The 70,611-nt window shown below is 42.9% G+C and overlaps 3 protein-coding genes across 7 annotated transcripts; 1 reads left to right on the forward strand and 2 right to left on the reverse strand.

The window, feature by feature from the left end:
• Positions 1-13,173: 13,173 nt before the first annotated feature.
• SAT1 (spermidine/spermine N1-acetyltransferase 1) lies at positions 13,174-15,889 on the reverse strand. Its single transcript, XM_084226284.1, has 6 exons — positions 15,640-15,889; positions 15,472-15,523; positions 15,304-15,387; positions 14,044-14,145; positions 13,918-13,958; positions 13,174-13,699 (listed from the first exon to the last, which is right to left on the reverse strand). The coding sequence occupies exons 1-6, from the start codon at positions 15,703-15,705 to the stop codon at positions 13,529-13,531; spliced, it is 516 nt and encodes a 171-aa protein (XP_084082410.1). The 5' UTR covers positions 15,706-15,889; the 3' UTR covers positions 13,174-13,528.
• Positions 15,890-21,984: 6,095 nt separating this feature from the next.
• On the forward strand, positions 21,985-45,117 carry ACOT9 (acyl-CoA thioesterase 9). Of its 4 annotated transcripts, XM_084224838.1 has the most exons (16): positions 21,985-22,208; positions 23,594-23,685; positions 25,258-25,284; positions 28,204-28,249; positions 31,821-31,991; positions 32,080-32,117; positions 34,207-34,290; positions 34,875-34,978; positions 35,767-35,840; positions 37,844-37,911; positions 38,890-39,001; positions 40,038-40,128; positions 40,889-40,974; positions 41,749-41,836; positions 42,045-42,195; positions 42,452-45,117. In XM_084224838.1, exons 1-16 carry the CDS (start codon positions 22,195-22,197, stop codon positions 42,508-42,510), a joined length of 1,305 nt encoding a protein of 434 aa, XP_084080964.1. In that variant the 5' UTR covers positions 21,985-22,194; the 3' UTR covers positions 42,511-45,117. The 4 variants fall into 4 exon arrangements, with proteins under 4 accessions (XP_084080964.1, XP_084080967.1, XP_084080966.1 ...); XM_084224841.1 differs by lacking the exons at positions 21,985-22,208; positions 25,258-25,284 and adding an exon at positions 27,694-27,763 and having other exon boundaries at positions 23,637-23,685; XM_084224840.1 differs by lacking the exons at positions 21,985-22,208; positions 23,594-23,685; positions 25,258-25,284 and adding an exon at positions 27,116-27,780.
• Positions 45,118-48,796: 3,679 nt separating this feature from the next.
• Positions 48,797-56,773, reverse strand: PRDX4 (peroxiredoxin 4; the record flags this gene model as incomplete). Of its 2 annotated transcripts, XM_084226364.1 has the most annotated exons (8): positions 48,797-48,920; positions 49,244-49,290; positions 50,497-50,531; positions 52,122-52,252; positions 52,906-53,028; positions 53,568-53,684; positions 54,644-54,761; positions 56,482-56,736. In XM_084226364.1, 8 exons carry the CDS (start codon positions 56,696-56,698, stop codon positions 48,917-48,919), a joined length of 792 nt encoding a protein of 263 aa, XP_084082490.1. In that variant the 3' UTR covers positions 48,797-48,916. The 2 variants fall into 2 exon arrangements, with proteins under 2 accessions (XP_084082490.1, XP_084082489.1); XM_084226363.1 differs by lacking the exon at positions 49,244-49,290 and having other exon boundaries at positions 56,482-56,773.
• Positions 56,774-70,611: the final 13,838 nt, after the last annotated feature.

Raw genomic sequence — 70,611 nt, forward strand, 5'->3', positions numbered from 1 at the left:
ATTCAGCGCAGCGCGCGTTGAAGTCATCTTTGCGTTTACTGAGTAGCCGCGCCAGGGGGGTTTTGGTCTTCTGTCTAAAAAGCATCGTTTACAAACTGGCTACACTAAAACGGGCTGGTGAAAGCACCAAAGCCAGCCCAAAGGATTATGTTTACTGTCGTGTGCCAGGCTTGACACATTTTTCATATCCTGCCAGAGACGAGGAATGGCATCAGGAGCTGCCGCTGAGTCAGGCTCGGGAGCGGCGCGGGCTCAGCGCGGCGCCTCTCACCGAGCTCGGTGAAGGCGCTGCGGAAAACTCAGCTCTGCCACGAGCGAAGGACTCGCTCTCCTGTCTGAGGTTCACTGGGAGGTCAGCGAGGCACGGTCTGCTGTGTTTATCTCTCCTGTACTCGCCTCCGGGTTCATCTGACAATGAAAGGGATGAGCTGTTACTGGCTGAAAGAAGAAAGAAATGTGCGCTACTCGCCCCTCTCTATCCCTGCCAAGAGGGAGCGCGAGCCAATTCGTACATAATATTGGAGTCTTCTGCCATTTAGCAGCTTTTGCACAGCATCCAACTGTACAAGGACACGTCCCTGGGGTCAAACAAACTTTGGCTGTACTTCTGCCTTGATGAAGTAAGATCAGTATGATCTCTCCCTGTTCAAGAGAGCAAAATACACAGATGCTAAAATCAGCAACTGTGTTTTGACCAAGAAGAAAACAGTAAAAAGGAAGGAGGCTTAGCATGTGGAAAAAAGAGGTAACATAAATGCGAGTGCATCCTCTTTTACTACCACAACCCTTCTTGAACTCTTAAAAAGGCCAGATATTCACCAGTCGCTTTTTACCATTATTGCTTTTACAGTATTGTCCTATTTGCAGATGAGGTTAGCCTGCTAAGGAGAGTCTCTTGTTTGAGGAATGTTAGAGGAGCAGTGGTGTAAAAGCACTTTCTGCCCTGGGCTAGCCAGCCTGGGGTGACTCACACCCAAAAGTAACAGAACTATGGGAGCAAAAAACCCAAATGATTTTAGTCTCCCAGTGGGTGAGGTAAAGTGCAACATAGATGTGCAGGTCTCAGGCAACAAATCTCTGAACTAAGATTGTGATGTGCTGTGATCAAAGCCCGATTTTTGTCCTGGAAGGCTACTATCATGAGTAAACCCATAGCTACCACTTGTAAATAAACTGCAATAAATAAAATCACAACCACAAAGGAGTTGTGAGGCAGTAATTTTAATTAGTAGTCCTGTGGGACTTCCTGTATGTTTGTATTTTCCTTGTGGAGTGAAATGGACAGGAGGAGCAGTTTTATTTGCACAAGAGTTCTCCACTCTCTGCCTGCAGCTGAGAGACTGCTCTACCTGCAGGAAGGCTGAGGAGCATTGTGGGACCCATCTGGTTCACCTGACCGCTCCAGAGGGATGCTCTTGGAGAACAGGAGAGTTCTGCAACATCCTTCCTGACTGGAAAAGTGTGACTCTTTCTGATCCATGCAGGATCTCAGTGGCAGGGTTCCTGGGCAGAAGATTCTGTAATGTTTTTGTACTTGATTGTTGCCTTAATTCTCTGCAACAACTTGTTTCCTCTCAGCTTTTTTGTCTTGCTGTGTTTGTGATCCCTCTCTCCGGTAGACTTTCCTGGCTTTCCCAAAGCACCTCCCTGGCCCGAAGGTCCTGCTGAGGTCTTCCTTACATTTCTTCTCTCACCTTAGTAATTTTCTTGAGGAATTCTGGCACCTCATCATCCCTGCTTTCAAGGTTTGTCATATACAGATGCTCAAGCTCCTCATATATGATTATCACTTTCAGTTTTTATCACTTTGAAATTTTGGAACAGTGTTTCCTTAAAACTTGGTCAATTAATATTTTGAGAGCTGGAAAACAATAGGCTCACTCTTTTAAAAAAATGTAATTTATTTTAAACATCAAGGTTGTGAGCCAGGTTAATTTTTAGTGAAGATGGCTGTGCTGACCCCATGCATGGCCGCATCTGACCCAGTGCAGGGGACCAGAGCTCTGCAGCAGCATGTCTGGAACAGTCCTGCTGCTCCTGGAGCCCTTATTCCTACACATTTGGACTGTGGGGCCATGGGCGATGTCCCACATCAGCCAGTGTAGGCACAGGTGCCTACAGGTTATCTCCCCACTCTGGCACAGCAGCAGTCTCTCCCCCCTTGTGGAAGAGGCTGCGGATCTGGGTGGCTGTCCCTAAAATCCTGGAAACAGCAGCTTTGCAGCACTTCTGCTACCCTGCACCGTGAAAGGGTGTTGGTGTGCCTTGCATAACAAGGACCTAATCAAGGTTATGAGTGTTTATTTATGAAGAGGTTGGCATGGTGTTTGTTTTTCTAACATTCAGTTTCCTGCTCACGTGAAGGCAGCTACAGGAGACAGCTGTCCTGACTGGGGGAACACGGTGGTACCTTTGGCCATGTGAGCTCCTCAAACCTGACCTTCCTTCCACAGTAAGTGCAGGATGGGGACAAGAAAAAAAAAAAAGAAACATCAAAACAAGAATGAGCAAACATGTGCGCTATGGTTTGAAAAGGGCACGGTGAAAACCTACAGTGGATTTTTTAATGCATACTCTCCATTGGTGATTTTCTCCCCACACTAGTAAGGATTGGTTTCTTACCAATCCTTTCCTCCTTTTTCCCCTTTCCTACTCCCAGCTCAGCAGTACAGTTGGAGGGGGCCCCTCACTTCTTCCCAGGTTAAAGCTTAAGAGACATTTTTGTGGGGGACGTGCAGCTGTGTAAGAGGAAAACCTGTTTCTCCAGGATGCACAAAGCTGGAGGTGGGAAGGCACCCAGTAGCACAGCCCTCCAAGCCCTGATTTCACTCAAGGTGCTACAGTAACACCAAAGCCTTGTTATTGTATTTCATAATGGGTTTTATTTTGACTGCTATAGGTGATATATTCTTTAAACATTTTATTGTTTAAACAGGAAAATAATTTGAGATTTTAAATAAATTTCATAGAGAACAACTTACTTGTAGCAAGGCAATCAAAAGGGGTCCTTGCTTCTGGGATGGAGATTTAGGCACTGATTTATTCATTTGATCTACTTTGTTTGTCCTAAAAAAAGGAAGGAAAGAGACAAGCAAAATTGTGTTTAAAAGAATGAAGTTATCTGGGCCTTTTCAAGCATGCCTGTGCCATTACAATGCCCTAATTCTCTTTAAGATTACAAGCCTGAGCCATCGTTATCTTACTGAAAACATAACTAGACACAACAAATATGTCATATGATAATCCCAGTGCAGTGATGGTTTTGGATTGATAAATGTTATTAAACACTTTGCTGGAGACGTGCACCAAATGTTTCTCCTGGGGCATTCTTGAAGGTTACCTTTGATCAGGCTCAGCAGAGGGAGGGTTTCCTGCTGAGTGCCAAGTTCCCTGGGCACTATTTACCTTCAGATGAGTCAGTGGGATGAAGGGCTGTCACAGGGCAGGGAAGGACAGATGAAACCGAGTGCTGCAGAGTCTCTGACTAAAAAGAAACTGGCAGGTGTTGGGTGCCCGACTGGAATTTTCAGGGCTCGTTTGCAGGAGGTGTTGCCAGCAGTGCTGGTGTGTGCTCACAGGGTCAGGCTGCACTGAGTCGTGGAAGGAGATGGCCCAAGGAGGCTGGTCTCAACATGATGCTGAGCCCCCCCACCCAGACATCAGGTGACATGGGCAGCCCAGAGGACCACAGGACCTGCTGCCTCTTTCACAAAATAAAAGGCATGGGAAAAAGCCCAAATGGCACCCAGCCACTGCCCTCCAGGAAAAGAGAGGAGATGGGCTCATTGCACTGGAGACATGGCTCAGCCATTAGTCAGCCCCACCACTGGACTCTGCGGGATGTGGGCTCTCCTGCCATGCCAAACCCCCTGTAACACCTCCAGGGAGGCAGCCAGCAGGTACCAGCTGGGGCTGCCAGTCCTTGCTGTGGGGACCAGGTCCTCACCCTGCTGGGACACAGTCAGGGACACACTGCGGTTCCTGGTGGAGTATATGTTTTTTTGGCTGGACAACGGACAAGAAACATGGCACTTGGCTGCAATGGGCAGCAATATCCAAAACAGAGGGTGTAGTACACACTTCTTATTGGTGGTTGTAACAGTCTCCTATTTAATTCTCTAGTCATACTGTTGTCTCAAGAATAAGACACTTAAAATAAATTATTTTATATAAAAATGCAGTGTTTAATGTCTTCAACACATTTTTTGTTGACTTCCTTGTGATACAGAACAGAACTACTCCAGTTGAAAGAACCTACAAAGAAGACCTAGTCCAACAGCCTGACCACTTCAGGGTGATCAAAAGTCAAAGCAGATTGTTAAGGGCATTGTTCAAATGCCTCTTAAACACTGACAGTCTTGGGCCATTGACCACCTCTCTAGGAAGCCAATTCCAGTGTTTGATCACACTCCTGCCAAAGAGGTTCCTAATGTCCAGTCTAAACCTCCCCTGATGATGCAGCTTTGAACCATTCCCACACATCCCATCACTGGATCCCAGGGAGAAGGGATCATCACCTCCCTCTCCACTTCCTCTCCCCAGGAAGCTGTAGAGAGCAATGAGATTGCCCCTCAGCCTCCTTTTATCCAAATATTGAACAGAACTGGCCCTAGAACTGAGCCCTAGGGAGCACCACTGGTGACCAACTATATGTAGTCCCATTCATTACAACCCTCTGAGCCCTGCCCTTCAGCCAGGTTTCACCCAACCCACTGTAATCCCACTCATCCCACAGCTGGACACAACCATTATAAATTCACTGCTACACCTTTAATGGAAACTACTCAAAAAACGTACCATGATCAGGGGCAACTCATGTACTATTTATGCACATTATCACTCAGGTACTAACTGAATTTGCTGTGAATGAAGTCAAACTCCACTCTGTATCAAATTTTTTAACTATGGCTTTAACGGGGCAGAACAAGAGGAACTCACATACGTGGGCTCACTCACACGTGATGTGAGTCACACATAACTTTGAGACTACGTGATTAAATAAACTACGCTGAAAAAAAAGGGATTTAGTTAATGGTGTCAGCTCTGCTGGAAGTCCATGGAGGTTGTTCTCAGGTGTCACAGGGAAGGCTGATTTGAAGTCAGCCCTGGACGTCCTGGCTGTACTTGTCTGGCCTGGGGTGGTGGCTGAGTTTGCAGTGTTTTGGTAAAAGAGACTCTCTGGAAAAAATATTGATGTTTCATGCCAGCTGCATTGCAGAGCGCTGGTTTTGGGAAGACTTGCTGCTTCACTGCAGGGTGCTGTATTTCTTCACTTACAAAACTCAGTGTATGTTCTACCCAAGTGAGACAGGCAGCCAAGTGTGCTGCTGTCCACGGCACTGTAAAACACCCTTGGCCTTCACGTTCCAATCCGAAAGTCTCTTCAGACAGAGCACTTCCCTGTCTGAAGGAGAAGTATGAACTTCCTTTCTCTGTGATGCACAGTGACTGCTGAGGGGGCCCAGCAGCAGAACAGAGCCATTGCCAGCCCTGCTCTGCTCTTGGCATGCCCAAAAGCCTGGGGAAGGACAAACCCATGCTTGCCCCCACATCTGCCTGTGTTTGCCTCAGTGGGTCTCTCCTCCATTGTGCTCCCACCATGTGGCCATGCTGAGGCCACAGCGGTGACTCTGGCTGTGGTGTCCCAGCAGGCACTAAATCCTGACTGCCCCAGCTCAGCCTCGCCACAGAGAAGCAGCCTCAGACAAAGCCATGCTCTCCTCAAACACTGTTTGCCATGTCATGAGACTGCTGGGGCTCAGCCTTCCTGGAAAAGGGGGCAGTCTTGGCATTGGCTGGCATGGTGTGTGCCCATGTGTGTGTGTTGGCAGGTGCTGAGCCTGCAGGTGTCCCCCATGCTTCAGCCAGGCAGGTTTTGCTGGCTGCAGTCTCACCAAAAACAACAGTAGCAGGATTTGACACTTGGAGCTGTCTGTGGTTGTTTTCCCAGGCATCTCCTGTGGAGTACTCAGTGCGACCTTCAGCACAGAGCATGTGCCTGGGCACCAAGGGGTTGAAAGCTTCCAGTGGCTCAGGGACACCTCCATGCCCCACTGTTCTGTGCCAGCTCCCATAGAAACTTCTCTGAAACATTCTGCAGCACCTGTGATGAACTTGGTGCTATTTAGAGCTGTGTAAGGCCATGGGTAAGGCCACCATGGTTGAGCTTGGAAAAGATATGAAAGAGAAGGACCAGCTGCAAGTGCCAATGTCCCCATGCACATGCAGGGCAGCCCAGCCAGCTGAGGGGCTGTGTCTGCACTCTGGCAAGGGGTGAAGGCTGGCCCAGCACAGCCCACAGCATGCTGGTGCTTCTAAACCTTTTATTGCAAGCTGCAAGAGCCTGAGGTGCATTTATATTTGATTTATATTCATTACTTCTGTAAACAGGGGCACCTGATGCTTTATAACTTAAATGAAAGGACCATCACTACTTGGATCCAAAAGGCTCAACAGTTTCCTTAAGAACAAACAGGAGATAATGTCACATCCTCCTCTACCCCTCTACTTGCTTTTAGACCTGTGTGAAAGGACCTTTCTTTTTTGCAGTCCTGTGCTTATTGCAGAAAGGACCCCAGCTAAAAAACCAGATGTAAGCCAGTGTAAGGGAAGCTCCAGCTGCCCAAACTGCTAGAGAGGCACATGGCTATGGGTGCCTAGAAGCAAAGCTGGCCCTGCCTGGGAGTGAAGCAGGGATGTCTGAGTATGTTGAGCTGTGGGGGTGAAAAGTGCTTTGGCTTTTAACAGCAGAAAATAACTTGTTGACACCAAGCCCAAATGGCAAGTAAAGCGGCTCTGGGGTTCTGAGTCCCTGCAGGACTCCTGCAATCAAATTTCAAATTGTGGTGATGGCAAACCCAGCATGCAAATACAGAATAATTTTATTACTTTGTGCTGAGAAGGTCATCAACTCATGCCTATAAATCCTGAGTATTTGCTTACGTAATTTATTTTTGTTTTCCTTTGGGATTCTTTAGCCTTGTCCTGACTTCACTGTCATTTGGACCAGCTGTACTTTGTAATGCAGTGGACTTTGGTTTATCACTCTGTTTTACAGTCTGGCAGCTTTACAGCTTTCAGAGATATGTAGTTACATAAAATGGGTGTGCTTTCTTGCCTAGCTAAAGAATAGCCACCATCCCTCAAAATTTCAACTAGTTTTGGTTTTGTTTAAAACTGGATTAATAAGGTGTTATTTCTTTGATCCTAGCATTTGTTGCTGCCTCCATCTGCCAGTTCTGCCTGTTGCTCTTCAGCAACAATTAATTCCTGTTCCTACACCACCAAATCCAAAATTAGTACTTGCCAATCCATTAAATTATGGCTAATGACATCAATAGGAGGTAAAAATAATCCAGAAATTATTAATGTATCCCAAAAATGTGCCTCTCAGACTTCTGATTTTGTGAAATAAGTCTTAGAGTTTGTTCTGATAACATTATCTGGAAAGAAAAAAGCCTAAACTGTTTTCCTTGATGCTGCTTCCTCTCCTGGGTGTTTGACTTGCTGTGGCAGGCTGTGGTCAGCCCCTGCACCTGGCCTCCTTCACTGTTGCAGATCTCTTCTCCTGCCTCCTTTTAAATTTTCATTTTCTACCCCAGTGGCAAAGCTACACCTCTGTATGGAGGTTATGACCTCTAGGAGTGGTGAGTGCAGAGTTTGACCCATCTCTCTATGTTAAATCTGAAAAAGGCCCATGTACCTGCAACTGTAGCTGAAACACACTGAGGCAGTGGTTGGAAATGTTCTGGTGCATTTGAGCTAGGCCGTGGCAGGAAGCTGGCTGGGGGAGAAACCCAAATCCTATCATGTGAGCTGATTGCAAAAGGCATGAGATTACAGACCAAAACTACAAGTCTTGTTTCCTCCTGCACAAAGGTGTGCGGTGTGTCAGTGACTCAAGTGGGCCAAATCTGGAAGTTCAGGGAGGTCACAGAGACCCCAGACTGGAGTTTGCTCATCATGAGAGCAATAAAGAAAGTCTGTTCAAAGGTACCACAGTGGTATCTGGGTGTCCAATTATAGTAACCAGCTTTCCAAAGTCTCACCCTGCAGTTTTATCAGTGTGTTTTGAAAATAATACTGCAATATCCAGTTACTTGGAAAGACTGATAAACTTTCCTGTAGAAAGCTGCCATGTCTCTCACGTTTCTTTCTGTGTGGAGGAAAGTTTCTAGTAGGAATTCCAGGGATTCATGTCCATCCCTGCACAGTGGGTTCCTGGGAGGTGATTGTGAAGATGTAAACCCACCTTATCATACTGTACAGCAAACTCTCAGGAGAGGATGGGCACCTGGTTTTGTCTTACCAAAGCATGTTATTTTTAGTCTGTTTTAGTGGCGAAGGGAAATAGTTCAAGAAAACGGAGGTTACTTTTTCCTTTGAGTAGTTGTGACCATCTGACACCTGCTATATCAACAAAATAAACAGAACTATTTACCTGAGAGCAGTTTCTGAACAGGGTGTTTGTTTTCCATCCTCACAAGCAAATTATTCCCTGGGGCCTTTTGTTTCTTGCTTTGGCCCGAAGTAAATGAAATGAAACTGAAACTGGTTTGAAGATGGAATTTCTTCCCCCTTACTCACAATTTTCAGTTGAGGTGAGTAACCTGTGCTGTAGTCTGTTATCAAACACGGAGTGTTTGTGATGACAGAAGTCAGAGCTCAGCAGGGCAAAGCCTGAGGGTGGGGAGAGGGGCATTTCCCAGTGCTGCATTGATGCTGGGCTGTGCTCCTGCCCCAGAGCCACATTCACCATCCTCAGCCTCACGCCCTCTCCTCACAAGCTCCCGTGGTGACAAGTCTGAGCTCCTCATGGCTTCTGAAGCCCTCCATCAAGGTTGTATTTCCCAAAAAAAGTCTTGGTGAGAGAAAGAAGAGTCCTGGAAAGGAATCTCGGCTGGATGGCGAAGTTAGAGCCTGCTTTGAATTTGCAGCAAGATTAAACATTAGCAGCGGGCTCGGTGCTGCTTTGCTGCTTGGTTTCAGACAGCAGCTTAGGCCTTCCTTTAACTTGCAGCCACTTCTCTGACACCTGAGGTTAAAAAAAAATAAAATTAAGCAATCCTGCTCAGGCAAGCAAAACAACTGGGCCCAGCCGAGTCTGTTGCGTGAGGGGAATTATTTAAACGCGCAGGTTTGGTCCCTTGGCGCTGCCGTCCGTGTGAGGGCTCGGAGCTCGGCTCAGCTTCCGCTCCCCGAGGGACGCGGAGGGAGAGCCCGGGGGAGCGAGCGCTGTGGGGAGGAAACTTGAGCAAGCCGAAGGAAATAAAGCCCCTGGTCAACTCAAAGAAAGGGAGGCACGACACACACCCTTGGGCTGGCCTCCAGCCCGAGGCAGCGCTGCCTGGCAGGGAATTAGGCCGAGTTTTCCGAGTCCCACTCCGTACGGAGCCGGTGTCTGCCCTGAGCTGACACCTCGGCTCCCCCGGGCCGGGCTCCAGGACGGCGACTCTCCCAAGACAAAACACCGAGCAGGAATGCAGTAAAGCCCCCATGTGCTTTATCCCAGGAAAAGTTTGCATTGGCTTTTTGAATTACATCGACATCGACGGCTCTTTACAAGAAGAGGGGAGGGGGAAGGGTTGTTTTTCTCACATATATTTTGTTTTAACTTATGTAGACACAAAAAGCCTCCTTCCACGTCGTCGCTATGGCTACGGCTCGGATCATTGTGCCGGAGCCTGTGAACAGGAAAAGGCCGAGCGGAGAGGGGGCGGCGAGCCCGGCGCTCCCTCTGCACGGTCCTGACGTATCCTCCGGCCGGCAGTCTGTCCAAGGCCACCCTTCTGTCCCCACCCGATGGGAATGTGGAAACTCTGCCATTGCGAAATGTCCCGCTGGCTGGCTTAGCGTGGGAGAACTTCCCGGGGCACGAGTTTGAGAGGGAGAGCGAGGAGGAGCTTTGCGCCTCGGCTGCCTGGAGATGTTATCGGCGCTGTAACACTCGCTCCCTAACTCTTCCCCGGAGGCAGGCTCGCTGCAGCCGGGGACAGCGCAGCGCCGGCTGACCTGCAGGGCACACGCCAGCCCTGAGCCTCTGCTGCGCTGGGCTCCCGCTGGGGGGACACCGGCCACCAGCTCAACGCCAGCTGCTATGGCTCAGCCCCCACCATGGGCTGGCTCTCAGCTTGGCGCTGTGATTGAGGTCCTGGAACTGAGGAAAGTCGCAGCAGGTGAGGGTTCTCCAGCACCTAAAGCCACAGAAAGCACTCTGCTGTGTCTCAGCTGTAGTTCCAGAGGCAATTTGGTCCTCCCGTAGCTTGAGGAAAAGTTATTGAGGGAATTTAAAATTGGTCTGTTCTTGACGCACGGCATTACCACATCGCTGTTGGAGACTCTTACCAAAACTATGAGAATACTTCTGCTGGTTTAAAAAACCCTGCCTCTTAGTAGGATCTCAGCAAAAGTCATATCTGAAAGGTTGGTCCTTGCATTAACTTTCACATGTGAATGTTTAAAATTATACCCACTGGTTAGGAAAGGTCTTCCCATTTAGCACTGCCTCACTTGTTTTCTGTGACTGCCTGAGAATCCATTCCATCAGAATTCATTTAGAAAATGCAATGGTAAGCCACATTGGCAGAAGACGAACAAGATATGATAAACAATTTTAAATTAATTGAAAATTTGACTAAGCTGCTTACTTTTCTAATTATGATGCCTAATTAGTTAGCTTGTTCCATTCAGTCATGCAGCTTTGATAGCTTTATTGTGCTCCAGAAGTCTGGGGCCTGAGATTTAAGCAGGCCTGCCCTAGATATCTAATGAACTGTTAATTTCAAAATAAAACCACTTCTAAACTACTCTACTAGCAATCACCTTCTGGTCTGATAAATGGAGCCAGAAGCACAAGCTTAAAATAACTTCAAAACAGATTTCACTAGGACTGAGATGCAGTAGGTATGAGATGCAGGAGATGAGATTAGGTTAATGTAGCTCACAGAAGCCCATTGAAGTTACTACATCTTCACTAAGAAGAAGATACAACACCCAGATGCTCAGTGAGAACTGCTAGAGACCATCTCCTCTTTCCTATTCTGCCTCCATCACCACCTCTTGGGCTGGTTCCTTGGCTATGCTTGTTCTCACTTCTTTTGGCCTACTGAATTCCAGTAGAGAACAGGGTAGCAGCAAGGGTAGGGTGGTTTGTAGCCTGGCATTTAATCTTTGGCCAAGCAAGAAAAACAGATTTCTACTTCCTTTGGGTAGGAGAGGTATTGAGCCTCAGGCTTCTGTGTGTGGTGTGGATGCTGCTACAGCAACTGAGGTGCTGCACAGACTGGGGCAGTCCTAGAAAGGGATATTTCTTATGCAGAACCTGACCGGCTCAATCAAGGTAATTTTGGTGACAGGTTCCATTCTCAGTCCAGCTGGAGTTAGTCCAGATAAGCACTGGAACCATATCACAGAACCATAGAAGGATTTGGGCGGATAGGGATCTCATAGGCCATCTCCTTCCAAGCTCCTCCATGGTCAGGGATGTCACCCACTAAACCACATTGCTCAAATCCAGCCTGGCCTTGGATGCTTCCAGGGATGAGACATCCACAGCTCTGGGCAACCCATTTCAGTGCCTCACCACCCTCGCAGTAAAAATTTCTTCTTACTAGCTAGTCTAAACCTGCCCTCCTACAGCTTAAAGCCCTCTTGCCCCTGTGAAAGGTCCCTCTCTAGCTTTCCCCTTTAGGTACTGGAAAGCTGCGGGGTCTCCCTGGAGCCTTCTCCTCTCCAGGCTGAGCAGCTCCAACTCTTTCAGTCTGTGTTGATGGGAGAGGTGCTCCAGCCCTCTGACCATCTTCATGGCCTCCTCTGGATTCACTCCAGCAGGTCCACGTCCCTCTGATGTTGGGGACCCCAGGGCTGGATGCAGCACCCTGGGTGGGTCTCACCAGACTGGAGCAGAGGAGCAGAGCCCCCTCCCTTAACCGGCTGCCCACAGGGCTTTGGATGCAGCCCAGGGCATGGCTGGTTTTCTGGGCTGCAAGTGCACATTACCAAGACAATGTTGAGCTTGTCAATCAGTGCCCCCAAGGAAGAGCTGCTTTCTACTCTCCTTCAAGAGCTTTTATATTTTTTATTAGCGTTCTTACTCTTGAAGCAACAGCTGACACCTGGGCAGAGCTGGCACACTGCTGACTACACATCAGCTAAAAACAAAACAAAAAATAAGAACAGTTTCATGCACAGCTCTCTGTTGGCCCTGGGCACAGTGACACCTTATTCTTAAAATTAGTTCAGCATTTCCCATGGCTGAAGCAGTCACTGCCCCTACTCTCTAGGATGAGGAAACATCTTCCATGTGACACATGATTTATGCAGTGACCAACAGGTTTAAAACCTTGTTTTATTTAAACCAGTTTATGTTACAAGGCAGCTAAGTCTCTTCCCTTCTTTGAAGTGAAAGCAATGCTGGCCAAAAAAGGCCTGTTATTGCAGGGTTACCAGAGAGCAAGAGGAGAGCAGCACAAAGTTTGCATGCATCCACTTTCATCATCAGTTTACAAGAAATGCAAACACAGTACTGCAAACTTAACTTGTTTCAAAGACAACTACAAAATTGATGAGCAGCATTGTTTTCACTTTCTACTGTACAAAGGCTAAAAAACAGAGGGCTAATTCCCTACTGCTTAACACAGCACTTACAGCTCAGCAGAAATGCCGAAACTGATCTGAAATCATGATCAGAAGCACATTGCACCTGAAGCATTTGAGTTTGGCAGTTTAGGACTCACATAATTGAGCTGTTTGTGTGGTTTGTAAATATACTTTCATTTAACATGACCAGTCAGATCCAATTTTTTGTTACTCAGGCCTTGAAAACCACATCAGCCTAGATCTTTCCCTTCAAGGCTATGCCCTTCCACCTGAGCTGCTCTGCAGGTAAGTGGATCAGCTGTCCAGAGAGCAGCAACCTCATTTAGGGACTCCAACTGTACCTAAAAACATAGGTCACAAGGCAGGATGCCCTGCACCAGCAGGGGTTGATCTCAAACCCTTTCAAACAGTCAGGTGCTCAGAATCTTGCCACTAGGATCCACAGGCACACAAGTGGCCTTTTATCCCACTGGGAGCATGGTAAATCATTTAACTAGTGAGAAGGCTGACACCAATCCAGTCTTTTAATTAATCTGCATGTTATTTGATGGAAAACTTTATATGAGAATTGAAGTAAAAAACTACTGCCATGAAGTGAAAACTATTTTATTTTTAAAAAAGGCAATAATTAAAACAAACCCTACCAGTGTGTACATTGTACACATTTGAATGACACTTACAAGAATGAAGTCTCCATATACAGGGGTTACAAGCCCACACTGGTAAAAGGATGCACACAAGCACAGACTTAACTTCACAGATGCCTCAGCTCCAGGATTACAGTACCATTATTCTATAACCACACCTGCACTGCCATTATTAGCATCCACACTACTTTATTCCACTACAAACTGTACATACACAGAAAGCAAGAAGTTTATTCAGAGAGCACATATATTCGCAGAAAACATTTATTTGCTGGAATAATCTCTCACTCTTCTGCTGCCATCTTCAAGAGATACTTCTTGTCAATCTTGAAGAGCCTCCAGCCCTCCTCGGTGGACAGATCTGAGGCGCCCCTTCTCTTGTAGAACCTGATGGAGGGTTCATTCCACTCGGCAACGAGGAAGTGCATGCTGCTGCAGCGGCACTTCACAGCCACCTGCAAAGCCAACACCATACGGTCACAGTGCCCAGGGATAGCCCCAGTGACAACCAGCCACATGACTCAGCAACTGCACACCACCACAAGTCATTGAGTTCATGCCAGCAGCCACTGCAGCATTTCTCACAGTTTACCAGACTCTAGACAATGTTTTAAGCTGTCTAGAGTCCTGCCACCTCCTTTAATTCTTGTTTAGACTTAGCACTTTGACATACCTGACTCAAGTTCTTCAGAATTTCTGACCCAATACCAAGTCCTAAAAAAACAAAAACCAAGAAGCTTAAGTTTTAAATTTGCAGAAGTCCTATGGGTAGTAACTCATCTAATTCTGCAATAGGTACCTCTGTACTCAGCCATCACATAAAAATCTTCAAGGTACAGCAGTTTTCCAATCCATGGATCATAAGTGAAGTAATACATGGCAAAGCCCACAACGCACGTTTCTGAAACAAAGGGTATAACTTCAGCTAGACAGAATTCACAAGGTAAAAATACAAAGTTTTACATGCATGTTTAAACATACAGATTCTCTGAGACATGCAGATATTTGATACTAGGTTACAATTAAAAATGAAGTTTACAAATAAGCACACAATTGAAAACACAAGTTCTGACAAATTTTTATCAGCCAAATAAAAAAAAAGATTGCTCTGTTCATACCCTGAAATCCTCAAAAGCACTGTCATATTAAGTAAAAACATGGCCTTTTTCTACAAAATAATGCACACCCTACTGATTCGTTTCCACTCTGGAAGACAAGTACTTTACACAGCAGCTCACAATCTAGATGATTGCCCCAGCTCTGCTCCCTTAGGAATAATTTGTCAAACCCTGATCTTTCCATGTCTATTCCTCAGTAACTGCTGTGCCAGAAGGCCTATTTACAGGCCACCTCTACAGCAGCATTTCAAGCATTTCCACTTATGCTTCCACTGAGCATCACGCTGTTTTCTTTACCTTCAACACCAGGAAGTCAAGATAAGTAAAGTTGCAGCTTCAATTGTAACACTATGGCTCAAGAGAGAAGAGAAACCAACTCTTCCAACAAGAGCCCACTTGAACATAAACCCTGAGTATTTCAACTACATCTGCCACAATACTCTTAGAGAAGCGTGCAAATAGGTTTCTGCCATCTACTGTGTCTTTGGTAAAGGTTTGGGAATAGCACTTGTCCCTGTAGGCCTTACCTCATATTATGATCATCTACTTTATTGTGTAACGGATCTTTTAGTTACCTCCCCGCCCATCCATGTACACAGAAGGGCCATGTACATGGCGAAGCTAGAGACTGTAACCTGAAGATTGGGGACAAATTAAAGAAAAAAATGTGATTCAACAGAATGACATAAAGGTAAGTCAGGGTCAAACAAGAAAAGCCATTTAATAATTGGAGTCAAGTACATTATGTTATACCTGATCTCCCATGCTTCCAGGATTAGCAACCACTTCACCAGAGTATCACTATACATTACTGAATTTTACCAGTTAACCTAGTCCTCCTACCCCAGTCCACTGGTGGAACCTCATCTACAATCATTAATATTAATCAAGTGATGCTTCTGTGTATTTAGCATCCAAAAATAAGTATCAGGAAGCCTCACCTTCAGACGACCACTGGTCTTTAGGCACTTCTGCAACCAGACAGTGGTAGAAAGGGTGCTCGCCAAAACCATCCTCAAGCAGCTCTAGAAAAGCAGAATACACACGCACCTGAGCCACAGGCGCTGTCACTCGGCCGCCAACCGGGTGAGCTCTTGCACCCTCCCTACCTTTCTCAGTTAGCACCACCTGGTCCTCCATGTCCTCGTATTTCGCCAGTTCCTGGAAGAGAAGGAGGATGTGAGCGGCCTCTCCCCACCCCCCCCTCCCTTGCGCAACAGCTTGTTTTGCTCCGGCGCCGGGCAGCGCTGCCCCCCCGCCCCGCATCCCGCCCGCACCTTGATCAGTCGCAGCAGCTCGGGACAGTCCTCGGGACGAGCGGCGCGGATGCTGAACGAGGCCATTTTCGGCGACGCTTCCCCCTGCGGCCCCCTCGGCTGACGAGTCCCCGGTGTGTGAACAGGAGGAGCAGCTGTTTCTTCATTCGTGTCCCGGGCGCGGCGGCCACCTGCGGTCAGTCAGGCTGCGAGCATGTCCCGGCGGCGTTCGGCTGCTGGCGGTCCCGGTTCGCTACCGCGGCTTCCCCGGCTCGGAGGATGCGAGCCCTGACCTCGGCAGCCTCATTTAAAGACGTCCTCGCCCCGCCTTTCCCCCCACCAGCCAATAGAAGCGCCCGCGGTTCTCGCCCTCAGCCAATGGCCGCGCCCCTTCACGGAATGCTGCCCGGGCCTGCCGGCAACAGCTGCAGCCGTCTCGTGACTCGCCCTGTTTCCCCCCCCCGCCTACCCCCCCCCCCCCATCCCCTCCGCGTGACGCGGCGCCCCCTGGCGGGGCTGCGCGGGCGGCGCTGCAGGGCGAGACCCCCGCGGCTCTCCCTGGGCGGTGGGACCGGCCCTCAGGGACCCCTGGCACCGCCGGCCCTGCTTCTCCCGGCACCGGCTGCCGCGGGACCCCGAGAACCGAGCCCGACAGTGCCTTCAGCTCGGGGCTCTCTGCGCGGCCGCCGGGTAAGGGCCGTGGCGCCGCCCTGGCCGCAGAGCCGTGGGGCGGCGTTGGGGGCAGTTCGTGCACCGCTGTGGGCAGAGAGAGAAAAAAGCCTCGGTGTTTGCGGGAAACGTGGAGCAGCGATCCGTATCCAAACCGGGGCGGGGGGGGGGGGGGGGATTGTGTCTAGCACCCAGGTACGCCCCCAGGCAGGAGCGTCCTTACGGAGAAAGGTTCAAACCACTGAAGTTTAACCTTGGGACTGGGACGTTTCCCGGGCTGGCACACGCACCGTAACCCGCCTGACTGGAAGGGAAGGGGTTGTGCTGGGAGAGGCACAAAGGAGTGGGTTTAAAACAGGGGGATCTGCCAGTTGTCTGCCGTAAGGGAGGCTGCGATGCCATCCCGAAGGAGGTATGGATGTCACTGAGGAGAGGTGGGCGTGATGAGGAAAATTCCATCGGAGTAGACTCAACAACATGACTTTGGAGTATGAAAGGATGGAGGAATTATCCTCAGCCTTGTGCTTCCTCTGGAAATTTCCTAGAGGTACTGCTGTATGCTGAGGAATGAGCTGGATCATCTCAATGATGGTGTGGTCCATGGACCTACGGCTGGGCCACCCAGAGAACTGCAACTCTTTGCCATGTGTGTGATTTTCTTTTCACCCTCTTCTATTAGCTGTGCCACTGTCATGTACATTCTTAGATATTGTAAAGGAGCTCTTTATCTTTCATTTAGCTTAATATGACTTGTTTTAAGAGTGTTTTGGGATATGGGAAGATACTAAGTCATGCTGCTGACTCTCACAACACACCCCCATTTTTTCATGTGTCCAACAAGCTACACTTGGCCTTCACTAGAGGGACCAGCACAGAACATGATACTGCAAGAGGATTGTATAAAGTAGCGTGTATAAAGTGTGTGTTTGGGTGGCTGGTGTTAGCACACAGTGGAAAGTGCTTGAAGGCCTGGGAGAGTAATTTAGGATTTATGCAAACACCCTAACTGGCTCACTTTACCCTCTACTGGAGCAAGAACAGAGATGCCCAAAGAGCAGAAGCATTTCCATATCACTAAGCAATCACCAGTGGCTAGTAGTAGAAAAGTTAAAATTTATTTCAGGGGTTGTGAATCTGGAAATCCCTCAGGACGGGGTGTTAAAGTAGGGAGACTGAATCTGAATAAACTACCAAAGAACAGACTCAGCTTAACAACATACCTTTAACGAATACAGATATTTTCATTCCCTAGAAATGATTAGACTGGGATCAGAAATGGGAAATACTGTCTCTGTGAGAGACAACACCTTTGTGTTGTCTCAACTCTCTTTGTTTTGCATTTCACAATGAGGAAGTTGCACTATCAGGAAACCTACTGCTGTGTAAGAACACAAAGTGCCTGGTTTCTTTCTTCTCAAGTCAGAAAAGTCACATGATTTAGAAGTTGAAGTCTCAGCAAAAAAAGACCCAAACATTTTCTCCCTTGACTGTTTTTGAAAGTCCTGCTTTAATTTACTCAGAAATATGCTGATATTCTGTTGCTCAAGATAATACAGTTTATTTGATTTAGCTTTCAAATTCACAAGGCAGAAGGAAAAAATATTTTAAAAATTTCATGATGTGTCAAAAAGTTTCATTAAAAAATAGGAAATGCATAGAATTTAGTGGAAAAAAAAGAAAATTAAAAGCAGCTAATTAAGATATCTAGATCTCAGAGACTATAGTACAATTACTTAGTTATGTATTATTGTCCTGGTTTAGGGCAAATTTGGGAGAGAATCCCCAAAGGGGGGCCCCTCCAGAAAGCAAACCCACTCGGCCCCTCCCCCAACTGGTTCGGGAAGGATTCCTCAGAGAGAAGGAACAGCACCCCCAGCACACAGAATGAACAATACCAGATGACACCACTCTGTCACCGCTCTGAAAAAGATGACAAATTCAGAAAGTCTCTCTGGGGGGGTCGCTCTGGTACCAGTCCCTCTGGCACTGAGGCAGCTGCTGCAGCCACAGGGTGCAAACTCTCGGTGTTCCCAGGTCCCAGCCTGGAGCAGGTTCGAGTAGATCCAAAACAGGAAAGGAGAAACAGTCCAGGAAGAAATTTGGACTGTTTAGCTAAACTAACTAATGAGAAGATGCAAAAAGCAAGAGCAAGCAGAAGCAAGAGCAAAGTGAAAGCCAGGCAAAAAGCAAAAGCAGCGCCATGTACTGTACTGTCTGTATGTACTGTACTGTCTGTATGTCCTGCCGGCCATGGGGGAGTGGCTGATAAGAAACCAAAACAAAACATTCACTCCTCAGAGCCAGTGTTGAAGGCACAGAACATAATATCCAGCATAAACAACACACACAAATGGGGATACAAGCATCCTAACATCACCCTAGGACAATTATTATGGGAATTTTCCCAGAATAAGTAAGTTTCATAAGAATGGTAAGAATATTTTTCAATAAGGTTCCAGAAGAACTCAGTTTGTGAATTAATCAGACTCATGGGCATGTGTTTTTACAGCTTCTTCCTTTTGTCTCTGGTCTGTTTGTCTTTGAGCAGGTTTCATGTCATCTTGACATAGCTGAGGCCAATGATGAAATCTTTAATGACCTGCACAGGGTTTGGATTTTATCCTTCAGTGATCACAGACTGTTGATCTGCCCTTCTCTCCAAGGAATGAGTAGTGGCAAGTCTCCTGAAAAGGATCAACATTTTTTAAATTGTGCAAATATGTGTGCTGGCAGGTGGCTAGCAAACGTGTTTAAGGTAAACCAATATTGAAATAATATGTTATAATGAAATATGCACTGAAGTCTGGATTAGGTCTTGTGTACCAGCCAGCAGCTTCTTCCATGCAGAACCTGCTGACTGTGAATCTATCTGCATTTCCAAGAGGGTTGGACTTTGGTGTTTGAGACGGTTAAATGGTTATAACTATCTAAAATGTACATAATTCCTATTATTCTTACTGTATCTTTTTCCTAAATATTACTCATAAGAGAAACAGAAAAAATTGTGCAAAATAGCAAGTGGCACTTTCTTTTTTAGCATGCAACAAGAACTTTAATAAACAGCTGTTAATAAAAGCACGTGGAGCATTATGTAGTGACTGAGGCAAGTTTTCCCCACATCCTGCCCAGAGATGGAGGTCTTTTCTAGTCTGAAGATACAGGAAATAGCCAAGCCAGTTCCCCCAGACGCTTTCACGGTGATGCAACTGAACAATTTATTCAGAGAGTTATGGGACCCCATCTGCACTTGTATCAAAAGCATGTTTTTATTTGCCTCTAAATTTTCTAATGTTCTCTTTCCTTGGAGGGTGGACAGAAAGGCTCAAAGTGGGCACCAACTTTCTTTCTTTACTGTTCAACTAATCAAACTCTCTTCCCCTGTTTTAATTTTTGATTTCCTCCTTTGCTAGGAAGATTCCTTGCATTCCCGTATGAATGCCTCTTTCATGCCCCAGAGGTTCTCTGTAATAAATAAGAGGAGAAAGAGAAAAACTCCTTATTCCACATTAAAATGTAGTGAGTTAATGATTTTTGATTGTGCTAATAAATATTTCCAAGTATTTCAATCCAAGTTGTATGTCCTGTCAAATCTCTGGAACAACATACAGAAAATGCAGTTAATATTCAGTATTGACCTGTAATTTTTCATTATTTTGGACATTTGGGATTCTCTTATCATTTTCCACTGGTGGTTTTTTCCCTAATCCCTAGACCTTGTGTTGATATTTATGAATTCACAATTGCTTCTGATGTTTTATTCAAGCCACTTAAAATTACAGTTTTTCAGCACTAAGCTGTACGTGGAAAAAAAAATCTCTGTCAGAATAGTACAAATACTAAATAAATACTGCATTAGCAATGCTCAGAATTCAGGGCAAATACGAAATTAACAGTTTAATGTGATAAAGCAACATGAATTTCCATATGCTGGCAATAAAAGGACCATAATTTTTCTTTATTATCTTTGAAAACATATTTTAGATCATTAGAACCCTATTCCTGTAGCTTAATACATCTTATCTGCTATTTGTAATTATGCAGTTTAACAAATTTGGGATTTAGACATAACTAATTATCTGCCTGAATCCAAAAATCATCTATGTTGTGTACAAATGATTTGGGGTATAAAAGTTAAAGAAGTAAATGTTGGGAAAGAATCCAGCCAGGCCTCAGTTTTGGATAGAGTAGAAGTATTGTATCTGGATACAGTAGAAGTCCCTTTGGCTCTGATCTTGCAGTGTACTTAAATCAGGGGGAAATATCCCAGGCTTTAAAAAGAAACCTATGACATCTATTTTTTCCCTTATAACTAAGGGGGGTTTGCACAATGAGGAGGTGTTTTTATTTTGTATCACAGTCACAGTTTTGTCTTTGGCACAGTCTTCTGCACTGCCTACAGGTGATTCTTTTCATGGCAGTTTGATTTTTGACCTTTCAGCATGCATGCATACCAGGCTTCCACATTTTTTTTCCCACGACCAGAAGAATGAGAAGCTTTGCAACAGCGCCCTCAGCTTTTTCACGGAATCACAGAATGGTTTCAGTTGGAAAGGATTTTAAAGACCATCTAGTTTTCAGGCGTTACTCTTACATGTAATGAATACTCTGGTTAATGTACTATGTGTTTGCCAGAACATGTTTCTCATATCCTCATCCAGTCTCGCTGGTCATTTGCTAAGTCTTCAGCAAGGTGTGCTTAGCAACTTCATTGCTAACTTGTACCTGCTGTATATACTGTTTTGCTGGCAAGCTGAAATGGCCAGTGAGAGCCACAAACGTTGTGGTTGGTGTGGGAGCCACGGGCTGCACCTGGGCACGTGCATATATCCCAGTCCCCGGGAGGTGCAGCCACGGTTATGGCAACTGCTCTGGTCCTTATGGGCTCTGGAGTGTCCTGGTCCAGAGCCAGGGCTGCCCCTCTGCCCTACACCCCAGTGCAGGCCCCGTGTCATCGCTGCTCTAAGTTTCTCCAGCTCCCAGGAATAAAAAAATTATGATTAATTGAACTTGTTGATTATTTGCCTGTGCAAAGCACACAGCTTATTTAACACAGCTCTATTTTCACAAAATCAATTAGGTTGGAAAAGACCTGAGATCATCGAGTCCAACCTGTGACCGCACACGAACGCGTCAGCCGGATCGCGGCACTGAGTGCCCCACCCAGTTTTTTTCTTAAACGCTTCTAGGGATGGTGACTCCAGCAAACTCCCTGGGCAGTCCATTCCAAAGTCTAAACACCCTTTCCGTGAAGAAATTGCTCTACCTAATGTCGAACCTAAATCTCCCCTGGCGCAGCGTAAGACTATGTCCTCCCGTCCTGTCGCTGGTTGCCTGGGAGAAGAGGCTAACCCCCACCTGGCTACACTCTCCTTTCAGGGAATTGCTCTGGGTGATAACGTCACTCATCATGACTTTAAGCCTCTTCTCCTTAGAAAATTCCGAGGCTCTCAGTTACCTTCCCTAGCAGTGCCACCAAGTGACGGGCCGGGGCAGGAGGCCGTGTTCCCCACGTTCCTGGGGCGCGCCTCAGGCTCCGGGCACAGTGCCCAGCTGAGCGCCGCCAGCCCGCCTTCCTCACGGCACAGTGAAAAAACGGAGTATTAAAAAGAAAAAATAACGATGTTTATAAGACCAAGTCCCGGCAGGGCCCGCCCGCTCTGCCGGGCCCGCCCGACGACTAACGGTGTCCTGCCCCAACCTCCGCCCCGGGGAGCGGCCGCGCTGCCACAGGGACACGGGGCAGGCCGGGGCCGGGCGGTGCCGCCTGGGGATCCCGGTGGAGCGAGGGCTTCCAGCTGCGGCCGGCCCTGAGCCCTTTCTGTGCGCGGCGAGCCGCGAGTCGCCGGTGCGGGAGGACCGTGTGGCTGGGGCAGGCGCGGCCCCGCGGTGACAGCCCCGGCGAGCACCATGCTGCCCACCCGGTAAGGCGGCCCGCGCGTCCTCCGGCGCGGGTGGGCAATGGCCGGGGGAGATGGTGCCCCCGGCGGGCCGGGGCCGGGGCCGGGGCCTGGGGAGAGAGGCCGTGCCTCGACTCTCTCTCCGCGGCCGCGCCACTGTCCGCCATGAGGGGCTCAGGGCGCGGCCAGGGCGGGGCACCCCGAAGCTTGATCAGCGCCGCGGGCAGCGCGGCCTCGGGCACGGCGCCTGGGCCGGGCTGGGCACCGGGCGTGAGGGGCCCTGCGGGCGGCGGCTGTACCGGGAAGGCGTTTGCTGGCCGTGCCGTGACACACCGAGCCCAGGGGCTGCAGCACTCCCAGAGGCGTTTCACCATCGCCATTCACGTCATTCCTGTGCATACGGGACTCCGCTGCCTTCAGAGATTTTTTTTTTTTTTTTTTTTTTTTTTTTTTTTTGGTGTGTGTGTGTGTGTTTGTGTTCCCGTTTTCTCTTTTAAGTCCTCCATGAGTATCTGCAGACAGTGAAGGCTTGTGTGTACATGATACATAAGTGTAGATAGTGTAGATATACATGAAGGGGAGAGAGAGAGAGATGTGTAAATGGCCTTGCTTTTCTGTTGGTGCCACCTTTCCTTTTTTGAGGTGGAACCTCAGTCCCAAAGGAAGAAAATTAAAGGACCAGCAATCCATATTCCTTGTCAGGATGATGCTGTGAACTACGGGGGTTCACACGCCCTCTGTGTGTTTTTGTGTTACCACAGATGCTTGCCTAGAGGAGTAGTGCTGGCTAGTTACCCTGTAGAACACTTAGTGAATTGTGGGTGGATTACATTCTCTGAAGGGTTTCAGAGAATGTAATGGTTGTTCCTTCTTGCTTAATGGCTAAGAGGTTTATATCCTGCACTTTAGGCTTTTTTGAGTTGCTGCAGCACTAAGCCATGGGGGAGAAAACTAGGCTTAGCTGAATGGGACTGCTTGTGAGACTTTGTGAAATCCTTTTTGATATATTCCTCCTTCCACTGCTATGTACACCAGCCAAGTGCAGGAGGAGTGTATGGTTAGGGTCATGGATGATTTCCTGGAGGCACATGGACTCCCTCTCTGTTAAGATGCTATAGGGTAGAAGCTGGTGTTGAGTCTAAGTTGGTTGTCTCAGTGCATCTGAATAGTCAGTGAAGAGAACAATTACTGTCAGTAAAGCATTTTTCTTTCTTCTTTTTGGATGACAAAAGGTGCCAGTTGGAATTTCAACTGTCTTGGGACTGTTGCACTGATATTATCTAGTTGTAAAAATCAAGCTGAAAATAAGGACTGGTGTTTCAGTCACCAGAATAATTCCAAAATTAAATCCTAAATTATTTTAATGGGATTATTTTTAATGACGCTAAATTCTTCTGCTCTGCCTATAGGTTGTGCATCATGAGGAAGCTTCCTTCTGTTCTGGCTAGGACACTCACTTCTGGGACCAGTGCCTCCCCAGGGCTTCTTGACATGTCTCAAGGTAAGGTAGATGGCTGTGCTCTGGAAGATTTAATGCTGTTACTGAGGAATTTATTTTTCAGGTGGTGTCCCTTCATGTATTAGTATGGTTTGGATAATGAATGTGCCCTTGTCTGTTAGCTCATAGTAGTAGTGCTCAGGAAGCAGCAGAAAATCACTATGTGTTTGGAGGTGAATGGCACAAATATCCATAATCATCGAAACTGCAGATTTAGAGGCTCTTCTGGTTCTTCAGCCTTGGCAGAGCTTGGCTCTTTTCTGGCCGGATAACTGCTGCTCAGCTTGGGTCTTGATAGAAAGTCCATGTAGTTCAGATAGGTACAATGAGACTGGAGAGAATGGCCAAGAAATGGGGAATTGAGTGGAAATAATGCTGTACAGAACTTTTAATCTGTCAACCCTGTCATTTTCACACATTTGTAGAAATCTTTTAATCGGATCAGCAGCATTGCCTCGTGAAATTGCTCTTGTCAATAGGGCTTTGTGTTGAAAGGCTGTTTCAGTGCTCTAATAGGAATAAACCATAATGCTCCTGTTTCAGAAGCTTTTAAAAAGGTTTTCTTGAATTCTAATCCCTTGTACTTTGAAAAGGGCAGGAGAAAAAGGCTTGAGCCAGGTACAAGTAATTCCTTCATGGAGTTCTGCTTATTTCTGAGATCTTCTTTTTTCCTTTGTTTTCTAAACAGAAGACACCAGCAGTTACTGGTTATCCAATAAAAGAGAAAATGAGGCTTATTTTTTGTTAGAGAACTTATTTTCATTGTTGTTAATAAATGGCAATTTAGGAGGTTAAAGGAGTGAGCAATGATGCATGATGTTGCATACTTGCAGCTTGCCAAGAGTATTTATTTGAATATTTGGAAATGATGCCATCTAGAAGGCCAGTAAAAACAGTGAAACAGTGAGGTCATCCTGGTACTCCAAGGGGTACTAATATTTTGTGGACTACAATAACTGTAAACATTTGAGATTCTGTTTCAAAATTGTTCAAATTCAAAGTTTTGCTGATATGTAAACTATTTTAGTGTTATTTAAACTGTACCTTCAATTTGATATCCATGCTTTCACAAAACACCAAATACTTTTTCATGCTAGTTTTTCATATGCTTCCTTTTCACAATTTTGGGTTCCCATTGTGAACGCACTCACTTCTTCCATGACTCTCCCAAAGGCTGCACAAAGCAGGACTTTGGAATTTTCTTCTGAAAAAACTCTTATCCCACTTCCTGCAGAATGCTACAGATAGTCTTTCCAAAGTTAACACTGTTTGTCAATAGTACATGGTAACCCTGAGTTTGAAGAACTACTTGAGATTACACTGCAAGCAGATACACACGGAGTCAGTGGGCAGGGAACTGGAAAGCTGACTTGAAAGGAAAGGATAAATTGAGTTGAAAACAAAAGGACACTGACTGTAAAACAGGCAATGATAGATTGCCTGCAGTTACTAAAATTAAGGGACATCTGCCTAAACAGAACTGAAGCAGGTAGAATAATCAGGTAACTCCTTAGTATATGTAAATTGCATTGTTTCTTTTCATTGTTAATCTAATCTGTGTTTTGTACTCCACAGGACAGTCACCCATTCATGTGAATAATGGTGTGTTGTGGTAATTTGTACATATGAAAATATTTGCTATAACACTAAACTTACTCAGCTACTGTTTTTTCTTACTTTAGCATTGATGAAAAATGAGGTGCTGTTATTCTTCTCTGTTGCCTTGCTTAAAGCCCCTTTGCCTTTGGTGAATGGGCCTGGTCTTAATTGTGGCGGTGTTGCACTAAATCTCTGTCAGCACACTCTGTCTACAGTGCTGGATAAAATGTTTCTAAGAGGCTTGTGGGATACAAAATCTCTCGCAGGGGCTGTTCCTGCAGTACTTGGCTTCATTTTAGACATTTGAATCTGCATCCTACGCCTAAGTCCAGAGAAAGCTCTGTACCAAAGCTGGTGGCCTTCCTGAACTTGGATGCAGCTGGGGAGGTATCGGCACGAGGGGCATGGATCTCACTGGTAGAGATGAATGCAGTGGTCTTGTCCAGCTGCTCTTCTTGTGTCCTTTTCCATAGCACAGTGCAAATAAACTCAGACCCTGCTGCTGTGGCATTGATGATCCACTGATGCCAGTCTAGGAGATACTGTACAATATGCTATGTGAGCATGATGGAGAGGTCCCATTTTCTGTAACTGTTTTGCACACTTAAGACATTTGCTAGATAATAAAATAAATAGTTTATAGATTTTTGTGCTTAATTTTCTTACTTAAATTTCTGTGGTTACTTACTTAAATTTCTAATATCTAGAAGAGCGGGATAGTCTTCCCAGGAGAAAAAAAGGAAAAAGTTAAAAACCATGTACTTATGAACTGTAAAATGGACTAGATTTGGCTTAACAACATTTAGAAACACTTTACATTTTGTCCCTTTTATTGTCAAGATAAAAATTTTAATGTGTTCTCAGCCTGGAAAATATTTATTTTTACACCTAAAACTGAAATCAGATGTATTAAATGAGATTAACAGCTTATATAAATTTTTTCAGGTTTGGACTCCAGATTTTTTTTCAGAGCTTTTTACCTGATTAGAGATCAAAAGGCAGATGAATTTAGTTTAAACAAAGAGAAAGTGCTGTTTATTCCCTGTTCATCCCAGCACAGTCTGCACACTGGTGAAAAATTGGGGTTTTGTGTTCTAGAAGCTGTAACAGTGTTTCTGCTGACCCTGTATTGATCAAATGCATGCTATGGCAGCTTCACAGGTGGAGTATGAGTAACAAGAAAGTAATACCTGTTCTGTAAGCAAGCCTGCTGCTGCTTAGGGAAGAAGGAATCAGACCTTCCCTGCTTCCAAAAGGAATCAACTCTCAAGATTTTCAATCGGGTTCTTTCCTTTTTTTTTTTTTTTTTTTTTTAATTATTAGAATTAGTAGTAGATATCTTCTAATTTCAAAGCATGTTTTTAGCCTAATTTTGTAAAGAAATGAGGCCTAAGCAATCTACTTTTTTGTCTGTCTGCCTATCTTCTTGTCTTCCTCATCTTCCAGAACCTTTTATTTATGTCAGCCAAAATAGATGACCCACCAGTCTCAAAGAGAAATATATTTCCCCAAATTTTGTGAAAATTGGCTTCCAAATCAGAGATTTGTTAGGGGGCCAGAGCTGGTGCTGGGGTCAGGCATGGACACTGGTGTTTGCTGGCTGTTGGTGAGTCACTGGATCCATGTGCTGGCTGCAGTCATTCCCTTGCCTGCCCCTAGCTCAGGCTGGTGCTTCTCTAGCAGGCAGGCAGAGCAGAAACAGGCTGGGAGTGTAGGGACAGGGGCTGAGGGTGCTGCAGAGGAAGGATCAGGGAAGGGGAGCTTTGGGGTGTAGCAGTAGTGGTGGTGTGGGGGGACTTGGGCAGAAGCTGAAGTGACTGAGGAGGAGGGGAGCAAAGCTGAGTGGATCTGGCTGAGAGAGTGGAATGTGATTTAAATCTTAGGAATTCAGCTGGGCTCCTCCAGGGTTTATAAGCCAGCTTGCTGATCACTGTGAATACTCTGATCAGGCATTTAGTTTGATAAATGCCAAGCCTGATAAAGAATCAGCTTGTGACTCACCAGCAGCCTCTTTCAATTTCACCATGAAATTATTGCTATTTTTTGGTTGCTCTCCCTTGATGTGTCCCTAACATTTGAACCTCCTGGTATAAAAGATCTTTGTATATAAGCAAGGGATCTCTTCTATACAATTCTCGACTTCTCTTCTGAGCTTGGGAATTGTTGCTGCTTGTTTTCAGATCTTTCCAAATAGCCAACATTCACCAGCCATGGAGTAGTTTGGGAAATTTGATGGGACCTTGACACACTTAATAATCTCATCTGAGAAAGAGTAGAGAAGATGCTTATGTACATTATTCTTGACATTTAGGAAGAACTTGTGCAGAACTACTATTAACTCTGAGAGTACAAACAGGGCCAGAATAAATTGTGCAGGCCTGACTTCAGTATCTTAACACTGTGTTCTTTCAGACTGCTAAAAAGCTGGACTATGAAACCTTGCTGGCAAGAACCAGTCCGCTGATACTGCCTGCCTTCGTGGGTGGGATTATTTAATTGGTATTCTCCTCATTCCATTTCCCAGCTGCACTCTTCCCTTTTATGTTCTTTTATGACTTTCTGATTTGTTATCTCCACAGTTTGTGTTTAGGCTTAATATTTTCACATCAAAGTCCCCCAATCTAATATTGATCCATGCTGTCTTTCAACTGTTAATTAGCACTGGAGGTGATTGCACTAACAAACACTCTTTGTTGACTATATGCAATAAGCTATGGCATCATGTTACTCAGCCCATTACTGTGATATGCCTACTAACAGCAGCAGTGAATCTGGCCAAACTTTCATTTCTGGGCTGCTATTTGCATGAATTTACTTAATTTTCTTGTTCTGGGATGAGGATTGTGCCTTTAACACCAGGCAACCTCATGTTTATCACTTGCAGAACTAAGCTTGATTTGCTTTGATTTCTCTTTTTTCCAGTGCGGAGCAAATTGAGGGATATAGTGGGAGCATCTACCAACTGGAGGTACAGTGTGCATTACATGTATTTTACTTCATTTGTGAAACCAAGGTGGAGCTCAGGGTTGTTAGCAATAGCTAGCTTGTTGTCTGGGGAAGTAAAAGATCCCACTAAAATGTAATTGAAACAAAGCTTCTGAATTGATACTATGTGGATCACAAATTTCTAAGATTTCTGTGGTAGAAACAAAATATCTGATCTTGGCGTTTACAAGATTGTCCTGCTAGCTTTAAATCCAGTGGGAGTTAGGAGCTGTAGAGTCTGGCTGTCGATGCTGTGTTGCTGTTACCTCCTGAGTTATCTCTAGGTGGATTGTCTGCATGGTGGATTTCTCCTGCACTGGATTCAGAGGTAGCTGAGCTTGTTCACTGTGTACCAGGCTGCATTCTGAATGGCACCTGTGTCTTTTTGGAAAATTGTCAGCTTGGGATCTGGGTCTCCTTAATCAGGAGCATTTTGAGCATTTCCTTTGTCAACTTACTTTTTGATTAATTTACATATACTTTAAATAATTGCTGGTTTGGCTTTATTCAAGTTACTTTCCTCCCCCTCCATTACATTGAATAAGCCAGAGTTGGCTGTAACCCTCTGCTGCTACAGTCTGGAAAAGTGAATTTAGCAGTCTGGAGGAATTATACATTGCAGTTTGGTTGATCCCATGGTTTTTGTTGATTTTGGCTGTGTTTGCTGAGCTCTTTTTTCTCACTTTGTGCAGTGATAGTGAAACGAAGAGAGGTGTGCCTGGGTGAAGTGTCTGATGTGTCCAGGCCTTCTGACTCAGTTTATTTAAACACAGCTTCAGTCATTCAAACAAAAATGCCTGAATCTGGGAACCTGATTTTTGCTTAGTAAGAGTAGTAGCTAAGTATGAGGGGGGTTGAACTTTTCATCAAGTCAGCTAGAAAGGGCTCTAGAAATTGTTTATGAAAAAGCCTTTCCCACATCTCTAAATGGCTGAGGAGGAGTGATGCCATATGGAAATGCCATTCAAAAATCAAGATTTTAGAGGGCTCTGGTCAAGTCTGATCTTCCATCTATTTTTTTCCCCCACTGCTCCCATCCTGGAGGGAGAGCAGTCTGAAGCCAGGATCACCACAGCAGGGGTTCTTAGACTGATGCTTGTCTTGTGCTGTACAAAATACAGCAGAAATGGTTTGCAGATTAATGAATCCTTTGGCTACCATGAAGAAGTAAAGCCAGGGAGACCACAGATGGGAGTGCTTGAGAATGACAGGTTAAATACAGAGAGCTTTGGTGGACGTGGATAGCCTGTGAGAGCCCACTTTAAAAATAGAGTGACAAAGAATTGATACATGTGGATACTGAACAGCTGGGGATTTTACTGAGTTAGGCCACAGAATGACTAAAGAGGACAAATCTGAGGAACAGCTTGATAGGGGTCCTGAAAAGGGAGCTGGGGAAGGACTGATGTACACATATCTGGAATGCTGGGAGAGAGGAGGAATGCATATCTTTAACCATTGATTTTGCTAAAGGGAGACTTTGGTTTGTCATTTCTCTTGTAAAGGCCAGTGACCTTTTGTATTTGTTATGAAAAAGAAGTATCTTGCTTATGTGTTTATTCTGCTTTTGTACTTGTAGTTAAAACTATTCATCTGTTCATTGTTCAATATAGTCTAGATGGAATTGTGGTTATTTCAGAAATATATAAACATTCCTCAGAATGTTTAGGGGAGGTGCTAGTTAATATTAAGATGATTTATTGTTACTGTATGATTAGTACTGCAGTGTGTAACAGTATTTGTCTGTTGAAAAATGTTACTGCACTGAGCCTAATACTTCTGCATATTGAAGAACATATTCTGAAGTGGAAGTCAAGAAGAATTCTGCTGCTAACCTCAGAGGAGCCAGGATGGAGCTGGTGAAAGCAGAATATAATTAAATTGTTATTGTTAGGCTTCTTTATGTTTGTAGACAAATTTCTGTTTTACTTTCTGAATAATTTCTTTTAAGCCTTTCACTGAAAGAACTTGGAAAAAACTTTCTTAAAAAGCATTAAGATGCATTATCTTGGACCTTGCATCTTTCTTAAGTCATCCAGTAATATTCCACATTTGTTTAGTGGCATAACTTTAAACATTAACCCTCTGCAGGAGGCTGTTATCTTTGTGTTTCTGGTAAACTGCATGGCAATCATGTTTCCCAGATGAGGTAAACCACATCTCATGTTTAAAACAAACAAACAAATGAAACTAACTGAAGTTTTCTACTTGACTTTCACTCTCTTTGATCATGGATTATCTGCATTTCCCTGAAGCATATTAAACAGAAGAGAGGTTGTATATTTATGTTGAAAATTGACTTTCTGAAGTAATACTCAGCCAAGTAAGCCTTCATATTAAGTGGCTAATGCCCAGAATTCATCCAAAGTCAAACCTTGAGACAAAATTTCCTTTTGGTGAAAAGGTTTTCTGTTGTCTTCTTTATTTCTTCTTTTTTTTTTTTTTTAAATTTGTTTTGTTAAACACAATGTCACTGAAATCTCAGCAAATCAGCAAACACCACTTGAAGCAATGGCACGCATCCAGAAATTTACCATTAAGTTTGGTTGCTTCATGTTTTATGCATTCTCTTGCTCCATGAAATGGATCCATATTTTTGCTTACTGCTTGGCTTTATACCAGAACTATAGCATGTTTAACCCTGAGGTTTTTAATAGATGGATATTGATTCTAGATGTTATGAAGTACTTGCTTTATTCAGTGAGGTTGGCTTTTAAGGGGAGGGAACTTTGGAACAGGTAAGAGAGCATGTTGGGCAAGACTGTTACATCTTGTAGATACATGTGCAAGGAATCAATGTGGTAGATTGGAAAGAAGTGACAGTAGGCTGGCCCCTTCTCCATTGTGAGAGTTGCAGCCCCTCTGACTTGGTGGCACTGGAAAAGCAACTCTGAGGGAATTGTTCTCTCTTTTCTGTATTGTTTCTTTCTGTAACTTTCTATAATTTTAAGATGGCTGTGTAGGAAGAGAGAAAGAAAAGTAGATTCATTTTCTTTGTCTTTTAGCTTGCTCCTAGAACAATGCTGCAAAGGCTCAGTTTTTAGAACTGAACTCACCTGTGGATGATGACAAGTCTTAGCAGATTAGTTCTCTTGTCATTAGTGCTAGCCACCACTGTGCATCTACCTTACCTCTTGGGAGAGATTGTAAATTGAAGGTCGGTCCTTTAAAATTGGCAGTGTGGAAGATGTGTGGTTTTGTAGCTCTGGAAGACATGAATATGCACAAAACCTCATAGGCTAAATTATGTGTGATCTGTTCTTTTCAAGGGGAATGTTTTTGGTAGTATTCAGAATTAGATGCATTTTGTTCATCTCATTAGTGTGAAGTATGTGCTTGCCACTTGTACACAAACAATTTAAAAGATTTCTGTAGTAGTCTTGCTTAACATCTCTCATTCTGTGCATTTCACTTTCTTTTCAAGGCACACTCACTGTGTCTTGCTATATCTACTACTTTTTGGTTTTAACTTCAATAATCATTGATGTGCCATCTTTTAGTTAGGGTTTCAGTTCTCTTGTTATACTTCAGAATAAAGGTTTTTTTCTTACCAGGGATCATGTGCAAGCAATGCAAGAAAGAAAAGCTCTCCATACTTTACTGGCAAAACGGCAGGAAGATCTCCCTCCTAGGAGAATGAAGGATAGCTACTTGGAAGTTATTCTGCCTCTAGGAAGTCAGCCTGAAATAAGAGAAAAATACCTGAATGTACACAACAGCGTGAGGTAACAAAGCAATCATGTTACACCTACAGGAAACCGTTAACTTTTGTTTGCCATGTATGTATTTAATTGTCAACCTCCTATATTGCAGGTTTGGAAGGATACTTGAAGATCTTGACAGTTTAGGAGGTATGTACCTATGCCCTTGTAAAGGCTGCATTAAGTGAGTTTGATTACTGCTGAACACTGGTTGGTGTGACACAGTACGAACTTGGAGGGAAATCCATAATTCTGTCATCTCAGAAGGGAAGGAAAAAAGAAGACACAGGTAGTGAAGGAGAAGGAAGGATGATAAAGAACAGATGGAAGCAAAATTGTTTGGCTTCCTGCCTCTGTCATATTTTTAAAGAACCAGCTACAAAAATAATTTACTGAAAAGTGATCCTAAATTATGAATTTGCATTTTCAGTGTGAACTCAGAGAAAATTTGCAGAGTGCATATTGAAAATGAAAACTTATGATTTTTTTTAATTGTAAAAAAAAATCTCAACCAAAATTGCCACAAACACCAACAGATAATGAGATGCAAATATCTTTATATTCCTTTTGGGGAGAAGAGAGTGTAATCCGGAAAGAATGTAATGTATCCATTGAGAAGAAATTAAAAATAATTGGTGTGTGTTCTTGGGTTCTGCAAATTGTTGTTAAGGGTAAAAGCAACTCAAGTATTTAATAAGCTAGTGTTCTTATTTTTTTCCCTCCTTTTTATTTATTTGTGGTCTTGAAAAGTTCACCATCTTTTTCTTTTGTGTAATAGTGTGAGGTTGTTAATAGAACTGTGAGATACTTTTTCTTAAAATATCACCAGGTGACTTCCTCCTTCATCCTAGTTCCATAGCTGGTTGGGAACTTTTTGACAGAGGTTTTGGACAAAGAATTAAGTACTTATTAAGGGGAAGTTGTGAATAGAACATCTTTTTTCTGTTCCTTCTGAGAGTCCAGATGGACATAATTGACGAAGGCAGAGAAAGAAATGAATGAATGAATGAATGAATAGAATGAATGTATGTATGTATGTGTGCTTATTGAGGATTGATGAAATAGCTGCATGACTGATATTTCTTCGTGGTTTCAGTACCTGAGTTAGAAAAGGAGACTTCAAACTGTTGGCTACCTTGCATTGTTAGATGAGATGAGCCTGTTTTACATTCTGTGCCTTGTTTAATTTCCCCAGAAATCTGTGAAGATCTATTTTTTTTCCTGTGACAGCACAGAATGTCTATACTTTGCAGTCATATTGGGCTTCAGTCAGTTCCACTGGGGATGTATTGTTTTGGGGATGTATTGGTTTGTGTTAATCAAGATTCTGTCCCAGTTAAACAATATTCAGGGTGGTCATATTGATACAATAAATTGATAGGCTTAACAGGTTTTAGAATTATGACTTCAGTAAACATAGGGAAAAAAAAAATCTTAGATTACTTGGAAGGATCGAGATCTTCAGATTCGATTACTTGGAAGGATCGAGATCACAGATCACAGAATATTCTGGTTTGGGAGGGCCCCACAAGGATCATTAAGTCCAGCTCCGAGGTGTATGGTCCATATGGGATTGCTTCTCTCTTATCTCACTAAGTACAAGACAGGTACTTCTGATAATGAAGATCTGTATTGAGTGAAAATTACATGAACACTAGGAAAAAACTGTATCTTTGCAGCCTTGAATTACTCCAAGGAGTCTGTTTACTTGGATGTGCTCTTATGAACAAAGCTAATTAGTTTAAATAGTGGTTTGGCTGGTAGTAATTGTAGTGTGATAAATACCTCTGACTATGGTTTTGTGCCTGTAAGGCACAGTTTATTTAATCTTCACCTCTTTAAAGGAATCAGTCTATAAAAAGTCCTCAGATAGCATGTATCCTTGGACAGCCTTCATGAAATCAAAATAGAATCTAGGAAGAGTCTGAGAAAGGGAGCTGCAGAGGTAGAGCAAAGAGAATGTGTGGGATTGGAAGTCAAGTGATGAGCTGGTTTAAAATATTTAGTTAAATTTATCTTTGTAGTAAGTAAATATGCATAAAACTGTGATAGCTGCTGCTGTTTTTTTTATAGTTAACCCATGTGTTACATACATGAAGATGAGGAAGCTCTGGTCTCCTCTAGTAGGATACTTTAGTTTATGTTTTCCAGGTACCTCTTATGCTTTGCAAAGATGACTTTGATCTGCTCCACTTAAGTTTTTGTTAAAGAGGTGGCTCCATTTTTGATCTCTTCACAGTTCTTATTTGCTACACTCACACCAAGCAGGAAATGCAGCAAAGGTCTCCTTTATCCATAGTTACAGCTCTGGTGGATAAAATCAGTAAGTGGCAATTTAGTAAATACAATTGTTTCATCTGCTTGTCTTACTCTTTCATCAGCTACTACCTTCCCATGGTTGCTATTGAGGACACCTTTTTCATTCCTCTTTATATTGCTTCATCTTGTTTTAGCTTTGAAGTTTTCTGGCTTTTGTTGACAAGAGGTGGGAAGAGGCTTCTGTAGATGCTTTTCAGCATTTTATGTCATTTCCCTTCAAAATGCAGCTTACATGGTTCCTGCACTTTTGTGTTTAGTTTTTTTTTGGTGTGCAGATTCTTAGCTTCATTATTGAAAAGTGTCTGTTATGGTGAGTTGGACCTTGCTTGTGTTGCCTGTTCTGCTGAACACTCCCTTGGGTCTGCTGTCCACCTCTGTGCCTGCTTCCTACTCCTGTTCTGGCTTCAGAAGTCTGCAGAGGCAGAAACTGCAGACAAGCAGTGTGGTCCCTTGCAACAGCTGTCTTTTCTGGGTTGTCTTTGTGTGTGTTGCCATTTTCAGATCACATAAAGCTCCTAGGAAATCTGGCCTGCCTAGTATTAGTTGTGAGTGATCTGTCTCCAGTAACCCCTAATGTTTGTCTTGTAGATTTGTGCCAGAAGATTATACATCCAGACTGTGACATCAAATTCACAGGCAGTGTTTCTTGGGTCGGGAAGACCTCCATGGAAGTGAGGATGCACATGCTGCAGGTTAGTTCCTGTGACTTCTCTGCATCTTACAACAGGCATGAGGTGTGTCAGGGGGAATTTACAAGAGCATATAGTGACAGGACAAGGGGGGATGGCTTCAGACTGAGAGACTGGGTTTAGATGAGATAATGGGAAGAAATTATTTACTGTGAGGATAGTGAAGTACTGGAACAGGTTGCCCAGAGAAGTAGAGATGCCCCATACCTGGAAGTGTTCAAGGCTGGGTTGGATGAGGCTTTGAGCCATCTGATCTTGGAAGGTGTCCCTGCCCATGGCAGGGGGATTGGAACAGGATGCCTTTAAGGTTACTTCAAACCCAAATCATTCTGTGATTCTATGATAATTCAGGTAAACAGGTAGATTTTTAAAATTCATTTGTTCTCCTTAAGTAAAGTCTCTGATGTAGAAGCTAATGTTACACCTTTTTGTTCTGAACTCCTTACAGTGCTGGCATTAGTGGCAGTTAGTGGTATATATTAAAAAAAAGAGCTATGGCATTTCTCAGAATAAAGGTTAAGTGGGTCCTTCTACAATGACTGTGTTGATTTCCTCTCCTCCCTGCTCAAAGTTTTTAATAAGCTTTCCTGGTAAATATTTACATTGCAGAATTCCAGAAATGAAAGTTTTAATTATTTCCTTATCTTTGACCGATTGTGAGAGGTGTTGGAAGGAATGACAGAATGTGAAAGCCAGCAGAATTGATTGAATAGTTTATGTCAACTAAATAGCTTGCTAAGCACATTTCCAATTTTAGAGTTCAGTAATGTATTTTTCCCTGTCTCTTTTAGCTACATGATGGTGATTACAGCCCTGTGTTAGATGCAACCTTTGTCATGGTGGCCCGGGACCCAGAGAATAAACGGTACTTTGTAGGACAGGAAAAGTTTTCTGACTTCTGCTGTGCTGAAAATGGCAAACATGTCAGCTTGCTCTGTATGTGTAGAAGCCATAAAATGTAGGTGGTAAATAAACCACATAGTTGATGCTTTCTGCTGGCAAGTGTTAACTTTACTGTGACAAACTTCAGACTTTAGCAGTCATGATACCCGGAATTGCTGGTAGTCTTGGGATCTGACCCTTTTTTTTTTAAACTGATTTTTTTGTGTGAGTGACTGGTCTCAATGCACACATAGGTGAATGAGTCTGCCAGAAACCCACCTGCATTCTAGTAGCTGTTTGAATTAATGATTGAGTTTCAGTGATTAAATAGTCTTTGAGTGATTAATACCATTAATTCCCTAATAGACACTTAATAGGTGTAATCAGAATAATTCAGGTTAAAACTTGCTTGTGTAGCTAAAATGAAACTGGTAAGTATTCCCACATAAAATTAAAAAATCCCAGACATTTATTTTGTTATTTTTATGGTTTTACTTGCTCTATAATTCCTTAGCTATTAGAATAAAAGGCTGCTCAGTTGCCCTTTAGGTTTGCGACTCTACCATCAGAAAAATTGGCTGTAATTCTTACCTCTTTCCTATATAGCTGCCCAAGTAATAAACCTTTCTCTGTTTCTAATTAGTTTAAATAATTTCTTGTATTTAACAAAGATGTGTTTAATGAAGAGGTTTTACTTGATAGGTTTTTTTTCCCCTTCAGATTTTTTCTAGAACCAGTGAATATACTATACATTAGGAAAACAAATTATATTATGGTTCCCATTTTAAAGACTAATTTTTCAAAATAATGACATCAAACCTGATGTAATTACACAGTAGCAGATTGACTGAGGACAAGCCTACATGGACTTGTGCAGATAGATGCAAACTTCCTTGGCTGTTGTACAAGCTAGCTGGCCACAGGCCAGCTGTGTTTTGGAAGCGTTCTGTCCATATAAGGAGGGTGTTTATGTGAGGTCAAAACCCTTCAGAGAGGTACAGGATATGTTAGCTTGGCTGTAGTTCCACAGAAACGGTATTGTGTGGCTTTGGGAAACTTGTACCTCCGCAGCTTGGGGCTTGGCCAGGAGAGCTGATGTAGATGTGTGCTGAGCTGAAGGGCAATGAGCTCTGTGATGGAGAAGGAGCTGGTGGATGTCTAAAATCCAGAGGTTTAGCAAACCAGTTTGTTCTAAGAAAAAAGCACCACTCTGCCTCTTTTTTGCCAGCCCAAGTAAAGGGGGTAGAGGTGAATTGTTCAGCAGGTCTCTTGGTGTGTGTGTGTGCATGTATGTATATGTATGTTGTTCTCAGCATTTCTATAAATGTTAAAAGTTAAAAAATAATAATTAGAAACTATGGGGAAGAACAGCTCTTGAAAATAAGTGTTTGTCTTTACTTGTGCAAATAATTAAATGTTATATAATTAGGTTAAAGTAAACTTATTTGTGCAGTAGAATAAACATAGAAATGTTGTGCTCAAGGCATTTCATAATCTTTGATAAGTGGTACATGTGGTAAACAGCTTTTGGCTGTTGATAAGGCTGTCAAGGAAGCCTGTAGATTATAAAAACACTTGCTGGCTACAGCACTGTGCTTCTTCTATTCCAGAAGGAATGGTACCAGTCAAGTTTTGGTTTAGACTATTCTAGGTCATCCTGTTTCATTAGCTGAGTTTCTGAAGCTTTATTCTTGAACAATTTTCATTATAATTTATGAGTACAATTGTAGCTTCTTAAGAACCATAGATGTGTCACTTTCTCTTTCCTGATTGCAATAGGTAGTGGTTGGATCACTTAACTGCCTCTTCAGAGTTAAAGCTAATGTGATATTCTGTTGGCAGCCATATTTATTTTTATGATATAACCTGAAGTATGTAATTTCATCTTGTACTGTGTATGTAAGCAGAAATGTAAGACTCTTACAGTGTATTTATGGGACAAATTCTTGTAAAATTTGTAACTTAAAAAAAACTTCCTGTCCATAGGCCAGCATTTGTTAATCCACTCATTCCTGAGAGCCCAGAGGAGGAAGAAATCTTCAAGCAAGGGGAATGTATGTCATATTTCCTGGTAGTATGTACATCTGCCTCAGTTTCAACTTAATAGCTGTGAGGAAGAAAAGTTCAGGAGTTTTGCTACTTAGAAATGTTCCTAATTTGTTTAAAATCAAATTTTTGTTCTGTCTCATTTGTGTCAGTAGAGTAAGAGAATTGAAAAGCCTGCTAACACATGCTTGGAAACTTTTTGGCTAAACTGACAGACACTCCTGATGTGCTCTGCACACCCTCTGGACTTCTCCTTTGGCAAGATGCTCCCCCTGCTTTGGATCTGAGTGCAGCTCAGGGGCTCCTAATACTCTGGCCAACTGATTACCCTGTGGTGGGCCTGCAGGACATCAGAGCTCCTCACCTGTCTGGGTCCCCATGTTCCTTTTGTAAAGAAACTCAGGAAGAAAAAAGTGGGAGAGCAGGGGAAGGAGCATGTAGTGCCATCCCCATTTGTTTCATGCTGGGGTTTTAAAGTGGAGAATTAGGAAAACAGTGAAGACTGAATAAACTGGACAGAAGATCTTTTAAGCTAAAATTTCAATCACTGCAGCCTATGGTAATGAGTTGTGTTGTAAACTTTCATTTTGTGCCATTGGCAAAACCTGAAGCTGATTGTTCTGTAGGGTTTCTTGTTAGATATGTCCTGTACTTTGAGGGCAATACTCAAGTTTTCTGTAGGAACAGTGTATGGGTGTCATAAAATATGTGTAGAAGTTCTTCGTCACATTGGTGAGGTATTAGTGAACTTCTGCTTTATTTTTATTTCACTGCAGTCAAAATTCTCTTTGGAGCCAAATTTCTCTTTGGATCTATAGCACCATGAAGTTACAGCTTTTAACTTATGGGGGAAAAGGAAAAATAAATGGAAAGATGGTTGATTTCAGGTTAAAATCTTCAGAGCCATTATTTGGTTTTTTTCTTTGAACTTTAACACTATGGTGTTTTTAGGTTTTTCTTTTTTTTTTTTTTAATTTAATATTCAGTGAACAAGTTGAAGAGGATTGAATTCAGCACTGCTTCCTTACTGAAAATGGCTCCCACTGCAGAAGAAAGAAACATTGTGCATGACATATTCCTTAATACACTGGACTCAAGGCAAGAAGGGGAGGGGTGAAGGAGAACTGACATCTTGTGAAAGAGATATTTGAGTGGGCCCTCATAACAGAGTAGTCTGGAATAAATGCACATTTAAATTCTGTGGCAATTTATTTGAAATGCGGGTACAAACTTTAATATGACATCTGCAGCTCTTAGAGCAGTCTTCTGTTGTTCTAAACAAGCTGTTAGGAATAATTTTGAGGAAAAATGTTAATAATGTTTAAGCAGATAAGAGAATTGAATGGTTTTGCACTCATGACTTGCACAATCAGTTTTCTGCCATGCTATCTAATTAAAAAACTGTGAGGGCAGGAACTGGTCACCTTTTAACCAAATAACCTTGCAATGTGTTTTAAATACAGTACCTGACAACATTATTTGAGGGAGTTGTTAGCATGCTTTTCTTATACTTGATCTTGGTGTGAAGTCATCTGATGCCAACAGTGATAGAACAATGTTTAATTACATTAGTGCAGTGTTGTATTTACTATAATTTAGCATTTCTTTAACTTATTAGCCTATACAATTGTTATTTTTAAAGCTGTTTACCAAAGGCAGACCTGCTTTCTCTTAAAATTAGTGGTTGTACTTCTGTCTGGGTTTGAAAACTTCAAAAACTGTTTGATGTTGAATTATTCCTTTAGCTCACTGTGTGCTTTTATTTCCTATTATGACTTAAAAAACAGAGCAAGGCTTTTCTGACAAAGTGTGCACTTTGTGGTTGTGATTCATCTTTTCTTTCATGTACCTTTCTCAAGCCTCTTCATTCACATGAACTTGCACATTAGCAGAAGTTTTTGAAAGATCAGGAGCATAAGTTTATTGCAGTAACAAATCAAAGGACATCTTTAGATAAGGCTTCAAGGTCAGCTGGAACAGTGTTTAGTGATACCATTTCTGTTTTGGGTTTATTTTGGTGTTCTATATTTTTGTGGGTTTTTAAAGTATGTCTCTGCATTTGCTATTTCTGCTTTTTTGGTGTGCTGAATTCTGCTATTTCTGTGGACTGTAAAGTTTATTGTCTCTTCCAAAGGACAGTGAGTTTCCGGAGTCGTAAATTACCACCCAATTCAGTGTGGATTGAAGATGCAAAGCTAAAAAGCCTGGAGATTTGCCATCCTGAGGTATTTTGAAAAATATTAATGAATTACAGAAAGTTACTTAAGAAGTAACTTTGAGAGAGAATTTTTAGAGGGGCACAGTGAAAGAACAAGGAGTAATGGCTTTAAACTGAAAGAGGAGAGGTTCAGAATAGGTATTAGGAAGAAATTTTTACTGTGATTGTGGTAAGGCTCTGGAACAGGTTGCCCAGAGAATTTGTGGATGCCCCATCTTGGGAAATGTTCAGAGCCAGATTGGGTGGGGCTCTGAGCAACCTGGTCTAGTGCAAGGTGTCCCTTATGGTAGGGAGATTGGAACTAGATGTCTTTAAGATCCCTTCCAACCCAAACCATTCTATGACTTTGATTTTTATTCTAAAATTAATCAAACTGTTATTTTGTTTGGCTTCTGCAGTCCTTGAAATTTAGAGCCTAGTTTCTTTTTTGTTATTTGGTTGGATTGCCCCTGCAAAATGGATTTTTAATGACCTTGTTTTCTTATCAGACTGTTCATTCTGTGTAAAGAAATTCCTTTGCAAAGTGTTTGCAAAAAGTTTGGCCTTTGGTTGCTGATACAATTTTGAATTGTTATCTTATGCTGTCACATTAGTCAGATGAGCTCCTATTAAGTAAAGTTGCCTTGGGCATTTTGAACTTTGCATACATATTTCAGTAGTGCTTTTTATATATTCAGGTGTTGGGACTTCTGTTAAATACTGTGAACTGAAGTGCAGACTTCAACACAAGGCATTGAAAAGAATTTGGTATTTGTTTCTTTGTGCAGGAACGGAACATCTTCAATAGGATCTTTGGGGGTTTTCTCATGAGAAAGGCATATGAACTGGGATGGGCGACTGCTTGCAGCTATGGGTGAGTTGTGGATGTGAAATATTTATATAATCCAGAGCATTTTGCTCATACACAGAGGTTGGGAACCCAGGCTAACCAACCTAATGACAATCTGAGCTGAAGAAACTTAGGTGTCTGGTGGAGTCGTGCACTATTAGTGCGCAGTGCTGCTTTACTTGGAGCATCTGTCATATTTACAAAGAGATTGGCATTTTGCTCCTTGGAGCTTGGGTTTTAAGCATTACTTGTCAAGATAAAAAATACATCAATTTTCTGTTTTCTTTTATCTTACCAAGCTATTGAGATGGACTTTTCAACCATATAACATATTTATTCTATTAAATAAATATTACATCTTTGCATTCAGTACACAAGAGGAGTGGGTTCTAAACTTCTTCTGTTAACTGCTTGAGCTTAGGAAGTGTGACTGAAGTCATCACCCAGCAAAGGTCTATGTATAAGTTTAATGGGGTATGCAAAGCCTGATATAAGGTTAAGTGGTTTGTGTCAGTGCTTGAAAAACTTATGCCTGAGCAATGATGGTTTGAAGATTGTCCAGCAAGTGTAAGTCATAAGATACAATAATGGTTCAGTAATGTATCCTTAGAAAGTGTGTACTTTATTGGTGTGAGAGATTTCCTCCAGTGATGACATAACTCCTTACACTTCCTTTAGCCTCTGTTTAAGAGATTTATTCTCTAGTAACCTTCATTAAAATGCTGACAAGTAGATATTTTAAATTTTTGCAAACATCCCTTTTATTCTTGAAAAGAAGTTTCTCTTTTGTTTCCTCAGGGGTTCCAGACCCTTTATCGTATCTGTTGATGATATCATGTTTCAGAAGCCAGTAGAAGTTGGATCCTTACTACTGCTTTCTGGACAGGTAGGAGTTGATTTCCTTTTGAAAAGGAGCAGATTTTGTCTTTGCTGTCACCAGTATTGCTCACTGATAATGCACTATGTTTTAAGAGATAATGATGATGTGTTATGAGAGTGTGTGACTTTTCTTGTTAAATGGTGTAATGAAATCTGTTACAGTTTTCAGCACTGGTGATTAATTACAATCTCTAACTCTTGTTTTAACTGTGTAGGTCTGTTACACGGAAAAAAAATACATCCAAATTCGAGTACACAGTGAAGTTTACAATGCAAATACTAGGGAGCACCATACTACCAATATTTTCCATTTTACATTTATATCAGAAAATGAGGTCCCACAAGTTGTACCTAAGACATATGGAGGCAAGTATCCCATTAATATGTTGTCATAATTCTGTAAAAAAAGATTAATTTGTTTCTCTTGGAACACTGGTTATTTTAATAGATGAACTATTGGCATTTAAATAATTCAACAGGATTTCATGGCAAACCACATAGATTTTATGCTTTGATGACAGTGTGGATTACTTCTTCCTTTTGCCAGTCTGTTTAGTTGTAGTTGCCCAGTATTGCTACTAAGGTACTAATGTGATTCTCTCTTTTCTCCACTTTATTTCAGAGTCCATGTTGTATTTAGATGGGAAGCGACACTTTACTGCAGTCATGAAAGAAATCTGACAGGCACTGGGTGCTGCAGCAGCAGTGCACCAGCATGCTGTCTTGGCAAGAGCTGTCACTAGAGGTGGCTAATGGACAGGTGCTTGTAATACTCAAAGAAAAACCCAACAACCGCCCAAAACCAAACCAACCAAACCCAAACTCCACACCAAAACCTGCTTTTTCAGTACTCTTCATGTATTTGCATATATTTGGATTTTTTAGTCTTTACTACTTGAATTTGTTGAAGTCTTCTTACATGCAAATGCTAGGAAAAGAGGCTGAAAAAATGCAGTCTAAGGCTTTGGATAGACTCTCTTTATCTGCTTTGAGAGATCTCATTGCAATCTTTGCTGTCTTGTGAACATCTGAAGCCTTTCCCTTAGTAGCTCTCCTTTGTGTTTCCCTGATAAGGGATAGAAGTTCTGTCAGAAAAAGTGTGCAATAAGTAGATACCCACAGGTGAAGCAATTTGACCTCCATTCTTGTGTAAATTAGGTTAAGGGTCATAATTCTTTTTTGAACAAGGACACATGCATCTAAGCAGCAGTAGAAGTGCAGAAGTTACTAGTGTGTGCACAATGGAAAGCAGATGTCTCCCCTCACTGGGGATTTTACCAGGTTATTGCAGCTTCTGTTTGGATGGTTTTCATGTTCCCTTGGGAGGAAACTGACTTTTGCAATGAAAATAGGTGGCTAGATGGTATTTTTTGGCACTCTGTTTGTGTCCTCGCCAGCCTCTTCTAATTTTTTGTTTTAATATATAACTGTGAGTTCCTTAGTGAATTATTTTTCATGGCTTGGAGACTAGAGGTCTGACTGGTGGGGCTGGGTGGGACTGGGAAATGGCACTGTAGAACAGAACATTTTTGTTTATTAAGGACTGGGAACAAAAAATGCTGCCCAAATGGTAATGGTGATGTTTGGTGCTGCACTTAGGGGTCCTGAGAATCTGTCTCCCAGGTCAGCTGCTGAATGATGGGATCTTTGTCCCCCTGAGGTGTGGTACAGCTAGAGGACAGTCTCCTCAGCTGGTTTATTTATCTGTTCCCTTGGTGGTCTCAAGTGCATTATTAATATTGCACAGCTCTAAAAATTGGCAGGTGTGCCTGTGAAGGACAGAGAACTTCCCCAACACAGAAGGGACACCGTGGTGGTCATAACTGTGGCAAATAAGTAACAGGAAGAGAGTACTTGGTACTGAAGTGCTTCTGATGTAATGGAGAAAGTTTTAATAATATCCAATTTCTGGTACATAAAGCCCAATTTCTTGAAATAAGGAAGCTGAGTGGATGGAAGGCATCAACTTTTAGCAGTGAGTATGTCACAAGCATGAAATTGGTTCTCTGGTACCTCCACATCAAGACTGATCAGGACACGCAAAGAGGAGTTGGGCTCAGGGGTTAAACAGAAATGTGACATCTCACAATACACAAGAATGGATTCTGGCTTCCCTGTGAGGTTGAAAAGAGGATGCAGCAAATAGTAATTATGTCAATCAGCACAGATGCATGAACCACGTTGTTAAAATTAAGTAGCACGTTGAGCTTTTCTTTCTGAGTGAGAAAGCCTGAGACAGTCACTATTAGGAGCAGTTTCCTTTGGTGCTAGGATGACATGAAGTTCATGACCCCTAGCAGCTCTTTGCTATTCCTGTGAGGAATTGTTATAATCAGCATGTTACACATCAGCCTTTCCTTCTTAAGATTCAGCTGCTGCATTGGGTAAGTTAGATTGCTTTTCAGAGTAGGTACAGGGGTGTGGCCTGATCCAAAACAGATTCTTGCATGGCTCTGATGGTAAACTCTTGGTTCCTCTCTTCAGCCACACTCAAGTGCTGACTCAGCTCTATGACATTAAAATCTTTAATGGTTATGCTGCTGTGGAGATAAATTGTATTTTCTAGTTTTTCCTTTTAAAAACTGACTCTATTAGACTGACCACATAAATAAAGAACTGAAATTGTATCTCAGCATCTTCCCCCTTGTTGCAGGGATCAATGTTGACTGTTAAAAAATAGATCCTTTCATTTCCTGCCTTCCTATTTATTTCAGAACTATGTTCTACTCCTGAGTACCTGCAGGTTTTTATCACTGACCCAGTGATCCTACCCGGATCACTTTTTTATAAAAACGCATATAAGTTAAGGGGATACCAAATTCATCCTCCACTGACTTTTCAGCTGCATTTAAAGATAAATTTATAATAATTTTTAAATTCAGCCTTTGGGAAGGGGTTGGAGAGAAGAAGAGGTAATAGAGTATGAAGGAAAGTGTGACATCAGAAACTTCTGGATGCAGTGAAGAAAATGAATGCCACAAATGAAGATGTGTAGAAGAATTGATGTGTTCTCAAAGTTCATGATAACTTAATGACATACCACAATGACAGTAGTTTCAGAATGTATGTGCAGCAATACAGAAAATGTTTGTGTGTATATGCACATATGTAAAAGATACATGCTTTTCTGTTTATTGCTATATATATGTACTCATGTATTTTTTACCTCGAGATGGTAACTCCAAGCTGTCACCCTATCTGGTATCTTTGTTCAAGGGTATGCATGCTGCTTTGTGCCTTTGTGTGTATGTGAGAAAAATGTTCTCTGATCTCACATTTAGAATTAAAATATTTCAACATAGTAATTCATGTTGCAACTTCTGTCCAGCCTGTCACTGCTGTAGGTGACTAACCATTACCACAGAAGCCTAAAGGAATTGCTAGAAAATCTTTTTATTTATAGTAAGCTTAACCATATAATTAATTGACTGTGGCTCTGTAGCAGGAAGCAGATGTCTGTGCCCATTGTTTCTTGGAATACAGTGAGGAGGAGCAGGATTGCCTCCCCTTACCCTTTCACTTAATAGGGATATAAAAGGAGATTTCTGTAGGATTGGCTGTACTCAGTGCCCAAAGGAGGGACTTGTTTCAAATGTTTTTATTTTTCTAAAAATAAAAAATAGTACTTTTTTCTAAAAAGTACTAAAATTACTCAAATTTCATGTAACAGCTTCTGGTAGCCCTTTTTCAAATAGGGACTATTCCTTTGCTGCCCTGTCAGATTTTGCAGCCATGTCACATTGTGCAGCAGTCTGGAAAGAAGTTTGCAGGAGCTGGTGCAATGTGGTCATTGGGCAACAGTTTCAGTTCAGAAACCTGCTCTAAACTCACTGCATGCTCAGTTGGTTTTACTTCACATCCAGCCCAGCCTTTGGTGACAGTGGTTTGATCGCTGATCCTGCTCTGAATACACTCTTAACTAGGCATGGGAGAGATAATTTCTGCATGAGCTAGGCACATGCCAACAGGAAAATAAAAGGGTAAATACTCAGCTTTCATAAAAGAGAAATTGGGCACTCCTTTTGTGGAAGGTGTAGTTGGATGACCAGAGCTGCACAGAAAATACACTGGAGCACTTCTCTGCCAGCAGAGATCCTCAGCCCTGCAGGGCTCCTGTCCGTGAGGCTGGAGGCACTGCTGGGCATTGGCAGGTTGGAAAATATCTGTAAGATACATTGAGTCCAACTGTAAACCTAATACCAGTACAGGCTCCCAGCAACATAGTGGTTATTTTTTGGATATACTTGACTTTGCAGAGGAAGAGGTTTCTCTGGGCAAGGAATGGGCATAACCCAGGAAAGCTGCAGAGGGCTACATCAGCTAATAACATCAAAAATCTGTGCCATTATTATTATCTGAATTGATGCTTCTTTGATACTTCTGGAAGTTACATCCAGGTCTCAGCTAGATCCATCCTGCTTGGAGAGGTGGCTTTCATCTGCAGACCTCACCACCATATATAGCTTAACAGCTGAGGGGGCAGTAGAAGGGTGTGGGATGTTTGCCCAAAATAGCAGAGGAAGTTGAAGACTGTGTCTCATTATTAGTCATTACTTGCCTTGCAGGAGCATTTTTGCTTTTTCTGTAGAAGAAAGCTCACAATGGCATCTACATTTTATGCACTTCCAAGAGAGGCCCCTGAATATATCCTGGGGTTTGGGAAAGCAGAGATGTATGAAATTTAAGTTTTCCACTGTTTCAAACCTCAGTTGGAGTACTGGAAGAACAGAGTGCTTTGTCATTTGTTCATTTCAAATATGTACAAACACATGGCAACTCAAGTCTTTGCTTAAGGACTACTTCCCTATTTCCCTAATACTTTTTATCCCCATTGAACTGCATTAAAAATAAACAAAACAACAACCCTATGCCATCCCTTACCACATGTTTAAAATGGACATGTGCATTTATAAAAACCTTGAAAGTTTACTGAGCCACACTGTTGTGACTTAAATTTGCAATGGTCAAAGCATGCAGATGGCCCCAGTTTTCTTCAGTCACTAAGTGTTCTCAGCACAATTTTCTATTCTTGACGTGGGCTGTGTACAGCTTTTGACATCTGCTGCAGTTTGCTGCTCTTGGTGCTGACTGCAACAGAGATACACCCTGTGGCTGTGTTGCTGTAACTCGCAGTTCACTGGGCTCTGCAAGGAGCCGTGAGTTGGGTGGAGCATGTTCAACACATAGCAGATAACTCATCTCTGTCTTTATCAGGTGTCACTGGCTGGCTAAGTGCCAGAGGTTCCTGCAGCTGAGAGAGCATTAGGTGTGACAGAGCCAGCTGGCTGGAGAGGTGGGCAAGGACTCTCAGGAGCAGGGCACCAGTTCTAAAGGGGGCACAAGCACCGTGTTCATTTTGTGCCTTGGGCCGCTGCTGAATATCCATGTGAGAGCTGGGCCCATGTTTCTCACGCTGCAGTGGCTTGGGGTTATTTTAACATTCTGTGTGATGTTCTTGGTGCTTCAGGGTTGATGTAAAAGGAATCCAGAGTAAAATTCAAGGGGATTGACATCCTAGTCATGTGAGAAAGCACTTCTCTCTACATGCTGCCCTCCGGTCTTTGCTATCACAGGCTGGAGCAGCACAGCAGGAGCCTTTGGGGTTTGGCATTGATCCTGTTCTGCTTCTGTTACCCTCTAGATGGGATGAGGGACTCCTTTCCCCAGACCGAACAGGAACAGGGAGGCTGAGGCTCAGTGAAACTCTACTTGCTCTGGCTGTGGTTCCCTCTGCCCCTGGCATGTGCACAGGTGTTACTTGTATCAGAGCTGAAGTGAAGGAAGCAGCTGTTCCTGCTCTGTGTCTGCAGTGACTAACATGGAGAGCTGCTCAGTACTCACCCAAGTCCACAAAATCATCTAACTTCACAGGGCAAATGCAAGTCCTGGCCTGGTTCTGCAGAACTGTAGTGAAGAGTGTGTGTACAGGGCAGGGAACTGTATGTCTGGTGAGGGAAGGGAAGTGAGTTATCAGGCCTGTGGAATCCAAGCAAGAGTAATAATGTAGTGGTGCCGATTGGAGATGGAAGGAGCTTGTTGACTTTTCAAGAATGACCCTGGTGCAAAGGGTCACACATTTCAGTTGCTGTTTTTGCAGTTGCACAGAACTTAGAATACTGTGTGAAAAACAGGAAGACGTGGAAAGAAGCAAGATGACATCCTCAGGAAAGGGTTCTCCAGTGCACACAAGTATGTCTTACATGGAGATGTTCTTTTCACTTGAAAGAAAAAATCCTTGTCCATCAGCCACAAGAGTTTCTGATGATCACATGTTAGTACTTATCTCAGAAAGACTACAACTACTCCCTTAAACCCAGGAGCCACAGTTAGGGAGTGGATTGGCACAGACACTATCCCCTTCATCCATCTGTTAACAGTATAGGGACAGGGACAAAACTCAGAAAATGTGAAACAGAATCAATCTTATCAGCAAATACAATACAAATTTAAGCAGAGAAAAATTTACTGGTTCAGCCCTTGACTCACATGAACTAGTAGAGGTGTGGTTTTTTCAGTGCAGATGTACTGATTTATATAGTGTAGGGTATGTTCTTAGTAGTTGAAAAATGTTTTCAAGCTTTACACAGACTGGAAATTTAATTCAGCAAATGTAACTTATTCCTGGCTTTTAAGTTAGCTGCTATTGCCACTGGACTACAGAAAAATGTACCATAACCAACTGGCTCTTTTCTAGCTGTATTTTCTAGAATGTGACCAAACACACAAGATTTTCGCAGAAATTAAAAAGTCCATTAATAGCAAAAGTCATGAATCTAAGCCCAAGATGCTAAGTGGATTTGGGCAAGACTCAACATTTAAATAAAACCTAAAGAGAAAACATGTATTTCATAAGAATATTCTCAGATAACTAATGAGGTACCTGTGCTTCACACAGGTTAGACTTCTGTTTAAACAATGAGCCCTTTAATGTTTTACTGCTGTTACATATTAATCATACTCACAAAAGTACCAAAATTAATGAAATTTTATTGGCAAAAATCAAGTTGAATGTGACCTATTGAATTCAGCAGAAGCGAGCCTCAGTTTAGTTTATCAAAATACTTCAGTTTTCCAGCTGGATCTGGAATTATCTGTGCAAGAAGGAAAATGAAAATGTTAGTCAAAAACCAAAGCCATGAAAACATAGCAAACTATAAAGCCAGAACAGCACAGTATTTCACAGTAAGGTGCTACTGCCAACTCACTTGCAACACTGAAGAGTAATTTATCAGTTGATTTGGTACTAGATTACCGTTCATCTCTAAAGGTACCTAACAGCAGTAGCAGAGAGATTCAACCAATTGAGGCATGAGAGAGTGCAGCCTAACAAAGGAAGAATTTTGACAGCTTGCCCCAAAAGCAAGATATTTTGGTAAATTAATATCTGTAATTTAGAGGCTCAGAATTTACTTACAGTTCTTCCCTTGGCCACCACACTCTCATGGCTTCCTCTGGTTTGATCTAATTAAATCAAACACATTTAGAAGGCATGACTACATCTTTGAGAAAGGCTTTTTAAACTACTCTGCTATTGTCTGTATTGTCTGCATCCTTTGCACAGAGGAGGTGGAGAATGCTTATGTATTGCTTTACATTACTTAAACTGGCAGTGTTGGAGCTGTTAGTATCAGCACTGTAAGGCTGTTGTTAGAAAATATATCAATGTCATGTTATCTAGGTGATCCTAGTTATGGAGGGCAGAACTTTTCAGTGCCAAAATACAAATGTTGCGCCAGCCCGCCCTCTTTCATTTTACAGTCTTAATATCCAGCTTCCCCCATTATGACACTCCTCTGCTAGCTTGAAAAGATAGACTCCCAGCTTCAAGTCATCCTAGGAAACTTTCCCATCCAGCAAAGAAATGTGGTTTAATATTCCACTGGTTTTTACTATCAAGTACAACACTCACTAACTGCTTAGAGGCTGCTGGGACCTGGTTTTTGTTGAGCCAGCTCTTTAACAACAGGGCTCTGTCATCACCAGATGGTTCAGAAGGAAGTCACGTGCTCAAGTAAGTGACAGTGATCTCATCTGAACGAGGCAGCTCAGACCTCTGGTGAAAGTTTCATTATTTTGCTGAGGCTTGCTCTGGGCCAGGGAACACAAACAAGTTCAGTGAGTGTTTATGTGAACTCTGGCTCCTCTGCCTCCAGTCACATGGAGCCCAGGAGTAGCAAAGAAGGGAGGGCAATTGCACAGCAAAGCAGTGCTCCCTGCTGGAGTGCTGATAGTGCCACTGGCTCTGGCACATACCACAGCAGCCTGGGAACTTCTGTCTTTTTTTAGGTAGTGTCAGGATGTGCAGTAAGAACCACCAAGAATTCATATGGACAAATAACCAAGAGGATACAACAAACTCAAGAGTATTGAACTTTCCCTCATCAGGTGTTAACAGGAAAATGTTCTTGATCACAAACTCACTGCTGATCAAGTGAATTTTGTTCACACACCAGGAGTTTGAAACAACGGGGAGATGTCTAGTGTGAGGGAAACAATCCCCTAATGAAACCAATAGTAACTCAAATGGTGTAAGTTTAATAATGTGACATTACTCATACATTCTCACTGAAAGTTGCTGAGAGTTTGGATTTGGCTCTAGTAGAAATGGTAACTGAGTGCTTGTTAGTACTACATGCATGTTAATATAAACATTAATATATGACTTACTGTTTCACTGCCAGGTTTCCAACCAGCAGGGCAAACTGAAAAAAAAAGGGACAAAGTTAGCTCAAATATTTTTACACACACAGACTTTTGTGTGCTTAATATTCTCTTTCTGACCTTAAAGTAAAACACCATGAAGTGTCACATGTCAATATATGAAACTATTAAGTGTGCAGTTTTCTTTACACAGGGGATGGTGACTGAGCAGTTTACACCTGACACCACCCACCACTTCAGTTACCTGAAAACTGCAGATCTCTGGATGGATGCCTATGCCTCAATTTAATTCTTGTGCCCTTCTACAATAAGTACTGGCAAAGCAGTATCTGAGAAGGAACACCTATTCTAGTAAAACAGAAGTTTTGCCAAAAAATTCAGGTGACTACCTTTCTTCTAGAGACCTACCTTTCTTTCTTTAAAACCAAAACTAGGAGCATTTTTTACCAAAGAGATCAGTTCAAGTATTTCACAAGAGACTAATTTTATTTGTAACCTTGCTTAGGAGCAAAGGGATTGCAGCATGTGGTTACCACAGTGTGGCTGGGAGCCCTGGGACCACCGGAACAGCTGCACATTCTGGAGTAAAGCTCTCATCTATTCAGAGCTCTCCCACTGAGGCTTCAGCCCAAGCAGTTATTTCATATTACACTGCTTTAAGACAGGCTGGCAGACAAAATGACCCACATGCTAGTAGGAATTGTAGAGAACTGTTATTCTGTGCAAAGAAACCAATGAGGTGTCTACAGAGGCTCTCCTCAGCATTCATGTAAAAGCTGGGAAAAAAAGTGGTATTCTGGAAACACTGCAAATCTACATTCTGTAAGATGGCTTTGCACTAAATGTGGGGAAATTTCCTTAGTCAGATGTGCACAGCCTAAGTATCAACATATATTTTTTCAAGTCTGTACAGCACAGCAGAATAATGATTTGTACCTTCATATAAAGCTACATTCAAATGCTTGGAGACATTGAGTTGAACTGGTAGTTAAGCTGTAAAATGTGTATTCATATCTAAACAAATCTTCAAATAAGTTATTTAAAGAAATGTGAAAAAGTTCACCCCATGCTTGAACTGGAGGAATAAGAATTCTTGATACAAAGTAATGATCTGAAGACAGTAAAATTTCTTTGTTGGGGAAAGATGATCACACAGCACTTATACAGAAAACACAAGTAATGGTGCTATAATTTCCACAGTATCACCATGTATCTTGACATGAAACATTCTCAGTTGTCACAGGTCCTCACTGAATAGCACAGTACAAGGATGGCCTGCATCTCCATTATTTTAGTATGCAAAAATGTACTGAAATATTTGGCCTCATTCTTCACGGCCTCATATTTTGTACAAATTTATGCTTGTGACACATCGTACATCATGACAATAAATTCAGACTAGAGGAATGCTTTATGCTCTCATTCTCATGGATGTGAAACAAAATGTAAATTCCTAATCCAGAAACAACCTAAGGACCTGGGACCACGGAATCAAGCAGGGCAATCAAACCACTTCAGTCACTGTACGAGACCAGTTCCTTAATGCTACTGAACATCTTTCCTCCAAAAAGCTAATACAGCTCCCAGGCTAAGTAAAACAATCTTCAATATGGCAATACTTAAAAGAGCACCTTCTCCATGTTTGTCCGTGTACTGGAATGCTTGCACTAAACGAAGCGTTTCATCCACTGATCTCCCAACAGGAAGGTCATTCATTGTGATCTGTCGAAGGATTCTCTTATTGTCAATAATGAAAAGGCCTCTGTGGGTAGAAAAAGTGCGTGTGTGTTAGGAAACAGAATTAATACTAGTGGTGTTTTCATGCATTATTTATGTCTGCTGGATGGGAGGAATTTGATCTTTGCAAACACCATATAATACTCACCACCAGTAACCTACTATTCTTTACCTGGGTATCAAAGGACTTGAGCTGATCTCCAGTTAAAACCAAAAAAATATATTTCTCTGCAGAACTAACACAGAACTAAGTTCTGCCAGGCCCTGCCAGGGGATGCTGAAGATGCTAGGGCATTACAGGGATCTCAAACTATTCAGTTTTAGGCAAATGTATCTCTTCAGGTAACCTCAGTCTTGACTCACCTGGACTTGGGAGGTCCCTGAGCAACTTCAGTTCTGGGGAATCCTGCACATTTGCCCTGCCCTAGATAGATACTGACGCCTGCTGTTAAACAGGATATTAACCTTGATCCCTCTTCTGACTCATTATGACTACATTTTTTTGTAGTGATATATTTGCTTTTATATTCAATTTTTGTAGTCATATATGTTGCTATTATATTCAATATTTGCTACTTGCCATGAATCCCCAAGTAAAAGCTGGTCTAAAAGAAAAATTTCAAATGCTTCTTTAAATATAAAGCAGGAAGTAAACCAAACCGCAACCCAGTGAAATACCTAAGTGTATGTCCTTGATCTTCCAGATACACTCCATAATCCTTTGAAATCTGGTGTGTCAGATCAGAAAGAAGGGGAATCTTCATTGGTCCAAGTCCTCCTTGTTTACGAGGAGTATTAATCCTTTGAAGGAAAGGAAATATGGATGTATTTCTCATAAAGATTTATATTCCCTACACAAGTCAGAAATCACAAACTACATCAGTATGGACAGAAGGATTTACTGCAAGTGACATTTTTTCTGTTCTGCACACAAAGGAGATGAACAGTATTTGTGGCTTGAACAAAATGTTCAGTAGATCTTTTGCAGTTTTGGCCATGTCTTTTTTGTATTGGTTGCATTTGCTTTATGCCAACGTGCTCATGACCTGGGACAAGTGAAGCATTTACTGATAGTTTCATTAATATTTTCTTTTTGTATTAGTAGTATTTTTTGGACTGAGGCATGACATATTGCAAGCAAGACACATTAAACAAGCTTAAAAAATAAAGGTACTTTCACACACTAGGGTTAAAATTTACTTTAAACATTTGTATCAATAGCATCACACTTTCCCACATTATGATATACCTCCACAAGCAAAAAATCTGGGGAGTACTGTTCTTTTGCTAAGTTGGAACTATGAATAATGTTTAGTGAAAGACAAAAGAAAGATACATACCATGCTAAATGAGTGAATTTTGAGTCCACAGAACATGCTACTACTTCAGTATTTATTGCTCTGAATTCTTCGATTCGATCACTGAAGGCAATTATCTCAGTTGGACAGACAAACGTACTGATGATGGAGGACAAGATAAAAGTCAAAATTTCATAAGAAGCCAGTAAATTCTCTGCCAAACTTAAAATGGTACATTTATCATAAATTATTTCAGCTTTTGCTTATTTTTATTGCTCTTTCAAGTACTTAACCAAAATGCTCCTTGACAAATCCTCCACCCTCAGACTCCAGCTTTGTTACAAATGGATTATTTCTGAAGACTACAAATCTACGGTTATTTTACAATCTGGATTCAGAGCTTGTACAGTTACTTTCTTTTAGACTTTACAAATGTGGCTGAATTTAAGCACTATAAGCCAGTTTTTTCAGAGGATCATACTATAATTTGTTGTTACTGTGCAAATCTACAACTTTAAACTAATTTGTCTTCAACGTTTTCTATTACGGAAGAACTAAAGTAGTAAAGCTAATGATGATATACTATTAAAAGTAGTTTTGCATCTCCGTCCTCTTATCTTCATTTTGTGGAAAAGAATGGGATTGTCCTTTAAAAAGCAGAGATGTTTTCACTCAATCAGTGAAGTTACTGCATTCTAAATAAAGGATGTTAATGCCAAGTGCTCTTAGGATGTTATGGGATGAGCTTAAAGGGAAAATGCCACCTCTTAGATATATTATATACACTCTAGAAAGGATGCTTTCTTCTACTTGCTGCACTGATTTACAGCATGAAACAGAACATAGACTCTGCCTAACTGGGTAACTACAAAGTTGTTTGTTTTGTGTGGAGACACAAATTAGTGGACCCAGTTACTAGGACAAAGACGGTGTTGCAATTTTACCAATGCATGATGAGAAAACAAACGCAAAGAATATATCTTCTTCTGTCACTCCTTTCTTGTCTCCTAAATTCTTACCAAACAAAAAACACAAGACCTCAAAAAAAGAGAAGAATTAATGAATTATGAATCTAGAGTAGCTGCACTCAGTGGTATGCCTGCAGTGCTCTTACTTACAAGTCAAGAGGATAGAAGAAGAAGACAAGGTATTTTCCTTCATAATCTGTTAACTTCAGCTCTTTAAACTCTCCATTAATGACTGCTGTTCCCTCCCAGTAAGGTGCTGGCTTGGAGACTGAAATGCAAAGAATGTTGAATTAAAAGTCAGAATATAACACCTGTTCAAGCCAAACTGTCCAAGGACAGCTCTTCTTCTTTTTGCCTGGAAAACAACCTGCAGCACAGTTCCAAGATGAAACTAGCTCTAAACAGGGGGGTACAGAATGATGAAGAAATGAAGGCTTTAGTACACAGACAAAGTAAATAATTTGACCAACTTGTGCTCATACATGAGCGCTGCTGATCACTGATAATCAAGGCCACACAAACGTTATCTGGGCTGACTGAACAAACCCTGTGTGCACTGCCAGCTCAAGGCACTGCCTGCCAGACTGAAGGGGAAAGCTCTTTAATACTTCAGGTACTCTCATTGTTCTGCTAAAAACAGCTGTTAGGAAACAGAAGCACAAAATAGTTCAAACTCACTTTGCTACTTTTAGCCATGGAAACCTGTCTGGAATTCTGGTCCACCAAAAATACATGCCAGAACATGGTTAAAGACAAATGCCTAAAAATGCAGCATATGTTTATTAAACTACAAATCCTAAGCAAATTTTAACTTGAAGATAGCTGTGTTTAAAAAAAAAATCCAGTTGAAAATAATGAAATATATTTACTATTCCTATCAGAAGGGACTAACCTTGAATTTAAAATACTAAAAATTAATCTGCCAGGTTCTATTTTCATACCACTGTGAATTCTGAGACAAAGGATAGGGTATGCTGGATTACAAGGTGGTCTGAATACACTTGCCATGTCAAGGACATTGACATTCATCTCCAGCAAATAAGGGAAAAGCTTCTGAGAAAAATATTTGGAATTTTAAATATTATCTGGATGGTGCCTGAGTTGTTTGGCTCTTCTTTTCTCAGGATGACCCACAGCTGCAAAATATAGTTAGCAAGGATGTATATCAACGACCTTCAGATTAGGAGGGAGAAGGAAAAGATATTAAATGAAATACTGTATATATTGACCCCTTTCTAAATTAAGGTAGTTTTTGCAGTTATAAACATCTGTCTGTAATAACTTACATGGCAAAGGGAGAAAAACCCAAACAGTATCGGTTACAAATATCTTGGCTGCTTTTTTTTTTTAAGCATCTGCTTGCAAACGTTTAAAACAGAACATATGCCCTGGTTCAGAAATGGAAAAGGATTTCAAATTGGAGATAATATCTGTGTGATCTCTCCGTACTCTGTGTCCTGCAGGACGGGACTATGAGTAGGTGTCCCTGAACATCTCACAGCGATGCCATTTACGGTGTTTGTCCCCACGTCCGACACGTCAAGCACCGAAACCGCATCAGAGCACAGGCACAAAGGCAGTGCCAGAGCCAGCGCGGTGGCGGCGGGTTACGGGGGGAGCCCGTTCATTGTTTCTGAACATTCCTGCGGATCCTTTGAAGCGCTTCCCTGAATTCGTTCGCCATTTCTGGAACCACGGACCTCGCTGGACGCCCGTGAAACGGCGGCGGTGACCAGGATGGGGATGTAGCTCTGGAAGGAGCCGGCCCTGCCCCTCGTCCCCTCTCCCCTGCCTGCCGAGGCCGCCCCGGAGGCCGCGGGCAGAGCGGGCCGGGGCCGGGAAGGGCCCGGGGAGCCCCCGCGCTGCGCCTGACGTGGCGCTGCCGCCGCCCCGCTCCGCAGCCCCGAGCGCACTGCGGGCACATCCCGGGCCCGGCCCCGGCCCCGGCCCCGGCGCTCCCCGCAGCCCCGGCCGCGCCCGGCACCTACTCTTGGCCTGGCTGAGGTGCAGCGAGTGGTCGGAGACGGGCAGCCGGGCCGCCTCCCCCGGGTACACCTGCCCGCCCGCGTAGTAATGGCACTGCTCGTCCCCGCGCTGCCGCGCCGGGCGCGGCTCCTCCGCCTCCGCTTCGCCTCCCAGCACCGCCGCCAGCAGGAGCAGCAGCAGCGCGGGGCGCCGAGCCCCGGCCCCGCCGCCCGCCTCCATGTCCCGCCGAGCGACTGCACGTCCCCGCGGCGCGGCGAGGGGCGGCGGCGGCGGGGAGGAGCTTGGCCCGCACATGGCCACACTCCCGCCGCATGGCCGGGCCGGGCCGGGGCTCAGGGAAGCGGGTGGGGGCCCGAGGGGCTGGGGCTGTGCTACCCCGGGCCACAGCACAGCCGCCCGGGACACAGCACAGCCACCCCGGAGCACATCACGGCCACCCCGGGTCCGGCACGGCCGCCCCATCCCGGCACGGCCGCCCCGGGCTCTGCCCCGGCCGTGGGGCGGGCGCTGAGCGCGGGCGGTGCCGGCGGAGCTGCGGGGTCGTGCTCCCGCCTCGGAGGAAACGGGGAACGATGTACGTGTGTAGAGAAAGAGGGGCAAAGAACGCGTGTGTGTGCAGAGAGGGCGCGCACGTATCCGGAGTGATTGCAGAAGGAAGCTATGATTGTGAGCGGCTCCCCATCTGCTATCATCGCTCATCTGCGGCAGCGTGGGTTCTGTGGGCACGGCACCACTCGCGGTCAAATGCTGTGCCAAATGCAGATTGTACATTCTGGCCTCATGAATACAGGAAATGCAGAAAAGGGGTACTGCCTCAGACCCAAAACCTTGTCTTTTTGCCAGCTGTGCAGCAGCTCCTGAATGGGCACCATGTAGTGCAGGTGATGACTGTGTAAGAGTGTGGTTAGACAGAAATTAAATACTAAGTGGCTTAATTCACAGAAGGGACCTTTAAAGATAATCTATTCTAATGCCCCTCCAATGGTAAGGTTATTTTCAGCAAGATCAAGTTACCAGAGTCCTGTCCAGCCTGACTTTGAATGTTTCCAGAGTCGGGCATCCACCTCTGGTCAACCTGTGCCAGTGTTTTGTAATTCGAAACCTTTACTCCTTGTCCTATCACAATAGGCTCTGCTAAAAAGTCTGTCCCCATCTTTCTTATAGGCCAGCTTTAGGTACTGGAAGGCTGCTCTAAGGTCTCCCTGGAGCCTTCTCTTCTCCAGGCTGAGCAGCCTCAATGTTTGCAGAAGAGATGCTCCAGCACTGTGATCATCTCTGACCCAGATGCCTTGGTTCAAGTTTGCCTAGTGAGAGGTCATTTTTCCCAGTACTGAGTCGATTGTGGTTCATATCACAAAACAATTACATATGTCACAGATAAGCATAGATAGAATGTAATTCCACAGTGCATTTAATAACAAGATTTTGAAGGCAGTAAGTAGGCTTGACAAGCAGTTGGTAAGGCTTTGCAGCACAATTTCTGGTCGAATTAGGCCTACCTATTGGACAGGGACAGGTCAGGTCATCTGTCAAGTGTATCAATTAAATTGTACCCAGGGTCCTTAAAAATAAGGGTGTGAAAGACCTGGAGCTGTCCCTTATTGAAAGTGTTGACCTTTTGTGCTTTGAGCAGTGTGGATGCCATCCATCCTCTGGGACAACTGGTGGTCCAGTAACAGCTCTCAAGACTGACCAAGTCAGGAATGTCTGCACTGCAGCCTGTCTCTGCAGATGATTTGTGATAAATGCTTCAGGATGCTGTGGTACCTGTGCCAGAATGGACAGTACAATTTATCTTTTTTTCCCCCCCTCAAATGATACAGAACAAGCATGTAAAGAGCAGAAGCAAAAGAATATGCCGAGGGCCATTTTCAAAGAATAAAGACTCTAAAAAAAGAAAAGGATTAGCAAGACAGCTGTGATTATATGTTGTGTCTTGAAAATATCCTAATATTTTTCTGGTTTCCTGTAACAGATTTCACTCTTCAGAAAGATACTTCACAGAATTAAATTCACAGGAGTGGGAGAAACAATATCTTCCAGGCATGCTTGGACTTCGTAACCTATGATTTTAGTGTTCCTTTCTCCCGAAGCTTGGACTTCTCTCCAGAAAGGTCTCCTTTTCTTTCCCATTTCTTGTGGTATTTGCCTTTAAGTTCCATTCTAGGTTCTACATGTTAGGGTCATGCCACTCATATCCTTACTGCCACAGTAATGCTCTTCCTTGGGCCCACCTGAAGGAAGGGATTGATTGAAGATTACTGAGGGTCAGAAGTGTAAGGCTCTGGGACAGCCCTCTCATTTTTTGAATGTATACAGAAGCAAAACACCTGCATATTTACCAGTCTTGATCAGCATGTATGGAATTATAAAAAAATTGTATTAAATGTCTGCCTAAAGGGGAAATTGACTTGATGGCACACGAGATCCCCTTGTCCTGTTTTTTTCACAGGGAGTTGGTGGTGACTATTCTCTGTTTATACCTCCCTGAGTGTTGAAAGCAGGATAAAACCTGTTATTTTCAGTTCTGCTGTTTGAGTTTGACACCCTCCCCTATCAAGGTCATGTCATTAAAAAGAGGATGAAGAAAACCCGTTTGCTCATGTTAAGCACTCTGGCTGTGGTGGAAAAAAGCACTTAAACAATCTGTGTGTTCCCACTGATCTCAGAATCACACGAGCTTTACATTTAAGCTTGCTAAAATGTGTTGATAGATTACTGTCTTACATGGTCTAACTCTAGTAGCACTGAATTTAGTATCAAGCTTTCCTCAATCTCAGTGCTCATGAGAAAAGTGACAGTCATGGCCTGTGTGAGTTCACAGAGAAAGTTATTTTGGTTGGTCTACTGTTTTCTTTGTGCTGGTGTTTTGAGCTGTAGGAAATGGCAGTGATTTGTAAGATAGACACACAGTAAGGTTGTTAAAAAAAAGAGCAGTTGCAAGGTATGCACTTTGCATAATGTTAACATTCTTCAGATGAAAAATATTCCCACGAATCTGTAAATGTGAGAGAAAAGCAATAAAATCAATGCAGTAAAAATAGAAAAAAGCAGGCTTCTGATGAGTTGAGAAAATGCTGAAGGACAAAAATGAGTTTTATCTGCAGAATATAATGTTAGTTTAATAGCACTAATTTGAGGTTCATATGTGATTAAGTGTATATAGGTATGGAATGGAGTTCAAAAGAGCAACAAGAAAGACTTTCTGGCTGCTGTACTCTAAGACTTCTGCAAGTGATTAAAAAATGAAAACAATTCATAAATGGAATCCATTATGAAATCAAAATATATATCACTCTTCAGAGTCTAAATGGAGAAGATGGGCAGCAGTCTTTCTTTTCCCAGTGATGAAATACTTGACTAAAAGCTGATTGTTGTGTTTGAATTGGTGATATTAAGTGATGCTGTTAAAATGTAATAGGAGAAACACTTCTACATTCACCCTGTTACACAGCCCTTCTGAAGCTGGGAAGGCTCAGCATGTGTAAAGGGAAATCTCTTAAATCCTTCCTTTTCCCCCACTGCACTCAGGCAGTGTTCCTCCTGTCATGCCCTATCCTGGCCCATGAGGAAGGTTCAGTTTTGGCAAAGGGCAGGATAGTGGCAGGATGTCATTGCCACAGTGGCACTAAAGTTATGATAGCAGAGAGAGGTTTAGGTTACTGAAGCAGTTTAAAAGTGGTTATGGAGGTTCTGTGTGGTAATAAAATACCTCACTGCAATTTAAATGACCAAACATAAAAATATCTTGGAAAAATTAGTGTAATATATTGTAGCAAGATACTCGTCACCATTTCCTGGAACAGATGGAGCAGATGTTCAATATTGTGCTGGTGAAACTAGCAGTTGGTTTTATCCTCCTCATGGTTTACAGGGACATTTTAACAAATATATTGCATTGCTCATCATGCATGACAAAAAAAGCTATAGCATAGGAAACTTTGGAGAAAGAAGGGTAGAAAACATCTGTTTTGTGAGAGGGATTGGAACAGCATGACCATAATTAAAATTAACAATTAGAGAAGACTTCTCTTTGGCTCTTGCTAAGGCAAGACTGGTGGGGTCAGCTGTGTGTGTGCTGGCTGCAAAGGCGCCTTGAAGAAAAAGCATATCAAGCTGAGAAGTGTTGGGTGGTGCCATTTGCTTTAACAGAGCTGCATCCTGACTTCTGACTGCTGCTTGTGTTGTCAGCTAGTGGAAGCAGGATGACTGAGTAAACATAAATATAGACTTTGTAAAATCTGCCGCTTTATACTATAGCAGCATCATAGATGTGTTTATTCCGCAGCCTACTTTTGGGGAATGCAGTAGTGTTTAGAGATGAATTTATGTTTTTCCTCTGCAAACACACCTGCCATAGAAAAGTTCTGCTTCATTTCTTTCTCCTCCAGCAGCTCTGCTTCCTGTGTCATTGGTGTCAGAAACCCTGCAGGGCTGTGGGATAGGAGCAGGCCAGAGCAGGTTACTGATGTGTTTGACTGAGCCTTGCAACAAAGGGTGGTTGGTGCTGCTAGTCCCTGGGTGAGGGGGGAGTATGGTTTCTAAAGCACCTCTGTTCCAAGCTTTCTTCTGCCTCTGTAAGTGCTGACAGAATCTGCAAGTTTGTGAATAAACCAAACATTGTGAAACCACCTTCTTCAGTTGACAAATCACGTAGTCCTTGCAGGACCTTGTCAGTTTTCCTTTGGCTGTCACCTGGGGGTGGGTTACAAGTGTATTTATGCTCTGTCTCGTTTTTTCTTCCTTTAACAAGTCTGTATTCAAAAAAATGCCCAAAACATCTCTGTGCACTAGCACACTTTTTGGGCAACAGTACTGATGAGGACAGAGAAAGTCAGTGTTGACAGCACCTGTTAGACATCTGCTGTGCTCTGCAAGTCAGTGAGCTGTGAAGGACATTGCTCTGGAAAGGCAGAGCTGGATGCATGGAGCTGCTGTGCCCTGAGGCCATCCCAGCCAGGAGCTTGCTAGCCAGAATCACCTTGCCAGCTTTGTCTGGTGGTGCTGACCAAGACAGACCTTCACCCTCAGAGCAGTAACCCCGCTGTGTCAAGGGCAGTGATCTCTACCAGTGACATTCACAGGCTCCTGCCCTCGGGGTCCCACCCTTGGTTCTGCCTTCTCAGATCTTAACTGAGCCCAGAGCACTCTGGTCCAAGCTTTGAGCTCAGTCAGCCTTTGGGAAAAGGTGGAAAACTCGTCCCCTCTCTGCTCAGACAAAGCAAAGCCGTGTCTTGTCCTCACAGGTGTGTGAACCACAGCCTCATGGATGGAAAGAAGCCCTGTGGCAACCTAATCTCCTATTCTCTTAATCCAGAATAGGGACAGATGTTGCTAATGTTTATTGCTGGCACCTGGGGGATGCCTCTTCTGTGGGTAGCCACTAAAGCCTTGCTCAAGCTTAGGGGTGTGCTACATGCCTTGCACTTGGCCAGTGAAGGAAAACTGAATATTTAGCTATTGTCAAAAAATTGACCCTACTGTTTGAAGCATGGGTGATCACTTCATCTGTGTAGGAGAGAGGGCTGCATTCCCAGGATGGTGGGATAACCTGGTCATAAAGAACTCCCAGCTCCTCTTGTTATGCTGGCCTGCCTATGCCTCTTCACTTTTATCTTGCAAAGCTTTTTCTATTACCTATTTCCTACCAGTGTTCCATACCTAAATTTGCTATTCTCTTCTATTTGTACTTATGAAAGAGAAAAATGGCTTGCAATGAGAAATATTTATGCTCCTTGGTGTGTCAGTTGCTTTTACATTGCTCACTAGATGGCAGTACGATGCTTGTTATACCGATGGAAGGAACTGAAGTCGTCTATTCTCCAAGTCTGAAATTCCCTAAAATCTGGGATCTAGTATTTTCTTCTCTAAGATACAAGGTCCACAGGTGTAGGAAATGCAAATTGAAATCTATATTCAGTCCTCACAAACAACCCCAGTTTCTGTGAACGTTTTACAACAATCAAGCTTATATAATTTTTCAGTAAAAGGTTTATAGAATAAACTCTGAGAGTGAAGAGAGCTGGTGATGCTACTGAAATCTCTTAAAAAAGAAGAAAAAAAATAAAAAAAAACCAAACCATAAAAGTTCTGGTGAAAGAGGTGAGGATGTGTAAGAGAAAATGAGTTTTAACCTGCTCACTATGGAGTACTGAAATCAATACTGGATTTTTGTTTCTGCTTCCTTTTTTGCTAGCTATGCACAGTTTCTGGGAGATTAGGAAGCAGTCCAGGAAACTATCATCTCTACTTTAATTGAAGTGGAGTGCACAGGCCCTGGTTCTCCTCTTCTCTTTCAGAAATCTCTGTGCTCCATTTAGAATTGCCGTAAATAAATGAAGGCTTTACCTTTTTTATGGTAACATCCTCACCTATCCCAGTTCAATTTCACAAATACTTCCGAGGTTCAGCTATTTCAGCTTGCCTGCTTGGTCTAATGCAAGGACCTAAAGATTTCCTTACGAAGCAAAATGTCTTAGTAATTGGAAGTGCAATGGACCCAATATTTGTGTTCCTTGGAGCATGGGTATATGACTTAAGTCTCCTTCAGATAAATCCAATAGTCTAATTTAGCATATAAGTTGTGTAGTAAACTGTAAATTACTTTGCATTAATACTAAAATAACTCCTGTTAGAGTCAAAGCTCTTTTTCTGCTTTGATTTGCCAACTTCCCAAGTAGCCTTGGGAAGCTATGCCTCTGTGCAAGAGTAAATATTTGATCAACCACAACTAAACTTGAAATCTAGTGCTGTTGTTTTCCCATGATTAAAGGAAAAAAAGGTCATGGTACATAGATATGAGTATTATTTATTATTGCATGTTTACTTATTTTTAAGAAAGGCATCATTCTTAGAAGTTTGGAGAAGTTTGCAAGGTTACAAATTCTGAAGTGCAAGCATAGGGATTTCAAGATGCTGTAGGTACCATAGGCAGTACACTTGAAGTATATTACCTGTGTGCAGAGCATTTATATGTTTATACCCTACAATCATATTCACCATTACAGAATCAAAATATGGACAAAAATGTTTAGAAAATACTGATACTTGCTACAATTGGGTGCAGCTGCTTTTCTTTTTTCTGCTGCTCTTGAAGCCTAAAATAAAGCACAGTGTGCAACTTGCACACTTAAATCATAAGACAAGAATGAGAACTCTGACTGTTTTCGTCAGTATGGAGTCTAAACTGATGGAAAGGGGAATGGGTGTAATCTGAAAATAAAATAACACTTCTGCATGAGCACAGTTAATGCTCCCTGTGCCACTCCAGGCATGACCCAAAGCCTGTCCCTGGACGCAGGGATGGGTATATCTGAACCACTCTACAGCTGCAGCTGTCTTGTCAAAATTTGTGTCATCTCTGTCATTCACTATGTGGGAGGTGCTGCCAAATAATTCCCCCTATTTTAAAAAACATTTTAAAACTTTCTTAGATTTTTGAAGATGGTAAATGTTGCTGAGATATATAAAATGATGTGTTGACCTTCTGCACAAATAGCTGTTGCAAGGGATTATTCCTCAAGCCTACGCTTTGAAATAGTTGCTGTGAGCAACTATTGAGTGAACTGAAGTTGCCAGTTAAGACAGCTGATAATACAGAATAGTTCATGGAGCAGAGCTCCTCTCTTGGACCTGGGTGTTGATTTCTGAGATAAGTTTTCTGTCAGATGGTATTTTTAATGGAAATGAAACAAGCAGCATTAAAAGAAAAAACCAACCAAAGAACTCAGATTGCTGTATCTCCTGATCATCCTGTAGGAAAGCAGTCTTCAAGGTCGTTTGCTGCCATTTCTCAGAGGCCTGACATGATGCTTTTTGTCCTGGTGAGTCTGCGGCCACATTACCAACAGACTGGGGCCTCCTAGTGTTTAGCAAGAAATAATTCATTTAAAAAAGCCTCATTAAAAATGCCTGACATAATCTCTCTGTTAATTTAATTTTTGTTACCCATTTGTTCAGTTTTCTTACTAGAAAGCCATCTAGAAACTGTTGTGGCAAGTTGGCGTTGATACTGAAAGGCTGGGCTGAGCCATGAGCTCTGTGCTCTGCTCCTCCCCAGGCAGCAGCAGTACACCTTGAGAGTCACCTGCTTGCTGTGCCTGCTGCCTGGAAGTACTTGAGCAGGTCCCACAGCAAACCACTGTTTGCATTTCCCAAATTGTTTGTTAAGGGTCAGTAGTTCAGTATAATCCCACTGAAGGCACTTTGTGCTTTGGTGCATTCTTGTTCCCATCTTGCTGCTCCTGGGTGCTCCTGATAAAGGCAGGAGAGCTGCTGCAGGGCTGTTATTGTGGGGGGAGGGACAGACTGTCACCAGTATGTCCTCCCTCACAGAGGGATTTCTTTGAAAAATTGCAAATAAAGAGCAGGCAGAAGGCTCCAGATGGCAGAATGTATAGCCTGGTCAGTAAATGTACTAAATCCTTCTGCACCCACTCAAAGGAAACAGAAGTCTGTCCTGTCTGCAGCTACAGAGGCTGTCTGTTTTTCAGAAGCTGTAAAGGTTTTGTTTTTTTGCCTGAACATTTGTGTTGTGAAGCCTGCTGTTGGTGACAGCAGTGCTTCCACGATGGAGGAGCATGAGCTCTGCTGGGCAGCAGTGATTCTCCCCAGCACACCAGCCAAAACGTTCCCTCTGTCCTCACTCTCCACAGTGAGCCAGGTAACAGCCCCAAGCCTGGAAGGAAGAAATGGTGAGTCCTATGCCTTGAGCTTTTGTGCAGTGCAGCTAAACCCAGATGCTGAGAGGTTGGAAGACAGAAAGCAGTAGCAGTAAGAGGCTTGGAGATCTTTGGACCTGTCTGGTCCCTGGTGTGCATGTAGGATTCACATGTCTGGGTTTCCATGGAAGCCTTGTTTTGAATGAAAGATGAGCTTCCATGTAATTGTGAGACATTTGAAGAAAAGGTTTTGAGGAAACAAGTAAATACTGTGATGTTCCTGAACAGCTGTGCCCAGCCTTTGGGTGGCTGAAAGCAGAAGAGCGAGGAGGAGCCTTTTGCCATGGGTCAGGTTTGGCTGTGGTTCTTACATGAGGTTTGTGTAAGGGCAGAGTGTGAGAGGTCTGAACAGCTGCCCTGCCGTGCCTGCAGGCTTCTCCTGCTGTGGGCTGGCTGAGGCAGGGGCCAGCAGCTCCTTCCACCCTCCCCTCCCCAGCAGAAAACTGCTGCTGAGAGAGGCAGCAGAGCCTGGTTGGAGCAGAGGTTACAGGCATCACCAGGAGGAGTCTGGCATTACCCTGCTCCCACTCAGCCCAGAGAATGCTGCTGCCCTAGTTAAATATCCCAAAACTGCTGGACCAGGCTTGGATTTGGAGGAGCATCATCTCTGAAAGTTTGACTCAGGCACCTGAGGAAATTAGTGTGGAATAAAGACTTGGGAAAACTGAACTGAATCTGAGCATCAGCAATGCATCAAGAGACACAAATATTGCTAAAATATATGAAATGAAAGTTAGTGGAAAAAATTAAATGTTTAGTGAAGCATGCAGAGCTGGAAGCATTGCTATGGTTGTTAGGTTTTAATTAGTTGGAAACTGTTCATTCAAGCTCGGTTTCTGTGCAGTGAATGTCCCAATGTGGTTGGGTTTGGGACCCATAGTTTCTGAATTTTCCTTTCTCTATGAAATGAAATATTCATTGTGCATGTGTCCTTCTGGCTTCTGGGCTGCTGTGCAGGGAGATATTTTGTACACAAATTTTGCAGTAAATGATACCATTTACTGCCTAGTGGTACTTACTGTAGCCCCAGGGACTTAAGTGGTCCAGCTCAAAAGACATTTCATGTGAAAGGAAACATTTGAGGGTGTTTCACAGCAGGAAAGAAGGGCCTCCTTGTTTCACCTTTCAATATAAAAAAGACTGAGAAACTCAGGGCCTGTGTTTTTACAATGCTCTGTGAGCTCATGTAGCCTCTGTATGTACATGTACACATACAGACACCCAAGTGTGTCAGTGAAAAAACTCAAATTAAGCATTTTTCTTCTACTGAAACATTTCATCTCCTCAGTTGAGAATACTCCATTACTATTAACATACTTCATAATATCTGTTTTCAGGGACAGGAACATTTTTAATCCCTGGCCTCGCTTCACGTGAGTGAATCCAGATCTACCTGTTAACTAGAGCATTGGTACCTGGAATTAAAAAGGCATATTTTGGGCATCACTGTGTGTGTCTGTTTTCCAATTCCTTATTTGGGAGTCTTTATCTTTGCTATCTTATCTGATGCCTTCTGGAAACAATTTTCCCTTAACACCACTTCATAAATTTCAGCATACACTACACTGAAGGTTCTGGGCCATTTCTCACATTTTGTAATGAATTTTCTGATTGAATTCTTTTACAGATAGCACCTCATACATGCAAAGCAGTGCCTAAGATCCTGGTGGATTTTTTACTGATTTTGTGTATACATCTCTAAGAACTTGTGATATATTCTGAAAAGTTGCCACTGAAATGTGCATGCTTATATTTTCCAAGGCATAAAATGAAAAATCTGAAAAAGGATAAGAATAGGATAAGAATAAGCCTATTAACATAAACCAGGTAAAATTAGAAACCAAGTGTGTTTGCACAGTTAAATTTTATTTGGAATAGCCACAACAATTTGAAATAACTACCAGATGTGTTGTCAAATAGCTGAATGCTATTAGGGAAACTCTGTCACTTACATTAATTTAATTAATGCCTCAGGCTTTACATGAGTAGCCATAACACTAAGATGATTAATCTCTGATTGTAAGAGGAAGCACCAGTGTAGTTCTGTGGCTTCAAAATTTTCCTCACTGGGCAACCCACATGAATTTTAATTTGGAGCTTGATTAAACCTTTTTAAAAGATAGCTCTGTCATGTTCTTCAGGGATGGCTGAATGTGGGGGAGAAAGGCAGGGGCCTCTTCCTGTGAGAGTGGATCCCAGCCCCCTCCATGAGCTCCAGAAAGGCCTGAGTTCACAAGGAGAGGTCTGGCTGCTGAGGGAAAGGTTGTTCTGTGGGGGTGTTTTGGGCACTAAAGGTGTGGAATTAATCACAGAGCCGAGCAGCTGCAGAAAAAGCAGGAGTGTTAGTGGAGAGAGAATCATGATGGGAGAGGTTCTGCTGCTGTGAAGCAGCACGAGTTGTCTGCATGTTGAGGGCACTAGAGGGGAATCCCTGGAGAAGAAGCAGTGCTTGGCATCGTTCAGAAGGGCAGGCAGCGCCCTGTTTGCATGGTTGGGGCTGGAGGGACTTTTGGTCACTGCAACCACTGCGCACTCAGATTCAGCCGACTTTCAGCAGCAGAACAGGAACTCCTGCACCTCTGCCCCACACTTCTGCTGTACCACAGAAAGGGAAAAGAGCAATTTGTCACCTCTGTTTAAAAAGGACTTTGGAAACATGTCAATGTGGCTTTTGTCAAGAGAAATCGTGTCTGAGTGAAATCCACTGCTCTTTGTCTGAAGCACTGACATGAGTGTGGATTAGGGTGATTTGGTTGGTACAGTGTGCTCAGATTTTCCTAAAGCTTTTGATAAGCTCCTCAGTCGGAAGATCCTAAAGAAGCAAAACAGTAGCAAGATGAAAGGAAAGTTCCCTGCTGGAAGTGATGTGAGGAGTAGGAATAAACAGTCAGGTATTTCAGTGGGAGATAACAAGTGGAATCACACAGGGATCTGCACTGAGTTCTGTGATGTCTGGCATATTCATAAGTGGTCTGGAAAATGTTCTTAATAGTGCTGGATGCTTCTTTGATGGAGTTATTCAGGGTAGGAGAAATAAAAATCTAGTTTTAAAAACCTGGTGAGCGGCATTGCAGTGAAATGGCAGCCTGCATTTGGTGCCAGTAACCACAAGATAACGCACAGGGGAAAAAATAAACCCAACTGTACGGTGCTGAAATGGGCTTTACCTATTGTGACTCAGGGAACAGAGCTCAAATTAGCTGTCAGTAATTCTAAGAAACGTTGGCTGAGGGCAGAGCAAGGCTCAAAAGCAAATGGATTGTCAGAAATTGCTAGGGAAGACACAGCAAACAAAATAATTATTTTGCTGTCTATTCACCTCTTGATTACTGTGCGCTGTTCTGGTCTCCACGTCTGAGAAAAGGCATGCCGGTGTTCAAAGGGGACAGAGAAACCTGACAAGTGTTTTCACAAAGAAAGAAGAGCTTCTGAATTGAGATTGATTAGATAGACTCTTTAGATGGGGAAAGGGAAGGTGGAAAGGCATGCGATAGTGGTGTTTAAAATCATGAGTGGCACGGAGAAAATAAGTAGCAAATGATTGTTTGCGTTTCTCCCAGAACAAGAACAGGGACATCAGGTGGAATTACTGGGTAGTGGCTTAAGCAAACAACAGCAGACTTGGTCCTTGTGGTGTGTGATTAAACTGGACCAGTCTTACAGTATCTGCTGGGTGTCAAGAGGTTAAATGGGCTCAAAACCAACAAGGCGAATTAACAGAAAAAGAAAATCTGTCAGGGACTAATCGGCAAGGAGGTGTCATTTGTGCCTGAGGAGCTGCCTGGGTGGCAGGCTCTGCACGTGGGGAGGAAAGAGTGGAGAAAATAACTGTGTGGTTACCCCTTTTAAAATTGTTTGCCTTGGTATCTGCTGCGGGTTCCTGTTAGCAGTGGAATACTGGACTAAGTGGACCTTTGATCTGATCCAGTAGAATTCTTCAGCATAATGTTTCTCTTTAATGTTTTTTTACATTTTGCTCATAAAATAGCTCAGAGACCTACAGGATCCCAAGGTTTGATCCCTGCTTAAATAATTTAGACCCAGCCTGGATGTCCACTCGGAGTCTTGAAAGAGAATGTGTTTTGAAGTCTCATGGATCCAGCCACCTGAGAAGGTGAGAGTCCTGGGGGCTATGGTAATGAACCAGAGGCACCAATGCCTCTGGGTATGGAATTTAGCTCCTTGTGGGATAAGTAAGTAAAATGTATAAGTTCTGCATTGGGTTTTCCTTCATCCTGTAATTCAATGATTTGTAGTTTGTAGTTGTCTGAAGAGTACCTTTTGCTTTGTACAGTTAATTATTCTGCTTTCTGAGCTTGTGTATAACATGGATGTACAGGAGAAGCCAACATATTGCCATTGGTTACAGAATGCCCCTTTAAAGCAGTGACAAAATTACTCTGTAACAAGAAGTGTGACCATGAGAACTGCATTTTGATATCAGGACAATGTCGAACTAGAGTTAAATTGAATGTCTGTTTCTTCAAGGAGGGTAAATTTAATCAGCTGCTCAAAATCAAATTAAGGGGGAAATCAGTTTGGAAAAACACAAGAATTACAATATAGCTAATGACCTGAGGTAATACTGGCAAGAAATTTGCTTTCACATTATAAAATGAAAAATTGTTTCTCTAAGAGGGAACTGCTTGTAGCTGGTGATTGCCTGTGGTGGTTCAGCGCCCGGTGTTTCCTTGGGAGAACAATTAAACTGTGCCGCCCTTCCACCATTCACTTCCCCTCTGTTATGGCAGTCATACCAACAGTTATTAAACTCTGATCAAGCCTGTCAGGGTTTCTATCATTGTATTATTTTCTAACTTGGATGTTAAGCTGGAAATGTTTTCCCAGCCCAGCCTGAAACAGCCTCTTGCAGCTGGTGGTCTATGAGTGATCCTCAAATGTCATATCTCTTTCAGGAGCACAGGCTCTCCTACAGCATCACTCCTTACAGGAACCATCTCTACAGCTGGGAATAGAAAGTGAATCCTGCATTTGACTGCATCTTGCTGCAGAGAGGGATCTGGATTTTAATGTGCAGATTATTTTGATTCACATAGGTGAGTAGAGGAGCTTTATTCAGTGTGGTTGAAAGGGGGGATGTCTTCCCCTGCTGATTTATTTCCAATATAAAGGGAAGACACTGAAGGAGCTGTGGCTCAAAGGTACTGCTGCTGTTCTCATCCCTGAAGGTGATCCCTTCTGGCTTAAATTTGTCTCTCATTGACAGAGAATTTGGAGATGGTGGCCAGAAGCTGCAGCCATGACTCAGTAAGAAGGGGAAAAGTGCTGCTCTGATATTACCTAGAATTGCATTTAACTTGAACCAGCACAGTGCTTTGCTCTTCTGTGACCTTTACCCATCAGGAGTTATTAGCTAATTGAATTCAGAAGGTAACTCCCTAACTGTTTTCA

The sequence above is a fragment of the Fringilla coelebs genome, assembly GCF_963513975.1.
Source record: "Fringilla coelebs genome assembly, chromosome: 2".
Classification (NCBI taxonomy): Eukaryota; Metazoa; Chordata; class Aves; order Passeriformes; family Fringillidae; genus Fringilla; species Fringilla coelebs.

Bases quoted from the DNA above. Each gene is read 5' to 3' on its own strand.
- ACOT9 (XM_084224838.1), top strand. The intron at 25,285-28,203 runs GTGTGTTGTGGT...TCTTTTTTCCAG, and splicing joins ACCCATTCATGTGAATAATG to TGCGGAGCAAATTGAGGGAT. The intron at 37,912-38,889 runs GTATGTCATATT...TTTAATATTCAG, and splicing joins AATCTTCAAGCAAGGGGAAT to TGAACAAGTTGAAGAGGATT.
- SAT1 (XM_084226284.1), bottom strand. From the start codon at position 15,705: ATGGCCTCGTTCAGCATCCGCGCCGCTCGTCCCGAGGACTGTCCCGAG. The intron at 14,146-15,303 runs GTGAGGCTTCCT...CCTTTGTTTCAG, and splicing joins AGACCAGTGGTCGTCTGAAG to AAACGTGCGTTGTGGGCTTT. The intron at 13,700-13,917 runs GTATGTCAAAGT...TTGGCTTTGCAG, and splicing joins TTCTGAAGAACTTGAGTCAG to GTGGCTGTGAAGTGCCGCTG.